Source organism: Mobula birostris, chromosome 8 (genome assembly GCF_030028105.1).
Source record: "Mobula birostris isolate sMobBir1 chromosome 8, sMobBir1.hap1, whole genome shotgun sequence".
NCBI classification, from domain to species: Eukaryota; Metazoa; Chordata; class Chondrichthyes; order Myliobatiformes; family Myliobatidae; genus Mobula; species Mobula birostris.
Window position 1 is genome coordinate 60,284,122 of NC_092377.1, and position 72,089 is coordinate 60,356,210.

Consider the following 72,089-nt stretch of genomic DNA (forward strand, 5'->3'; position numbering starts at 1 on the left):
ATGCTGAATGTTTAAAGCATTACCTGTTTATATTTAAATTTTCCAGCATTTGCAGTTTTCTTTTGACTTTCATGGTCTGAACCAAATACTTCTTCCACTTTATCAGTGTTGATTATCAACATGATCCCTACTGTGGGTCTGGAGGTCTGATTGCAGGGTATGTGGAGGTGTGATGTACTTGTCTCCATAGCCAGACTGTTGCTGGAGGGTAAATCTGCTCAAAGTGGCCATATTTGGATAAGGAATTGGAATTGGTTTATTACTGTTACATGTACTGAGATAAGGTGAAAAGCTTGACTTGCATACTGTTCATGCAGATTAAATCATTACACAGTGCAGTGAGTTAGAACAAGGTAAAACAATAACAAAATGCAGAGAAAAGTACAACAGCTACAGAGAAAGTACAATGCAAGTAAACAGCGAAGCACAAGGTCATAATAAGATAGATTGTGAGATTAAGAATCCATCCTTTGGATATTTGGGAACCATTCAGTATTCTTATAACTGTGGGAAGAGGCTGTCTGGTGGTACGTGCCTTCAGGTTTTTCTATCTTCTGCCCAATGGAAGAGTCAAGAGAATGTCTGGGGTGGGTGGGATTTTGTTGGCTGCTTCCACAGGGGCACTGTCACAAGAAAGCAGCGAGCATGTCAAGGACTCCTACCATCCAGGCCATGATCTCTTCTCACTATTGCCATAGGGAAGGAAGTGAAAGAGCTTGAGGTCTCACATTCCCAACATCAGGAACAGTTATTACCCTTCAGCCATCATTTCATTCACCTCAGCACTGAACCCACAACCTATGGACTCACTTTGAAGGACTCTACAACTCATGTATTATTTATTCATTCATTCATTTATTTATTGGTATTTACATAGTCTGTCTTCTTTTGTATATTGGTTGTCAGTCTTTGTGTATAGTTTTCCATAGAAACATAGAAAACCTACAGCATAATACAGGCCCTTTGGCCAGAATTATGTGCCGAACTTTAGAAATTACCTAGGGTTACACATAGCCCTCTATTTTTCTAAGCTTCATGTACCATTGATGCAATTTTATTTTTTGTTCTACTGTGAATGCCTGGAAGAAAATGAATCTGGTGACATATATGTACTTTGATAATGAATTTACTTTGAGCCTTTGCTTCCTGAGGCACTGAGAATTATAGACAGAATGCATGGAGGGAATGTTGATTTCCATAATGTGCTGAGCTGTGTCCATAACTCTCTACAGTTTCTTATGGCCATTTACAGAGCTGTTGCCGTACTAAGCTGTTATGTATCCAAGTAGGTGCGTTGATAAAATCTGGTAAGGGTTGAAAGGGGCATGACAAATTTCCTTGGCTTCCAGGCGAAGGAGAGGTGTTGGTAAACTTCCTTTCGTTGTGGCGTCTATGTGGTTGGACCAAAATGGACCAAGATGTTCACTCCTAGGAACTTGAAACTTTTAGCCTCCACCCCATTGATGCAGCCAGGAGCATGTGTACTACCCCCTTCCTAAAGTCATTGAGAAACTCTTTTGTTTTAAAACACACACAAAATGCTGGAGGAACTCTGCAGGCCATGCAACATCTATGAGAAAGAGTAAACAGTGGACATTTTAGGGTCTTTTGTTTTGCTGACATTCAGGGAAAGGTGTGTACACTAAGATTTTGCGAGCAGATTAGAATGTCCAGCTGCTACAAATTTGAATGCTTTGCACCACTGACCATCTTCTAAAGTAAAGCAATTATAATTAAAATACATAGGGGCTGTTGTTAGGTATCTGGATATTTAAACAATTAAAAACTGCGGATCACATTTTGTCAATTTAGCAAATTAAATTGGGGTGTACGAAGATACCGAAATGTGTTAGGCTAGAAATTCCTCAACACATGTAAACAAGTATTGAAGCAGTGTTGTGTGGGGAACCAAAGTGTTCGGCTGAGGTCCCGAAGGTGTGAGGCATGCACTGCATCAGTTTCAAATTAATTGGAAACCTGGATCTGATGGAAATTTAAACCACAGAGCAGATCCAGGTCATGTGTGAAATGCAAATGTTTGGTCACATAGTAAGAGTTCAGAAAGCAGCAGGGAATCAGTTGGTGGTGGAGGATTTTCGATTAACCACTTCTTTTCATGGATTCCAAGCAGCACAGCATTTGCAGCGGCTAGGTGTGGACATGGGGAGAGCAGTGATATATTACTTGACCTTGGTGAAAGGACAAGGAGTCTTGTGTTTGACAAGGGTTGGGTGAATTGGGGCCAGCTGTTCATTGGCAGGGAGGGCTGTGCAGAAGGTTATGGTTCATGTGTTTACGGCAGTAAACAACGTTGTCTTAATTGCCTGTGGCCTTCCCACATTATAGAGTCATAGAGTACTACAGTACAGAAAAAGGTCATTCAGTCCATCTAGTCTATGACAGCCTGATCTTCTTCATAGTCCCATCTACCTGCACCCAAATCATATCCCTCCAAACCCCTCACAAACTTCTCTAAGATGTTACAATTAAACCCACACATACCACTTCACTGCAGCTGTTTTCACACTCACACCACCCTCTGAGTGGAGAAGTTTCCACTCAGATTCCCCTTGAATATTTCACCTTTCACCCAAAACCAATGACGTCTAGTTCATGGGGTTGTGGATTTAAGCTAGTTGATAGTTTGAAGTTGATAGGATCCTGATCAGTCAAAGCATCAAAGGATATGGCAAGAAGGCAGGAGTATTGGAGTGAGTGGGATCTGAGATCAGCCATGATGGAATGGTGGAGCAGACTCAATGGGCTGAATGGCCTAATTTTGCTCCTATGTCTTATGGTCTTAATTCTGCTCCTATGTCTTATGGTCTTAAGCTGCCCTAAGAGAGCTCAACAACAGGTGCTTCTAGGGAAGTATTGCCCAAGTTCTCCTGCAATGCTCATCATCCCATGTGTCTTTGATGTGGTAATCATGCTGAGATTGCAAGAATGTCGCGTGGTAGAGTCACATGATAGGCATAACTTGACACAGAAATTATCGCCAATTGAATTATTGCAGATTCTTCAAAGATTTTTAAACCAGGATTTTTCATTACTGATCTGAGAGACGGGACTGCGCAGGTGTGTGACGTCGGGCAGTAAAGTGTGGAAGATTTAAAAGGACAGAAATCCTGATTCGGATGTAATTCGGAGAAGGAAGTCTGAGAATCGGAGCGGGAGTGCGGAGGAGGCCATTTTTGAATTTTTCAGTTTTTTTTCCATCGGTGTTCAGAGAGGTGGGACTGTGCAGGCGTGTGACGTCAGGCAGTAAAGCGCAGAAGATTTAAAAGGAACAGAGCCTTATACAGCGGGCAGCGTAGTTTGCGGGCTGCGGAGTGAGCCGGGAGCAGATTGAAGGCTTAAGGGCTTCAGCTCAACGGGCTTAGGCGGAAATGGGTGAGGCGAAGAGGGTTTGGTATTCATTTTTTATTGTTATTTGAAGAGAGGGGAAGTATGAGTGTGAGGGCAGCTTGTTGTTCTCGGTGCCGGATGTGGGAGGTCCTGGAGTCTCCAAGCCTCCCAGACGTCCACATCTGCGCCAGGTGCGCCGAGATGCAGCTCCTAAGAGATCTGGTCAGGGAGAGTGAGGAGTTGATAGAGAGGAGCTACAGGCAGGTGGTCACACCAGGGCCACGGGAGGCAGACAAGTGGGTCACGGCTAGGAGGGGGAAGAGGAAGAGTCAGGCAATAGAGAGTACCCCAGTGGCTGTGCCCCTTTACAATAGGTACTCCTGTTTGAGTACTTCTGGGGGGGGGACAGCTTACCTGGGGGAAGCAACAGTGGCTGTGCCTCCGGCCCAGAGTCCGGCCCTGTAGCTCAGAATGGTAGGGAAAGGAAGAGGAGGGCAGTAGTAATAGGGGACTCGATAGTAAGGGGGTCAGATAGGCGATTCTGTGGACGCAGTCCGGAGACCCGGATGGTAGTTTGTCTCCCTGGTGCCAGGGTCTGGGATATTTCTGATCGCGTCCAAGATATCCTGAAGTGGGAGGGAGAGGAGCCAGAGGTCGTGGTAAATATAGGTACTGTTACGTAACCGGCAACAATAAATGTTAATTGAGACAGGTTTTATAAAAACAACCAAACATTTATTAAACACATATAAACGATAAGGGAAAAAAAAGCAAAGGAAAACTTTAACCGGAGGTTAACAGGTACGCAGTTGTTCACCAGCTCGCCACTCGGCTCTGGTTCTTAAAGCGTTAAATGCGAAAACAGTTCTTAAAGCGATACAGTCAGATACAGTTCTTAAAGCGATAACTTCGAAAGTCCAACAGTTTTACACATTCAATTGGGAGAGACTTCTCTGGAGAACGATTTCTTCACCGACGCATCTTTACTGCCGGTTCTGTCCACAGGATTCCCGATGCCGAAAATAAACAGTTTAAATCGACTGACCTTAAATTCCTTTTAGAGAGAGAGAGCCTTTGTGCATGAACTCATTGCCCTATTGCAAGATTTATCTCAATGCAGGTTCTCTTCAACAAAGACTCAATAAGGTCAATCCTTTATTAAACTGTCAAACGATGCCAACTTTTCTCGATCCTTCACTTCGATGAATTCTTCACTCTCCCTTCAAAACTGTCAGAATTGAGTAAATTGGCACTTCCAGCCACAAATTCCCAGTTCAAATACAATATCTTGTAAGAGAACACACCTTCCGTTTTAAAAATGAAACTGCGTCACAAAAACAAACACGCAACAGAAACGGAGGCACAACACGTTCTACCTGGAAATCAACAAACTCAAAAACTCACTGCGTCACCTGAGTCGGCCCTTATATGGTCACGGGGCACATGTCATCACGTGACCTCACATCGGCGGGAAAATCACATCAGGTGACCTCCAAAAGACCATTACAGCATTCTCACAAAAAAAAACAGATCTCCTTGAGCATTTAACAGTACGAATGATATAGGTAGGAAAAGGCGAGAGGTCCTGAAAGGAGAATATAGGGAGTTAGGAAGGGATTTGAGAAAAAGGACCGCAAAAGTAGTAATCTCAGGATTACTGCCTGTGCTATGCGACAGTGAGAATAGAAATGCAATGAGGTAGAGGATAAATGCGTGGCTGAGGGATTGGAGAAGGGGGCAGGGATTTGGGTTTTTGGATCATTGGGACCTCTTTTGGCGCAGGTGTGACATGTACAAAAAGGACGGGTTACACTTGAATCCTAGGGGGACCAATATCCTGGCGGGGAGATTTGCGAGGGCTACTGAGGTGACTTTAAACTAGAATGGTTGCGGGGTGGGAATCAAATTAAAGAGACTAGGAGAGAAGAGGTTAGTTCACAAATACAGAAAGCTAGTAGACAGTGTGTGAGGGAGGACAGGCAGGGGCAGAGATCAGGAGCACTCAGACCAAAGATGTAGGGGACAAGGAAGAAAAAGATAACAAAGTTGTTTGCTCCATTAAGGATAAAACGAGAGCAAGAGATGCATCTATTTTAATGCTAGGAGCATTGTAAGAAAGGTGGATGAGCTTAGAGCATGGATTAATACCTGGAAATATGATGTTGTAGCTATTAGTGAAACGTGGTTGCAGGAGGGGTGTGATTGGCAACTAAATATTCCAGGATTTCGTTGCTTCAGGTGTGATAGAATAGGAGGGGCAAGAGGGGAAGGTGTTGCATTGCTTGTCAGAGAAAATATAACAGCGGTCCTCTGGCAGGATAGATTAGTGGACTCGTCCAGGGACGCTATTTGGGTGGAATTGAGGAATAGGAAAGGTGTAGTGACGCTTATAGGGGTGTATTATAGACCACCTAATGGGGACCGAGAACTGGAGGAGCAAATTTTAAGGAGATAGCAGATATTTGTAGTAAGCACAAGGTTGTGATTGTGGGAGATTTTAATTTTCCACACATAGATTGGGAAGCCCATTCTGTAAAAGGGCTGGATGGTTTGGTGATTGTCAAATGTGTGCAAGATAGTTTTTTGCAGCAATACATAGAGGTACCAACTAGAGAAGGGGTAGTGTTGGATCTCCTGTTAGGGAATGAGATAGGGCAGGTGACGGAGGTATGTGTTGGGGAGCACTTCGGGTCCAGTGATCACAATACCATTAGTTTCAATATAATTCTGAAGAAGGACAGGACTGGACCCAGGGTTGAGATTTTTGAGTGGAGAAAGGCTAACTTTGAGGAGATGCGAAAGGATTTAGAAGGAGTGGATTGGGACAAATTTTTTTATGGGAAGGATGTAATAGACAAATGGAGGTCATTTAAAGGTGAAATTTTGAGGGTATAGGATCTTTATGTTCCTGTTAGGTTGAAAGGAAAGGTTAAAAGTTTGAGAGAGCCATGGTTTTCAAGGGATATAGGAAAATTGGTTCGGAAAAAGAGAGGGATTTACAATAAATACAGGCAGCTTGGAGTTAATGAGGTGCTCGAGGAATTTAAAGAAGTAAAAAGAATCTTAAGAGAGAAATTAGAAAAGCTAAAAGAAGATACGAGGCAGCTTTTGCAAGTAAGGTGAAAATAAATCCAAAGGGTTTCTACAGTTATATAAATAGCAAAAGGATAGTGAGGGATAAAATTGGTCCCTTAGAGAATCAGAGTGGACGGCTATGTGCAGAGCCAAAAGAGATGGGGGAGATTTTGAACAATTTCTTTTCTTCGGTATTCACTAAGGAGAAGGATATTGAATTGTGTAAGGTAAAGGAAACAAGAAGGGTAGTTATGGAAAGTATGACGATTAAAGAAGAGGAAGTACTGGCGCTTTTAAGGAATATAAAGGTGGATAAGTCTCCGGGTCCGGACAAGATACTCCCTAGGACCTTGAGGGAAGTTAGTGTGGAAATAGCAGGGGCGCATGTGGTTCCATTGTTAAAAGGGTTCTGAGAGTAAACCTAGCAATTATCAGCCTGTGAGTTTGACATCAGTGGTGGGTAAGTTGATGGAAAGTATTCTTAGAGATGGTATATATAATATCTGGATAGACAGGGTCTGGTTAGGAACAGTCAACATGGATTTGTGCGTGGAAGGTCATGTTTGACAAATCTTATTGAATTTTTTGATGAGGTTACTAGGAAAGTTGACGAGGGTAAAGCGGTGGATGTTGTCTATATGGACTTCAGTAAGGCCTTTGACAAGGTTCCACACGGAAGGCTAGTTAGGAAGGTTCAATCACTAGGCATTAATGTCGAAGTAGTAAAATGGATTCAGCAGTGGCTGGATAGGAGGCGCCAGAGAATAGTGGTGGATAACTGTGTATCCGATTGGAGAACGGTGTGTAGCGGTGTGCCTCAGGGATCTGTAGTGGGTCCAATGTTGTTTCTCTTATACATTAATGATCTGGATGATTGTGTGGTAAATTGGATTAGTAAGTATGCAGATGATACTAAGATAGGTGGCGTTGTGGATAATGAAGTAGGTTTTCAAAGCTTGCAGAGAGATTTAGGCCAGTTAGAAGAGTGGGTTGAAAGATGGCAGATGGAGTTTAATGCTGAAAAGTGTGAGGTGCTACATTTTGGTAGGACTAATCAAAATAGGACATACATGGTAAATGGTAGGGCATTGAAGAATACTGTAGAACAGAGGGATCTAGGAATAATGGTGCATAGTTCACTGAAGGTGGAATCTCATGTGGATAGGGTGGTGAAGGAAGCTTTTGGTATGCTGGCCTTTATAAATCAGAGCATTGACTATAGGAGTTGGGATGTAATGTTGAAACTGTACAAGGCATTGGTAAGGCCAAATTTGGAGTATCGTGTACAGTTCTGGTCACCGAATTATAGGAAAGATGTCAACAAAATAGAGAGAGTACAGAAGATTTACTAGAATGTTACCTGGATTTCAGCACCTAAGTTACAGAGAAAGGTTGAACAAGTTGGGTCTTTATTCATTGGAGTGTAGAAGGTTGAGGGGGGACTTATTAGACGTATTTAAAATTATGAGGGGGATAGATAGAGTTGAATAGGCTTTTTCCATTGAGATTAGGGGAGATTCAAACAAGAGGACATGAGTTGAGAGTTAGGGAGCAAAAATTTAGGGGTAACATGAGGGGGAACTTCTTTACTCAGAGAGTGGTAGCTGTGTGGAACGAGCTTCCAGCAGAAGTGGTAGAGGCAGGTTCGATGTTGTCATTTAAAGTAAAATTGGATAGCTATATGGACGGGAAAGGAATGGAGGGTTATGGGCTGAGAGCAGGTTGGTGGGACTAGGTGAGAGTAAGCGTTCGGCACGGACTAGAAGGGCTGAGGTGGCCTATTTCCGTGCTGTAATTGTTATATGGTTGTATGGTTATAAATCTATTTTGTTGCTGCACATAGAACATACTTCTCAAATCCAATGCATTACAGTATTTTAACTAATCTTTATAAATGTTTTCAGTTGGGTTTATTTTTGACACCCCAGTTCTCAATAGTATTGGAGAGATAATATTGCACCCCTATGGAACAAATTAGTTGGAAACGTTATCCCCTATTTAAATTTGGACTTTAACTAGTAGCCTGGAAGGGCATCTCTCAGAATGTAGCATCATAATTATTCTGTGCAATAATTAATGGATTGTCTAAATTATAATTAACCATATCACCGATTGCCGTTCACACTGATCTAACTCTCTTGAATCTGGATGGCATTACTCATTGGTTCACAATTTTCACTCCAATAACAGACCAGATTACAGAAAAGATTACATTACGTTAAAGGTTACAGATATTCTGAGAGATAAGGTATTTCAGATACCACAACCTAATCCCCTTTGTTGTTCTGGCATTGAGATCAGTCAGGACATTTAATACCATTGCACTTTGCCTATGATATTTACTTTGAATGTTGGGGTGACAAGCATGTCACAGGGCATACCTCACCCACAAAGATTATTCTTGGTAGCAAGGATAATGTTTCTGACATTCAGAAACATGCAAAAATATCAGAAATGAATTATTCAAAAACATAAAAGATAATGAAATCCAAACATCTAAAAAAGGTTTAAATAAAATAAAAATAACTCAAATAACTTTAAGAAATTGTAATTTACCTTTCTGCCTGGTAGCCCAGTCAAATGAATGAGCTTGCTGATCTTGCACTGAGTTGCATCTGGCACAATTGTAGGCCAATAAATTTAGGACTTCTTCATTTGAAATAGCATATTAAAACTTAACCAGACTTTCTCAGAACAATAGAGTTAGTTCTTTACAGCAAAAAATCCATGGTATTGAAATAGGATCTATAATGTCAAATCCATGAATGAACAGCAATAATTTGAAACATTTTGATTCATTGCAGTTACAGGTATTGAATTTTTCATAAGCTGTAACTAAGAAAGTTTTCCAAGCAAAAGATTAGAACAGAAAAACAAGTGAATTATAGACTGTCTAAAAAGAAAGGCATGATCTTTGCTACTGGTAAAACAAATAACCATTCTGTTTTGTCTTGTATGGGATGATTAACAATCAGTAGTTGTTTTGGGTGCAGGTAATCTTGAACATTTTGCAAACTGCAATTTTTAGCATTATTAGAAGCACATTGCCAGAGAGGTAGCCCTGAGTCTTTAGTATGTTACTTTCAAAGCTCAAAGTTCGAAGTAAATTTATTATCAGAGTACATATATGTCACCATATACAACCCTCAGATGTCTTTTCTTAGTAAATTCAAGAAATACATTAGAATCAATGAAAGACCAAACCTAACAGGATGGACAACCAACCAATGTGTAAAAGACAACAAACTCTGCAAATATAAAAGAGAAAAAAGAATAAATACTGAGAAAATGAGATGAAGAGTTCCTGAAAGTAAGTCCACAGATTATGGGAGCAGTTCATTGATGGGGCTTAGTGAAGTTGAGTGAAGTTATCCCCACTGGTTAAAGAGCCTGATAGTTGAGGGGTAATAGCTGGTCCGGAACCTGGTGGTCTGGGTCCTGAGACTCCTGTACCTCCTTCCTGATGGCAGCAGCATGTCCTGGATGGTGGGGGGTCCTTGATGACGGCTGTTGCTTTCCTGCAATAGTGCTCCATATAGATGTGCACAAAGGTGCGGAGGGCTTTACCCGTGATGGACTGGGTTGTATCCACTACTTTTTGTAGGATTTTCCATTCAAGGGTATGGGTGTTTCCATACCAGGTAGTGATGCAACCAGTCAAAATAATCTCCACCACACATGTATAGAAGTTTGTCAAAATTGTAATTGTCATGCCGAATCTTCATGAGCTTCTAAGGAATTAGAAATGCTGCTATGTTTTCTTTGCAATGGCACATATGTGCTGGGCCCATGACAAATCCTCTGAAATTATAACACCAAGGAATTTAAAGATGCTGATCCTCTCCATTTCTGAATCCCCAATGAGGACTGGTTTATGGACCAATAGTTTCTTCTTCCTGAAGTCAATAATCAACTCCTTGGTCTTGAGGACATTGAGTGAGAGAGGTTGTTGTTGTGCCACCACTCAGCCAGAATTTCAGTATTTCTCCTATATGTTGATTTGTCACCACCTTTGGTTTGGCCCATGGCAGTGGTTTTTTCATCAAACATAAATATGGCAGTGGAGCTGTTCTTAGCCTATAGTCATGAGTATGAAGTGAGCAGAGCAGGGAGCTAAACACACAGCCCTGTGGTGCACCTGTGCTGATGGACATTGTGGAGATGTTTTTGCCAATCCGAACTGACTGTGGTCTGCAAATGAGGAAATCTAGGATCCAATTGCACAAAGAGGTACTGACGCCAAGGTCTTGAGACTTATTGATTTGTTTTGAGGAGTTGATGGAATTGAATGCCAAGTTGTAGTTGATAAAAAGAATCCTGTTGAATGCATCTTTGCCCTCCGGATGTTCCAGGTTGAGCGAAGAGCCAGAGAAATGGCTTCTGCTATGGACCTGTTGCCCCATAGGCAAATAGGACCAGACTCAAGTCACTTTTCAGCCTTTCAAAGCACTTCATCGCTATGGATGTAAGTGCTACTGGACAATAGTCATTGAGGCAGGTTATCACACTCTTTTTAGGCATCAGGATAATTGAAGTCTGCTTGAAGCAAGTGGGTACCTCAGACTGCCGAAGCAACAGGTTAATGACATCAGTGAACACTCCATCCAGTTGGTCAGCAAAGGTATTCGGTCAGGTACCCCATCTGGGCCAGATGTTTTCCAAGGGCTCACTCTGCTGAAGGATGCTCTCATGAAGGCTTCGAAGACTGAAATCACAGTGTCATCAGGGACTGTGGGAGTTGTGAAGTTTCCTCCAGGTTTTGACGGTGAAAGTGAGCACAGAAGGCATAGAGCTCATCTGGGAGCAAAGCCTTCTTGTCACCTATATTGCTTGGCTTCACTTAGTAAAAGGTAATAGCATTCAAGCCCCTGCCACAGCTGCTGAGAATCCTTCAGTGATTCAGGTTTGGTCCAGAATTGTCACTTTGCATGTGAGGTGGCTTTCTGGAGATCATACCTGGACCTTTTGCATCTTCCTTGGTTATCAGACTTGAATGCCACTCATCTGGCCCTCAGCAGATTGTGAATCTCATGGTTCATCCAGGGCTTTTAGTTGGGGAAGACTGAATGATTTTGTGGGGACATATTTGTGTTTTCATCAAATCTGTTTTCCCAAGATGGCGCTACGTATGGGGGCCGTGTTGCGAGTTCCATTCCAAACTTGCAGTATACCACTAATTTCTACAATTTTCTTAGCATTTTCTGTTCAAGTAGCTGATTGTCACATTAGATACGATAGACTGATGCTTCTGAACACTGGAAAGACGGCATTTACCCACTATGTGCCACCTTTCCTACACTGGGAACCCCTGCTTGTGCGATCCATGGGAGACTCATCTCTTACACCGCCTCTACCTCGGAAGAAGCGCTGGAGGCGAGGGAGACAGGCCGGCGTCATGGTGAGGCCGAGACGGTGTGCAAATTGGCCACCGCTGCTTAGGTATACAACTGGCTAACGTTCAGTCCCTGGATAACAAGCTTTGTGAATTGAAAGCCAGAATTTCCTATCAGCGGGAAACAAAGGAATGAAACATTTTGTGCTTCATGGAGACCTGGCTGATGGAGGAGATACCGGATCGTGCCATTGAGCCCTCTGGGTTCTCCCTGTTCTGGGCGGACATGTTGAAAAACCTCACTGGGAAGAGTAAAGGAGGAGGGGTATGCTTCATGGTCAACAATGCTTGGTGTGAACCCCAGAATGTACATGCCCTCAAATCCTTTTGTTCCCCAGACCTGGAATACCTGGTGCTGCTATGCAGACCCTACTGGCTGCCTAGGGAGTTCATGGCTGTTATCATCACAGCACAGGCTGATACTGACCTGATTCTCAAGGAACTGTACAGGACCATCAACACACTGAAGACTGCTCACCCAGAGTCTGCCTTTATCGTCGCCGGTGACTTTAATCAAGCATTGCTGACAAAAGTCTCTCTGAAGTTTATCAGCACATCCAGGTGAGCACTCGTGGAGATAAGATACTTGACCACTGTTACACTTCCTTCCACAACGCTTGCAAAGCTCACCTTCGCCCAGCTTCTGGAAAATCAGATCATTCTTCGATCCTGCTTTTGCCGACGTACAGGCAGAAGTTGAAACAAGAGGTGGCTGTAGTTAAAACCATCCACTGTTGGTCCAGCCAATCGGCCTCCATGCTGCAGGACTGCTTCGATGATGTCAACTGGAACGTCTTCCATGATGAGGATGTCTGCGAGTTCACTGATGGAGTCATGTGCTTCATCCAGAAGTGCATCGACGATGTTGTTTCCCAGGGTCTTCCCAAACCAGAAACCCTGGATCAATAGTTCCGTGCGAGCAGCACTTACTGTGTGACATAGAGCTTACATTGCCGGCAATCAGCTAGAGCTCAAGAAAAGCAACTATGATCTGTGCAAAGCTATCAAGGTGGCAAAACAACAATACAGGGACAAGATTGAGTCAAGATTCACAATGAATAGCGCACATGACTTGTGGCGAGGGCTGCGTAACATTGCAGACTTCAAAGCTGTTGTGTATGTGACCTGTTTACACAACTATGTTATTAATAACAATGCTAGAGATGGGAACTAAGTTTCATGGTTCTTTACTGGTAGAGTTCGAACTTGACACACACAACAGATCAATACATGCCTAATAGCGCATGCAACGACGTGCTAGAAACATAGAAAATAGGTGCAGGAGTAGGCCATTCGGCCCTTCGAGCCTGCAGCGCCATTCAGTATGATCATGGCTGATCATCCAACTCAGAACCCTGTACCAGCCTTCCCTCCATACCCCCTGATCCCTTTAGCCACAAGGGCCATATCTAACTCCCTCTTAAATATAGCCAATGAGCTGGCCTCAACTGTTTCCTGTGGCAGAGAATTCCACTAAAATATAAAACATAACATAAAGTAGACCCTTATCATAATATAGGCTATACGGTGCACTCCTCCCCTTTTATTTTAATAGTGTATCAACTTTTTTTTAACTGGGGCACTATGCTAAACAAATATGTTTACCCTTAACATACTGTGACGAGAATACACATAAATTAAGATGTTTGCTGGCCTGGGCTAGCATCAGTGGCCATCCATATATAATGAGTAATTCAGTGACTAAAGGGCTGACGAACACAGAGGTGTGTATTGGCAATTTAATACGGCTGTCTGAAGCCAGCTTGATAGTGAACCTTGAAAAAAATGAGTTCGGCCACGCGAAGGTCACTTACCTGGGAATTGTGGTGACACGGGCAGCTGGCAGCGATGCAAGCTACAGTGCAGGCTATCGCTGACCTCCCAACCCCGACAGACAAGAGGGCCCTCAGAAGGCTCTTGGAGAAGGTGGGGTACTGTAGGAAGTTTTGCAATAACTCTGCGGTCACTACTCCTCCCCCTCCTACTAAGCCCTTGCGAGAGAAAACTGAGTCGGAATGGGACGACCCTTGTTATTGTGGTCCGGGACAAAACCAAATGAGAGGTTACATTGATCGCAATTCATCAGTGTTTTTGGCCACTTTGAAGTTTGCTGAGTTGGAGCCTGGTCTAAGGGATTATTAATAACACATATAAAAGGGACGGAAAATGTGATTGACTGTCTGTCAAGGTGCTGACAACTTCAAATTCTCTGTATTAGCCAAATAGCTGATAAAGATGTATATTTGTGTGTATCAAATAATGTACTCATGTTTGTAATTTTTACCCCGGTAAAAATCCTTAAAGGGGGGAAGTGTGACGAGAATACACATAAATTAAGATGTTTGCTGGCCTGGGCTAGCATCAGTGGCCTGAGCAGTTGGTCTGCCACCTGTCCTCAGGGGAAGGAGAGATAAGGCACACAATGAAGCAGCATTTGGAGGTGTTAATGAAGGAGCCATCAGTCTGGGTATTGTCAAGAGCGGCTCCCCCTTTGAACCCTGAACTGTTTGAAGTGATGGACAGGCATCTGGAGATGTGTAATGAAGGGACGAGAGAGGGAGAGGGAGAGGGAGAGGGAGAGGGAGAGGGAGAGGGAGAGGAGAGAGAGAGAGAGAGAGAGAGAGAGAGAGAGAGAGAGAGAGATAGATAGATAGATAGATAGATAGATGGATAGATACGTCTAGAGCGGCTCCTCCTTTGTACCCTGAACTGTTTGAAGTGATGGACAGGCGATACCCCAGCAGGGGGATAAAAAGGGACAGGTTCGCTAAGGCAGGACACACACGACACCCGAGGTAACGAGACCTTGGAAGCGGTGCGCTTCTCACAAGTCGGTGGGAAGTACCGGGCCATAAACGCACAGGGTGGAAAAGTACGATCAGCGGGAACCCGGTGTGTGTCCACCCTCACTTGGGTGCCGGGTTCACTGCAGAGGATCGACTGCATCTGGAGGAGGGGTCACAGTCGGTGACCTCAGGTGACATCACAAAGGACCCGCCCGAAAGCTGCTTGTGAGCAATACCGCCGGTCTGTGAGTGGAAGCCGTTCTGAATGATCAGTCGTTCTCGTTCTCTCTCTCCCTCCCCCCATGTTGTCCATCACCATGGCAATGATTACTGCGAACTGAACTAAATTGGACTGAACTTTGTGTCACTTTGAAATTGGTCATTTACCCCTAGACAACGATAGAGCTTGATTGATGCTGTTATCTTACTTCTGTGCACGTGTGTTTATCATTGCTGAACTGTTGCATTTATTATCCTTTCGATTACTGTGTTGCTTGTCTCTTTAATAAAACTTTCTTAGTTCTAGTAATCCAGACTCCAACTGAGTGATCCATTTCTGCTGGTTTGGCAACCCAGTTACGGGGTACGTAACAATACAAACGCCTACCATTTGTTTACAAATTAGATTATGAGGACACACAGTCCTCTTTTATTGTCATTTGGTAATGCATGCATTAAGAAATGATACAACGTTCCTCCGGTGTGATATCACAGAAACACAAGGCAGATCAAGACTGAAAAACTGACAAAAACCACATAATTATAACATATAGTTACAACAGTGCAAGTAATACCGTAACTTGATGAGAACAGGCCATGGACACAGTAAAAAAAAGTTCAAAGTCTCTCGAAAGCCCCATCATCTCACGCAGACAGGAGAAGGAAGAAAACTCTCCCTGCCATGAACCTTCAGCGCCACAAACTTGCCAATGCAGCACCCTGGGAGCACCCGACCACAGTCCAACTCTGAGTCATCCGAAAACTTCGAGCCTCTGACCAACCCTCCGACACGGAGCACCGAGCACCATCTCTGCCGAGCGCTTCGACCCCAGCCCTGGCCACCAGCAACAGGAAAAGCCGAGGATTTGGGGCCTTCCCTCCAGAGATTCTCAATCGCACAGTAACAGCGGCAGCAAACCGGGCATTTCAGAAGTTTCTCCAGACGTTCCTCCGTGCTTCTCATGTCTGTCTCCATCAAATCAGAATTGTGCACGGCCCCTATTTAACAAATACGATATCATTTCATCGGAGAGGCTGCGTGCACTGCGTCGCGCCGCCATCTTCTCCTCCCGCCCAGAAGTGCATCGACAATGTTGTTTCCCAGGGTCTTCCCGAACCAGAAACCCTGGATCAATAGTTCCGTGCGAGCAAATAGTAACAAAGTAACTTAATAATATCAAGTTATAACAACCCTTCTTTTTTTTACTTTTTACTTTCGGTCTAAGACTCATTTGGAACTCAAGGCTCTGGGGAGGTCTTCTCTGCCTCTCCAGGTAACGTCTGTCCTGAAACGTTTGCTTTGGGGAATGAGTCTCCATAGGTACATTAGGTGGGTCATCAGCACTGATGACAGGCTTATGTAGATGAGGCTGATGTGGTCACATCAGGAGTGTTTGCTTCTATGTCAGGGGAGTCTGGGCAAGGTGTTGTTGTGTTTTTCACCTGAGCGTCCAGGATTTGGTCCACATGACATCTCCATACATTCTCTCCTACCTCCACTGTATATATCAGTGGCCTGTCTATGGTGGAAATTGTACCTGGCTGCCACTTTTCAGTCCGGTAATCACCTGCAAGAACTCACTGTCTCACACTGAAGCTCCGTGTTGACTTAGCATTCATGTGTTGAACTGTCTGTTCTCCACATCACACCGTACATCTGGTTTGAGAAGATCCATGCGGGACCTCAGGTTTCTGTTCAGAAACATCATCACTGGCATGTACTGCGTTATGATAGGCAAGGAGAAAGTTGTCTATCTTGTGTTGCAGTGGTCGATTTTCGCTGTCCATTGCCTTGATGGCTTTCTTGAATGTCTGCAAAAATCTTGCCATTTGTGAATGGATGGTAAGGGACAGATGTAAAGTGCTTGATTCCATTGTTCTTCACAAAACTTTGGAATTCTTCAGAGACAAATTGTCGTCCATTGTCTGTGCAGATTTGTTCTGATATGCCATTCCTGGCAAACATGGCCCTCAGAATTGTAATGGTCTTTTCCAATGTGGTTGTCTTCATTTTTTTGACCTCTGGCCATTTGGAAAGTGCATCGACGGTGATTAAAAAGATAGTCCATGAATGGTCCAGCAAAGTCGATGTGCACCCGTTGCCATGGATGGAGGGGGGCTTGTGGTGGTGCGTTCTGGATCTTTTGACATCCAGAGCAGTTCTTGGTCAAGTCCTCAATCTGTTTATTGATTCCTGGCCACCTCACATAGGCATGGGCAAGACCTTTCATCTTCACGGTACCCAGGTGCCCCCTCGTGCAGTTCCTCCAGCACTCTGGTGCGTAGCTTGGGAGGAGTCGCAACTCGTGAACCACACATTAGTGTTCCCCGATACACTGACAACTGCTCCTTCCTCGCTGAGAAGGCTGGAAACAGTGTGTTACCCCGCGCTGGCCATCCCTTTACCGTGATGTCATACACTTTTGACAACATAGGGTCATTGCGTGTTTCTCTTTCAATGAGGCTGTTTGTCACTGGTAGTTGTTCAACTATTGTTGTGTGAAAGACCTCTGCTGAATCCATTTGTGTAGTTATCTCTGAAGTCGTCAGTGGTAAATGTGACAAGCCATCTGTGTTGCCATGTTGCTTGGTCCTCTTGTGTTCAATGTCATACATGCGACCTCCTAAGAAAAGAGACCATGGCTGCAGCCTTTGTGCTGTCATCACTGGAACGCCTTTTCTTGGGTTGAAGATTGACACGAGAGGCTGATGGTCAGTCAACAGGGTAAACTTCTGACCATACAGGTAGTGACTGAATTTCTAGACTCCCCACATGAGGCTTAGGGCCTCTGTCAAACTGTGCGTAGTTGCATTCAGCTGAAGTTAGCGTTCTTGAGGCAAAGGCTATTGGTCTTTCTGAGCCATCTGGAAACTTATGCGATAACACAGCTCCTATCCCATGGGGTGAGGCATCACAAGCCAGTTGGATTGGTAAGGAGGGGTCAAGGTGCACGAGCACCCCTTCCAAAGTTATGAGTCTTTTAGTTTCTTGAAACACTTTCTCACAGCTCTCAGTCCACTTCCACTGTGTCCCTGTCTGTAATAGTGCATTTAATGGGTGTAGGACTGTGAATAGGTTAGGCAAGAACTTGTGGTATTAGTTCACTAGTCCAAGATATGCTCTCAGCTGAGACACATTTTCAGGTGGTGGTGCCTTAAGCACTGCTTCTATCTTGTCTTGAGACATGTGTAATCCATCCCTGTGGATCACATGCCCACAGTATGAGATTTCCTTTTTGAAAAACTCACATTTCTGTCCATTAGCTCTGAGTCCATATTCTCGTAACCTGGTGAGCACTTGTTCAAGATTAGAAAGATGTTAATCGTCATCTTTGCCGGTGACAATAATGTCATCCAGGTAACACTGAGATCCTGGAATCCCCTGCAGGACCTGGTCCATTGCACTTTGCCAGATTGCAGGAGCTGATGCTATCCCAAACACCAACCTGTTGTACTGGTAAGGTCCTTTGTGTGTATTTATTGTCAGGTATTTCTTGGATGCTTCATCAATTTCCATTTGGAGATAAGCCTGGGCCAAATCGATTTTTGTGAAATGTTCTCCTCCTGACAGGGAAGCAAAGATGTCCTCAATGCAAGGTAGAGGATACTGTACTGTACTGGGAACTGGGTTAACAGTCACTTTAAAATAACAAACACAAAATACTCTGCAGATGCTGGGCTCAAAGCAACACTCACAACATGCTGGAGGAACTCAGCAGGTCAGGCAGCATCCATGGAAATGATCAGTCAACGTTTCGGGCCGGAACCCTTCATCAGGACTGAAAAAGGAAGGGGCAGAGGCCCTATAAAGAAGGTGGGGGGAGAGTGGGAAAGAGAAGGCTGGTAGGTTCCAGATGAAAAACCAGTAAGGGGAAAGATAAAGGGGTGGGGGAGGGGAAGCAGGGAGGTGATAGGCAGGAAAGGTGAAGAAGGAATAGGGGAGAACACAATGGGTAGTAGAAGGAGGTGGAACCATGAGGGATGTGATAGGTGGCTGGGGGAGGGGGCAGAGTGAAATAGTGATAGGGGAAGGGAATTACCGGAATTCTGTGTTCATACCAAGGGACTGGAGAGCACCTAGACGGTATATGAGGTGTTGCTCCTCCTACCTGAGTTTAGCCTCATCATGGCAGTAGAGGAGGCCATATATGGACATATCCGAATGGGAATGGGAAGCAGAGTTGAAGTGGGTGGCAATCGGGAGATCCTGTCTGTTGTGGCGGATGGTAACATTTCTTTCCTTCATTTCTGTTCAGTGACATTTTATTTGTAGCGTATTCCAGAGATTTTTGTTTTATCTTTGAAGCACCCCGTGCTGCTGTTTCCAATGATATTGCAATGTTCAGCTCCTTCTCTAATGTAAGGTCTTTTTCGCACAGGAGGTTCTTCTGTGTGGTTTCACAGTGCATGCCACACACTAACCTGTCCCTCAATGTGTCCAATAGACCAGCTCCAAATTGACAATGTTCTGATAGTTTGCGCAATTCAGCACATTATTCAGAAATGCTTTCATTTTTGCTGTGATTCCATTTGTGAAATTTTACACCTCGGACTTCAACTCCTGCACAGAGTCTTTTCATCTTCAGAAGTTTTCTGATGACTCTGCCATAGTTGGATGCATCAGCAAGGGTAGATGAGCCTGAGTACAGGGCTACGGTAGGAAATTTTGTCACATGGTGTGAGCAGAATTATCTGCAGCTTAATGTGAAAAAGACTAAGGAGCTGGTGGTGGACCTGAGGAGGGCTAAGGCACCGGTGACCCCTGTTTCCATCCAGGGGGTCAGTGTGGACATGGTGGAGGATTACAAATACCTGGGGATACGAATTGACAATAAACTGGACTGGTCAAAGAACACTGAGGCTGTCTACAAGAAGGGTCAGAGCCATCTCTATTTCCTGAGGAGACTGAGGTCCTTTAACATCTGTCGGACAATGCTGAGGATGTTCTATGAGTCTGTGGTGGCCAGTGGTATCATGTTTGCTGTTGTGTGCTGGGGCAGCAGACACCAACAGGATCAACAAACTCATTCATAAGGCCAGTGATGTTGTGGGGATGGAACTGGACTCTCTGACGGTGGTGTCTGAAAAGAGGATGCTGTCCAAGTTGCATGCCATCTTGGACAATGTCTCCCACCCACTACATAATGTACTGGGTGGGCACAGGAGTACATTCAACCAGAGACTCATTCCACCGAGATGCAACACTGAACGTCATAGGAAGTCATTCCTACCTGTGGCCATCAAACTTTACAACTCCTCCCTTGGAGGGTCAGACACCCTGAGCCAATAGGCTGGTCCTGAACTTATTTCCTGGCATGATTTACATATTATTATTTAATTATTTATGGTTTTATATTGCTATAGCTATACTCTATTCTTGGTTGGTGCAACTGTAACGAAACCCAATTTCCCTCGGGATCAATAAAGTATGACTATGGCTATGAAATCTTTCAGCACTGACCAGTGGTTTGGGTTTTAAACGTTGTCGGAGAGTGTCTACTATTTGCTTGAACGTTTTGTCAGCTGGCTTTTCAGGGGTTAACAAGCTCCATAGCAGTCCATATGTTCTTGCTCCCATAACACTGAGTATGACGCTGGCTTTCTTTTCCCAGGACCAACAGGCTCCGGGACAGCTTCTTCCACCAGGCCATCAGACTGATGAACTCATGCTAATTTGAGTGTACTCTATATTACATTGACTGTTCTATTTATTATAAATTATTCTGATCACACATTGCACATTTAGATGGAGACATAACATAAAGATTTTTACTCCTCACGTATGTGAAGGATGTAATAAATAAGTCATTCAGATCCTCTGTTGAGTCCTTGAACAGATTCTAATCCACCAATTCAAAGCAATCCCGTAGCCTCTTCTCTGCTCCCATGAATACCTACTTGTTGTCTCTGGAGACTTGCTCTTTATCTTCTGCCTGTATGCCGTTAGAAGAAGGACAGCCAAATGATCAGATTTCCCAACATGTGGTCTAGGCATGGAACGGTAGGCGTTGCTAATTGCAGTGTAGCAGTGGTCAAGTACGTTGGGACCCCTGGTGCTGCAGGTAATATGTTGATGATAATTGAGCAGAGATTTATTCAAACAAGCCTGACTGAAGTCCTGAACAATGATTTGAAAGGTGTTGTGGTAGGCTGTTTCTTGTTTGGTGATGGCAGCATTCAATATCTCGGGTGTCTGATTAATGTTGGCTTTTGGCGGTAGGTACAGTAGCTGAATCTGCTTGTTCTGTCTGAAGACTAGTTGTAGGCTGCTAGTAAAAATTTGATAAGATACAATTCCATGCTGTTATTCCATGAACACTGAATCAGGGTTTAAGTTGATAGTTGTAGTGATTGCACATTATTCATCTGATTTGTTGAAAGCATTTATTAATTCATTTTAGTCGCTTAATTTGCACTGTATATCAATGAAGCCTTGTTAATTCAGTGGGAGCAGATTTTGTTAGGATTTAAGATTCTAACCTTTGCAATTTTATTAGTAACAGTCAATGGATTTTTAAAAAATATTTACAAGTCCTTCCATTTATTATGTTTTAGTAATTTAGAGACGTTCCACAGATAAATGAATTTGCCTGCAACCAACATAAACATAACAGCACCAAACTAATTGTGATCTAAGGAATTACAGGGGTCAGGTTGGGTGAAACTGTATCATCATGGCAAACTATAATTGCTTTAACAGCTATTTTATTCACCCTTGTGACTGGAAGATATTGCTCATGTGTGACACCCTTTTTGGTCAGTAATTGAAAACTGAAAAATCAGTATATATTGTAAAAAAGGGCTTGTTAATAGCTTACCTTTAGCTTTACAATCTGGGAAGATGTTTTCTGATCCTGTTCAAATAACCAGCCCATATAATAGGCCACTGTAGCAATGTCATATGAATTATAGAATACCTTGTGTAGTTCAGCCAATGACTGTTCTCTCTGTCTATCTATTTATTCATAAGACAAAAAAAGACCATAAGGGATAGGTGAAAAATTGGGCCTTTTGATTCATCAAGTCTGCTCTGCCATTTCATCATGGCTGATCCAGTTTCTCTCTCAACCCCGCTCTCCTGCCTTCTCCCCATAACCTTTCACGCCCTGACTAATCAAGAATCTATCCACCTCTGCCTTAAATGCACCCACTGACCTGGCCTCCATATCTGTTTGTGACAACGAATTGCACAGATTCACCACCCTTGGGCTGAAGAAGATCCTCCTCATCTCTGTTCTAAATGAACGTTCCTCTATTCTGAGGCTGTGCCCTCTGGCCTGAGACTCCCCTACCAAAGAAAACATCCTCTTCACATCTTCACATCATTCTTTCTAGACCTTTTGACATTCGATAGATTTCAGTGACATCCCCCCTCATTCTCGTAAATTCCACCGAGTACATAGAGCCATCAAATGATCCTCATATGATAACCCTTTCATTTCCACAATCATTCTTGTGAACCTCTTCTGAACCCTCTCCAATGTCAGCATGTCCTTTCTTAGATAAGGTACCCAAAACTGCTTACAATACTTCAAGCGAGGTCTCATCAGTGCCTTATAAACCCTCAGCAATGCATCCTTGCTTTTATATTCTAAACCTCTCAAAATTAATGCAAATATTCAATTTGTTTTCTTTACCGCTGACTCACCCTATAAGTTAACCTTTAGGGAATCCTGCACAAGGATTCCAAATTTCCTTTGCACTTCGGATATTTGAATTTGCTGCTCATTTAGGAAATCTGTCTATGCTTTTGTTTCTATCAAAGTGCATGACTATACATTTCCCGACACTGTATTCCATCTGCCACTTCTTTGCCCATTCTTCTAATCTGTCTAAGTCCTTCTGCAGACTCCTTGCTTCCTCAGTACTACCTGTCCCTCCACCTATCTTTGTATCATCCACAAACTTGGCCACAAGGCAGTCAATTCCGTCATCCAAGTCATTGACATAGAGTGTAACGTAAAAAGAGGTGGTCCCAACACTGACTCTAACGGAACAGCACTAATCACCAGCAGCCAACCAGAAGAAGCTTCATTTATTCCCACTCTTTACCTCCTGCCAATCAACCAATGCTCTATCCATGCTAGTATCTTTTTTGTAATACCATGGGTTCTTATCTTGTTCAACAGCTTCATGTGCGGCACCTTGTCAAAGCCTTCTGAAAATCCAAGCACACAATATCCACCAATTCTCCCTTGTCTATCCTGCTTGTTCTTTCCTCAAAGAATTCTGACAGATTCTGACAGGGAACAATGCTGATTTTGGCCTTTTTTATCATGTTCCTCCATGTACTCTGAAATCTCATCCTATCAATCGATTCCAACATCTTCCCAACCACTCTTAAAGAGTGGAGTGATATTTGCAATCTTCCAGTGCTTCAGAACAATGTTAGACTCTAATGATTTTTGAAAGATCATGAATAATGCCTCCACAATCTTTTCAGCTACTTCTTTCAGAATCCTATGGTGTAGTCCATCTGGCCCAGGTAACTTATCTACCTTCAGACCTTTCAGCTTCCCAAGCACTTTCATGCTAGTAAAAGCAATTGCACTCACTTCTGCCTCCTGACATTCTCAAACTTCCGGCATACTCTAGTGCTTCTCACAGTGAAGACAGATGCAAAAAACATATTTAGTTCTTCCACCATTTCCTTGTCCCCCATTACTACCTTTCCAGTGTCATTTTCCAGCAGTCCAATATCTACTATCGCCTCTCTTTTACTCTTTACATAACTGAAAAGTCTTTCGGTATCCCCTTTGATATTATTGGCTAGCTTATCTTCATATTTCATCTCTTCCCTCGTTGTGGCTTTTTTGTTGCCTTCTGTTGGTTTTTAAAAACTTCCAAATCTTCTAACTTCCCACTGTTTTTTGCTTTTCTCTTTTGCTTTTTTGTTGTTTTTGACTTCCCTGTCAGCCATAGCTGTGTCATCTTCCCTTTAGAATACTACTTCTTTGGGATGTATCTGTCTTAGACCATAAGACCATAAGATATAGGAGTAGAAGTAGGTCATTTGGCCATCAAGTCTGCTCTGCCATTCAATCATGGGCTGATCCAATTCTTCCAATCATTCCCACTCCCCTGCCTTCTCCCCATACCCTTTGATGCCCTGGCTAATCAAGAACCTATCTATCTCTGCCTTCAATACACCCAATGACTTGGCCTCCACAGCTGCTTGTGGCAACAAATTCCATAGATTTACCACCCTCTGACTAAAGTAATTTCTCTGCATCTCTGTTCTAAATGGACATCCTTCAATCCTGAAGTCGTGGCCTTTTGTCCTAGACTCCCCTACCACGGGGAACAACTTTGCCATATCTAATCTGTTCAGGCTTTTTAACATTTGGAATGTTTCTATGAAATCCCCTGACATCCTCCTGAACTTCAGGGAATACAGCCCAAGAGCTGTTAGACATTCCTCATACGTGTAACCGGGTGATCATCGGATCTTATTCAGTATTGTTAAAAGTGTACTTAGGCATCCATCCAGGTAATGCTAGAATAGTTGTCTGTGCCTTTAAGGGAGACAGTGATGTCATTACGCACGTGTGGGATAGTGGGGAAACCATTTTTCTTTCTGCTGAAAACGTGGTAGGGCGTTGGAATTGGGTTCCTCCCAGAGTGTGCTGGGCATGGTGGGGAAAGGAGAGCATTAATTGACAATATCCATGTGAATTCGTTTATGCTTGTTGGCAGATCAAGAATATCGGTAATTTGACATGTTTTACATGTGGATGCTTTAGATTTTCTCGAGTAAGTGACTCAAAGCTGGATCGCGTGGCTTGGGCAAAGTTCCTCACCATCCAAGTAGGTCAGTTTCTTGTAATTTAACTACCAGACAATACCTTGTAAACGTTGTGCCAAAGTGTACCTTTTGTCTGACTTTATTGTATCAGGACTGATTGCGCATGTAACTGCGTAACGTGAATGTTTAGTCTCTGTTTGGAAGTTCAGCACGTGTGTGCATCTTAGATGAGATGTATTCGCTTACATTTTTCGTTGTTGTGTATGAGATGCAGGGTGAGTGGGATTCTAATGTTGTTTGTATTGTGTCCCTTCAGGATTGCCACTACCGTATTAGTACTGTATTAGTTCTGGTATTTTTTTATACTGCATACACAATTTTGTTCATACACAAGGGTGTGGATTGAAAGTTAAACTGAGCTTGTAACGGCAGGAACTGGTTGTAAATTCATTCGTTTTGTTTTGCAACCCTCTTCTGGCACTTAAACATCTAAACCAGATAAAGGTATTGAAACCTGAAAGAGTCTTTGTTGTCCTGAGCGTGTACTTTTCCCCAGGCTACATACCGTTACCCTTTCATTCCTGGAATCATTCTTGTGAATCGTCTCTGAACCCCCTCCAACATCAGTATATCCTTTCTGAAATGAGGAGTCCAAAACTGCATGCACTACTCCAAGTGTGGTCTCACGAGTGCATCTCATCCCTCCTCTTATATTCTATACCTAGAAATGAATGCCAACATTGCATTTGCCTTCTTCACCACTGACTCAACCTGGAGGTTAGCCTTTGGGGTATCCTGCACAAATCCCTTTGCATCTCTGCATTTTTAATTCTCTCCCCATCTAAGTAATAGTCTGCCCGTTTATTTTTTCCACCAAAGTGCATGACCATACACTTTCCAACATTGTATTTCATTTGCCACTTCTTTGCCCATTCCCCTAAACTATCTAAGTCTCTCTGTAGGCTTTCTGTTTCCTCAGCATTACCCGCTCCTCCACCTATCTTTGTATCATCGCAAATTTAGCCACAAATCCATTAATCCCATAGTCCAAATCATTGACATACATTGTAAAAAGCAGCGGTCCCAACACCGACCCCTGTGGAACTCCACTAGGAACCAGCAGTCAGCCAGAATAGGATCCCTTTATTCCCACTCTGTTTTCTGTCGATCAGCCAATGCTCCACCCATACTAGTAACTTCCCTGTAATTCCATGGGCTCTTATCTTGTTAAGCAGCCTCATGTGTGGTACCTTGTCGAAGACCTTCTGAAAATCCAAGTACACCACATTTACTGCATCTCCTTTGTCTTCCCTGCTTGTAATTTCCTCAAAAAATTGCAGTAGGTTTGTCAGGCAGGATTTTCCTTTCAGGAAACCATGCTGGCTGTGGCCTATCTTGTCATGTGCCTCCAGGTACTCCGTAATCTCATCCCTAACAATCGATTCCAACAACTTTCCAACCACTGATGTCAGGCTAACAGGTCTATAGTTTCCTTTCTGCTGCCTCCCACCTTTCTTAAATAACGGTGTAACATTTGCAATTTTTGCTGTCATCCGGTACAATGCCAGAATATATCGATTCTTGAAAGATCATTGTTAATGCCTCCGCAAGCTCTCCAGCTACTTCCTTCAGAACCCGAGAGTGCATTTCATCCACCCTAGGAGATATATCCACTCTCAGATCATTAAGCCTCCTGAGCACCTTCTTAGTCGTAATTTTCACTGCACATAATTCACTTCCCTGACACTCTTGAATGTCCGGTATACTGCAGATGTCTTTCATTGTGAAGACTGATGCAAAATACACATTCAGTTCCTCTACCATCTCTGCGTCTCTCATTACAATATGTCCAGTGTCATTTTCTATTTGTCCTATATCTATCCTCAACTCTGTTTTACCCTTTATGTACTTAATGTTTTTAGTATCTTCTTTGATATTAGTTGCCAGCTTCCTTTCATAATTCATCTTTTCCTTCCTATTGACCTTCTTAGTTTCCTTCTGCAAGTTTTTAAAAGGTTCCCAATCCTCTATCTTCCCACCATCTTTGGCTTTCTTGTATGCGCTCTCTTTTGCTTTTACTTTGGCTCTGACTTCACTTGTCAGCCACGGTAGTGTCCTTCTTCCATTCAACAATTTCTTCTTATTTGGAATATATCTGTCTTGCACTTCTCTCATTTTTCACAGAAACTCCAGCCATTGCTGCTCTGCCGTCCTTCCTGTTAGTGTCCCTTTCCAGTCAACTTTGGCCAGTTCCCCTCTCATGCCATTGTAATTTCCCTTATTACACTGAAATACCGACACATTGGAATATAGTTTCTCCTTCTCAAATTTCAAAGTGAGCTCGATCATATTGTGATCACTGTTCCCTAAGGGTTCCTTAACCTGAAGCTCTCTCATCACCTCCGGATCATTACACAACACCCAATCCAGCACAGCCGATCCCCTAGTGGGCTCAACAACAAGCTGTTCTAAAAAGCCATCTGTTAGAAATTCTAGAAATTCTCTCTCTTGAGGTCCAGTGCTGGCCTAGTGTTCCCAATTGACTTTCATGTTAAAATCCCCAACAATTATCATTACATTGCCCTCCTGACGTGCCTTTTCTATCTCCTGCTGAAATTTGTAATCCACATCCCGGCTGCTGTTTGGAGGCCTGTATACAACTACCATTAGGGTCCTTTTACCCTTGCCATTTCTTAACTCACCCATAGAGACTCACCCCTTTCTGATGATTTAATATTATTTCTTATACACAGGGCCACTCCACCCCCTCTGCCTACTAACCTATCTTTCCAATACACCATATATCCTTGGACGTTCAGCTCCCAAAGGCAGCCATCCTTTAGCCAAGTTTCAGAGATGGCCACAATGTCATACTTGCCAATCTGTAGCTGAATTTCAAGATCGTTCATTTTATTTCTAATGCTGCATGCATTTAAATATAGCACTTTCAGTCCAGTATTTGTTGCTTTCTGTTTTAACTGCACCATGCCTCTATTGCCCTGTAAATCATGCCACTGACTTTGATTATGCCTCATCTCCTGCCTGTCCTTTCTATCATCTCTGTTGCACGCTATCTTTGATTTATTTCTGTTTTTCCCTTCCTCAGCCCCATCACTCTGGTTCCCATCCTCCTGCCAAATTAGCTTAAACCCTCCCTAACAGCTCTATTAAACCTGCCTGCTAGGAAATTGGACCCCTTTGGGTTCAGGTGTAACCCATCCTTTTTGTACAGGTCATCCCAGAAAAAGGCCCCAGTGATCCAGGAACCCGAAGCCCTGCCCCCTACACCAGTCTGTCAGCCACGCATTAATATGCCTGATCATGCTATTCTTGTGCTCGTTAGCACGTGACACAGGCAGCAATCCTGAGACTGATTTTGCACCTTACGAATTGCTCCCAGAATGCTCCAGTCATTGCTGTTCTGCTATTATCCCTGCTGGTGTCCCTTTCCAATCTACTTTGGCCAGTTCCTCTTTCATTCCTCTATAATTCCCTTTACTCAACTGTAATGCTGATACACTTAACTTTATCTTCTCCCTCTCAAATTGCAGCTGAAGTCTATCATATTATGATCACTGCCTCCTTAGGGTTCCTTTACTAACTTTATTTACTATATATCTTTAATACTAACTTTACTATCCTTTATCTGTCTATCTGTCTGTCTGTCCATCTATCTATCTATCTATCTATCTTTCTATCTATCCATCCATCTGTCTGTTTATTTAGACATACAGCATGGAACAGTCCCTCATGGCTCAACGAGCCGTACCACCTAACCCACGAGTTCAATCCTAGCCCAATCACAAGACAAGATATAATGATCAATGAAACTAGTAACTGGTATGTCTTTGGACTGCGTGAGGAAGCTGGAGCAGCCGGAGGAAACCCATGCGTTCATGGGGAGAATGTACAAACTCCTAACAGATGATGTGAGAATTGAACTCTGAACTCTGATGCCCCGAGCTGTCGTGTTAACTGCTACACTAGCAAAGAGTGGGTAAGCTAGCCAATGATATCGAAGAGGATACCAAAATGTTTTTCAGTTATGTAAAGAGTAACAGCAGATACATCCTTAATGGCCCTTCGCACGGCTTTAGACCACCTGGACAACACAAACACCTTTGTCAGGATGTTGTTCATCGACTATAGCTCAGCAGTTAATACCATCATTCCCACTATCCTGATTGAGAAGTTGCAGAACTTGGGCCTCTGTACCTCCCTCTGCAATTGGATCCTCAACTTCCTAACTGGAAGACCACAATCTGTGCAGTTTGGTGATAACATCTCCTCCTTGCTGACGATCAACACTGGTGCGCCTCAGACAGATAGATAGATATACTTTATTGATCCCGAGGGAAATTGGGTTTTGTTACAGCCGCACCAACCAAGAATAGAGCATAAGTATAGCAATACAAAAACCACAAACAATCAAACAACAAAATGCAAACTATGCCAGATGGAAAATAAGTCCAGGACCAGACTATTGGCTCAAGGTGTCTGACCCTCCACGGGAGGAGCTGCAAGTTCGATGGCCACAGGCAGGAACGACCTCTCATGCCGCCCAGTGTTGTATCTCGGTGGAATATGGCCGAAGTCCAAAAGCAGAAAGTTCAATATTCGATCTACAAACACGTTCCTTGATCGTAATATGACCCGGATTGCACCATCTGTTGTTAATCAGAACAGTAAGCACCCAACTCCTTTACACTTACTGCTCTCAGTGCACTTCCGGTCCGCCGGAACGGTCTGGAAGCCGTTCATGGAGAAGTTTTGATTGGGTATGTCCTCGTGCAGCCCCGTTCCAGTGAAACATATAGCACTGCACCCTCGAAATGTTCTCTGACGCCTGGCTAGCGCCGTGAACTCATCCCTTTTATTACCCACCAAACTCCTCTTCTCCATAAGTCTCTGTTGTCTCGACCCAGTCCTCTTTCCTCGACTTTGTGATCGCCCTCTGCATCCTCTGTGTGTTTTCCTCCAGATTTCAGCAGGGGTGTCCGCTGCTCTGCTCGCTAAACCAGCCGGCATAAGCTCAATCAGCTGGTCCCTGGAATACACAATGCTACCATGCTTCTGTCCCGCTAATGAGGCGTGTCAGGGGGTGTGCTTAGCCCACTGCTCTACTGTCTATGTACCCATGACTGTAGCTATGCCTAGCTACATGACTCAAATACCATCTATAAATTTGCTGATGATACAATCGTTGTTGGTAGAATCTCAGATGGAGATGAGAGGATGTACAGGAGCGAGATATGCCAACTAATGAAGTGGTGGCACAGCAACAACTTGACACTCAAAGTCAGCAAGATGAAACAGCTGATTGTGGACTTCAGGAAGGGTAAGATGAAGGAGCACATAACAATCCTCATAGAGGGATCAGAAGTGGAGAGAGTGAGCAGTTTCAAGTTCCTGAGTATCAAGATCTCTAGGTTCTAACCTGATCCCAACATATTGATGCAGTTATAAAGAAGGTAAGAAAGTGACTATACTTCATTCGAAGTTTGAAGAGATTTGGCATGTCAACAAAAACATTCAAAAACTTCTATAGATATACCGTGGAGAGTATTCTGACAGGCTGCATCACTGTCTGGTATTGGGGGCAGGGGGCGGTGGGCTACTGCACAGGACTGAAAGAAGCTGCAGACAGAGAGTCGTAAATTTAATTGGCTCCATCTTGGGTACTACAAAGTACCCAGGACATCTTCAAGAAGCAGTGTCTTGGAAAGGCAGCGTCCATTATTAAGGACCTCCAGCACCCAGGACATGCCCTTTTCTCAATGTTACCATCAGGTAGGAGGTACAGAAATCTGAAAGCACACACTCAGCAATTCAGGAACAGCTTCTTCCCCTCTGCCATCCAATTCCTAAATGGACACTGAACCCTTAAACACTACCTCATTTTATTAATATGTATTATTTCTATTTTTTGCATGATTTTTAATCTATTCCATATACGTATACCGCAATTGATTTACTTATTTATTATTATTATTATTTTATTTTTTCTTCTATATTGATCTGCTGCTGTTAAGTTAACAAATTTCACGATACATGCTGGTGATAATAGACCTGATTCTGATTCTGACCATGGCCTATTCTATAACGAATCGTGGTTTTCTTGAAGAAACGGATGGATAATAGCAGAATGCTGAAATCATTCTCTATAAATATGGACAGTGATTACAGGCCTGATTGTACATGGGATGGCTGCTGTGAGATAGGCTGACAGAGATTGGCTTTAAATGTAACATTTTTCTGTAGAAGTCATTCTGCTTTGGATGGAACTTCTGAAAATGAAATTGAGCACTTGAATTTATGCAGGTTATACTAAATTGTAGCCTTTCATCAAAATGACAGACAAATAACTCAAGCCATTGTAGTCCAGTAATATATTTACTGTCTGTGGTATATAAAGAATTATTTTATTTTAAAAATAAGTTAATAAACAATATGTAAATACACAAACCCTCCTAAAAATATAATTTTAATAAAGTTCTTTGCATCGTAAAGTACCCATAGTGCTCTGATATAGTCAAAGATGAAAAGTTCATATTGAGGGGTTGAAGATGTATTGTGTACTTCTTCACAAGGTGAATGGTACGCACCAACTCCCATGCAGCTTTGACAGTGAGTTCTTGATCACTGGCTTAAGATGACTTGAAATCAGGTGCTGCTCCATGAACCAACCACATTTGCACATGTGGGCACATGCATTTGCACATCAAGACATCAATCACCATCGCAACAGGCAGTTGTATACTGACCACAAAGGGCACCAACCTGCAGACTTTTGCCAGCACCCTGTTCCTTGGCACCCTCCATCACCTTCCACACTAATCACTTCTCTTCTCAAATACACCCCTCTCTCAGCTTCCTTTCCTCTACTGGTGTCAGTGTTCCTTCTTCTTAAATTCTTCCTCCTTTCACTCCCTTTCTTCTCAGCTCCTACCCATATCACCCTTTTTTCCCTGCCTCAAATCTCTGCTCTCTTTCTCTCCCAAAATCTGCCTGACCTCCCACTACCCTCAACCTGCTGGTTGCTTGGACTCTCCCTGATTATTGACATTTGCCTTCGTCCAAAACTCATCCAAATTTCTCTTTCTGCCCAAGTCTCCCGTGGGAAAATTGTAAACCAGCTTCCACCACACCTTCAGTAAGAGTATTCTTGCTGTGGTATAGACTGAATCCCTGCTGAGATATTAGCACATATTGGAAAGAGAGAACAAACGAGTTGATCTGACAGGCATTGGTATTGCGACCATCTTAAAGAAAGGATTATGAAATGGATTTCCTTTGCCACAGGGAAGCACAAGGATCTAGTTCTACTGTCTCCTCCCAGAGTCGCAATGTGAATTCTGTCCATTTACAGATACAATGGACATATGGCAAATCAAAGAAAAAATATAGGGAGCAGTGCTAGCCATGAGGCACTCGGTCTTCCTTAACAACACAAAAATCAGGCTAAAGAGATCACATAATACCTTTCCATAATTTGTTTGGAATTTCAGTCTGTGTTTACTCCATGATGAGCTGCAAGCTGTGATTTTCACCATTGGGACCACCTTAAATCCAACTCCAGTGTGATCTGGTGTGCTGGCTGCATCCCTGCAACAACTACTCTTCTCATTCTTCCTCGCCATGATGCCACCAAACTTCCACTGGCATGGAGGTATTCTACAAGAGCATACACAAAGTCTCCAACCATCTACCTTGCTGGTTTGACTACTTAATGGTTCCCTAGTATGATAAAGGGGGATTTGTGATCTCACAATCTATCCTTTTTTATAATCTTGTATCTTATTCTTTACCTGTAATTTCACTTTCTCTGCAGTTGTTACACTTTATTGTTTTACCTTGTTTCACATCAATGATTTGAACTGTGTGAACAGAATACAGCTTTTCACTGTACCTTGGTACATGTGACAATAATCAACCAATTCCAGTTGCGAGTCCAATTTTTCATGTCCACTCCAGCCTTTTTCAGATCCACTCCAGTGTCATACAGTAGACAGACAACTCTTGCACAAGATCTCCTTTGGAAGATAAGCCATGCACCATCGACTACTAAAAGCATAGGCCTTACAGGGTAACATTGCATTGCTGGAAGGCAAACATCCTTTACTGCTTAGCCCCACCACCAACATCCTCCCCTTGACAATCAAGATCACACTCAGTCAGTCCTGTGATAATCTGGATCAATTTCCATATAACACCATAAAATATTAGATTAGATTAGATTATGAGGACACTCAGTCCTCGTTTATTGTCATTTAGAAATGCATGCTTTAAAAAATGACACAACGTTCCTCCAGAACAATATCACAAGAAAACACAGGACAAACCAAGACTAAAACTGATAAAACCACATAATTATAACATATAGTTACAACAGTGCAAAGCAGACCATGGGCACGGTAAAAAAAGTCTCAAGTTCCGATAGGCTCATCATCTCATGCAGACGGTAGAAGGGAGAAACTCTCCCTGCCATGAACCTCCAAGTGCCACCAACTTGCCGATACAGCACCACTGGAAGCACCCGACCGCAGCGGACTCTGAGTCCGTCCGAAAACTTCGAGCATCCGACCAGCCCCTCTGACACAGCCTCTCTGAGCACCATCCTCTGCCGAGCGCTTCGACCCCTCCCCAGCCACCGAGTAACAAGCAAAGCCGAGGACTCAGGGCCTTCTCCCCCGGAGATTCTGGACCACACAGTAGCAGTATCAGCGAAGCGGGCATTTCAGAAGTTTCACCAGATGTTCCTCCATGCTCTCACGTCCGTCTCCTTCAAATCAGGATTGTGCATGGCACCCTCCTTGACAAATAACGGACATCACCACCGGAGTGGCCGCTGCGAGCTGCGTCGTGCTGCCATCTTCTCCTCCCGTTTGGCCCATCAAAGCTGCTCTGCCATTTCATCATAGCTGATCCATTTTCCCTCGCAGCCCCAGTTTCCTGCCTTCACCCCGTATCCCTTCATGCCCTGACCAATCACGAATCTATCAACTTCTGCCTTAAATACACGTAAAGCCATGAATTCCACAGATTCACCATATGTTAATGAAGACGTTAGTGAGTAAAACACCACCATCTCCAGTGTACTGAGGATGACTGAGAAAAGCATGTTTGAAGAATAAAGCCAAGCATCAGTGGATAGCTGTGAGCCCCTCTCTCCTGTGTGTTTCAAAGACAAGGGCAACCTACAATAGGCTGCTCAAAGAAGTGGATCAGTAGCAGCTAAAACTCTTTAGAGAATCTGTAAATTCCACTTAAAGATTAGCTTTATTTGTCACATGTACCTCGAAGTTGTGGGTTTTATACGTTGGTGTCAGAAGTATGACACTTGCAAGCTGCCCCTAGCAAAATCCTTGCTAATTTGATTGATGCAAATTGACACATTTCACTGTATGTTTCAGTGTACATTGGACAAATCAATCTATTCTTTAAAAACATCGGAACATACAGTGGAATGTGTTGTTTCTGTGAATGACCAACACAGTATGGAGGCTGGGGTCTGCAAGCAAGTGTCGCAATGCTTCCGGCATATTCTCAACCTATTAACCTTTACTAATCCGTACGCCTTTGGAATGTGGTAGGAAACCAGACTACAATGGAGGCTCAGTTGTGGGGAGAACAAAAACACTCCTTGCAGACAGCAGTGGGAACTAAACCCCAATCACTGGCACTGTAAAGCATTACACTAGGCACTATGCTATCGGAGGAACAGTGGAACAATGTCAGCCTCCTGTTGTAGGCCCATATCTCCAGCGTCTGGGCTCTGCCTAGCCTCAGCAGGAGGGTGCCCATATTGTCTGTGTGCTGGTTACCAGACTCTTCAAATTCTACTCTGAGCTCCACCATGGTAAGAAATTTACAGAAAGATTGGGCAAATGATTCATAACTCTTACCGGAGTCTCCTTAACGTGTTGAATACCCTCACCAGCTCTTGTGAATCCCTGTCCCTGGCTGCTCAGAATGGAGAAAATACTGATCAGCTCAGATCAACGACCATTAGTAAATTATCACTAAGGTTCCGGTGCTTGTTTTCCGGCACTAGTTTTGTTAGCCTCCTTTGTTAATAGTAATCTTTGTTGCAGGCTTCAAATTCATAATAAAGTAACCAATGATCACTTAAAAAGAACAACTTTATTTGCATTCTCAACTTGTCTTTGAAGTTTGGTCTATTTTATAACAGAGGGAGAGATGTAGCAACAATTGTGGAAAGGAAATGCAAGAAAGCAGGTGATCAGAAAACTGATGCCTTTTCAGTTTTATATGAAGTCATGTCACTTGTGAAATTTTAGTATAAAATAAATCTGGGGCAGGTCCTCCTAAGCTCTTCTATTCTTCATCTTTATCTATGCCCCATGAAGATGGGTTATACTTTCCTGACATTACTTCCTTACAAGGTATAAATCCATTTACAATTAATTTGTATACTGTCCACTTCTCCCAGCAGTTTGCATCTAATGCCCCCTCACTCCAATCTGCTGAAGCACATTTGTCCTGGAGCAGAGTCATCCACAGTTTGATTCTCTTGACTTACAAAGATGCAAGAATGTAAGCTGAGGAGTTTTAGGCTGCACCTATTAATTTTACAGTCATTTTATTTCCTTTTCACAATGGATTCCATTTTTTTTTGCACTTAAATAATAAGCATGGCCCACATGTTGTCTATTGCTCAGGAAATTGAATACAAAAGGATTGATTATTGTGTCATTAGCATAGCAATGTTTTTCCCACCGTGTACCAGCCATAAGAAATAATTTTAGTCTACAAAGCAGCCTTCATGAAGATTATGATTAAGAGTAATACACAGTGATCTACTTTTAATATGAAGAAGGCCTTATTTAAAACTGCCTGTACATTTAAAACACAAATGCTTCGGTGGTATGCCTGGACTAATGATTTCAAATTTCTTTCTGTTGCTGATATTTATAACTGGCTCTATCAGGCAAGCTGAGTCCAAAGTAACTATTGGTGCCTGATTAATTTTGCACGGACTTAGCATGAATCCATTAGTGTATAGGAGGTTACAGAGGCACTGGCCCCATTTTCATTTTGTCCTGCTTTTAAGTGATTGAGTGCTTTTACTCATGATCATTTAAATATGTTTAAAATCTCATACTTTCCTCTTGATTGAACTGAGATTCCAACGAGGCACAATGTTTCCAGGTAGGTCCATATGAATCAAGGCCATGGCCAGCATGCTGCTTATTTGAAAAATAAAACCATTCCAAGTAATTTAATGCTTTATAAAGATGAATCACCTCAGAAGCCAGAGACTACAATGGGTTTATAGCTGTGGTACAACAGCTCTTGGATTATATGCCGTGCTCTAATATTTTTAATCTATTTACAACTGGGAATGTATAAGAACTTCCCTCAAATGGTCCACTACATCTGAGCAGTCTGCATCAGGAGATTTCCTTGAAGCATTTAGATGCATATTATAAAAACACTTCAATTTTTCATTTAAACCTTTTTTTTATTATATAGATTATGCAGAATGTCCAGGGATCTTTTGACTTGGACAGCAATCACTTTCATTGGCAGAAAGCCCAAGTTCACATAATTACTGCCACAACTGTAGCATTATCCTTCTTTGCATCTGCAACTTTAGAGATCTACCGTTTTCACAAATCGAAAAGCATCAGTTTTCAGGTCACATTGCTCCATAGCTACTGGGCAGATCTATGAAAAAATACGTGAACAAGAGTCACTTGCTATTCCACTATTACTAATCTTGCAGCTGATAATTGCTGTGGGAATTTCAGTTCATTTTACCCACTTCCAGGCAGCTCTACACATTCTTAATGGTAAGAACTCTTCTCAGAGTAGAAAATTAGAAGCCTTGCTATATTGAGAGCTATTTGAAGCAGGAGTGTGGATAGTGTTATTCTGGGTCTGCTGTGTCGTGGTACCTGCTGACCTTTTGTTATCATGCAAGATGCACTCATTAGAATAGATATTTGCTCTTCTAGTGTATAACATATGTAACTCTCTCACCGTGGCTCGTAACAAATTAGGCTCGTTAGCTATCTCCAACTAACAGCGGTGTGACTCAGCAATGCATGTGTAACTGTGAGACGGCCAAAGTTACCTTTAGGGTATGGGAGTGTGTGTGTACACATATTTTCTGCTACTAGCACAAAATGGAATTTAAGCTTCGTACAAAAGGTTGTCACCCTCTACATCTTTGGCATGTTAAGTATATTTCATGATAGTACGCAATCACATTTCCTTTTCCGGTTTCTGATGTGGATGGTGTTGACAATGTGGAGTTTGCGATGATTTGTCTGCAGAATTTAGAACTGGATTATTAATACTGTTTTTATTGAAGAAATTATTGATTCACTATGTCAAATTCCAAAGAAGTAAAGGGCATGAAGCGCAAAAGAATTGCAAGTTCATTTAAAACTGAATGGCTCAATGAAACAGCAGAAACTGCTACACCGAAAGCTCATGAGGTCAGGAACGTGCAGCTACGAGAAATATTTATTTATAGTACAGAAACTGGTGTTACCTACATGTGTTGTCACGATGCAAAAGTTGCTGGAGAACTTGTAAGTGGGAACAAGTGGTGTGATATTTGGAAACTTTACTTTTTAAAGTGTCATTTAGCAAGCAAATCACATATGGACAGTGTGCACAAGGTCTGGTGAGAAAATCCTTCATTACCCGCTACAGGCCTGCTACATATGTTTTGTGGGAGTGCAGATGAACAAGAGTGAAAATGATCAAGCCCAGAGGTTAAAGTTCTTATTGACAGTGTTTTGCTAGCTGTTAAAATTATGAAAGGGATAGATAAGATAGAGGCAGGAAAGTTGTTTCCACTGGTAGGTGAAACTAAAACTGGGGGACATAGATTCAGGGGAGTAGATTTAGGACAGAGATGAGGAAGAACTGCTTTTCCCAGAGAGTGGTGAATCTGTGGAATTCTCTGCCCAGTGAAGCAGTGGAAGCTACCTCAGTAAATATATTTAAGACAAGGTTGAATAGATTTTTGCATAGTAGGGGAATTAAGGGTTATGGGAAAAAAGGCAGGTAAGTGGAGATGAGTCCATGGCCAGATCAGCCATGATCTTATTGAATGACAGAGCAGGCTCGATGGGCCAGGTGGCCCACTCCTGCTCTTATTTCTTATGTTCTTCTATTCTAATGTTAAAATGAGTACCTCTCTATATAAAATTAAATGCACACATGTTGTTGTCATTGGGCAAAAATTACACAGCACAAGATTTTTGCACATTCTGGTCATTACAAATTAGAGGGAACGTTGGAGACAGCTATTCCCAATAAACACCACACATCTAGGGTTGGTATGATTTGGGTTCAATACAAACAAGACAGTTCGATTGTTCTGTTATGGGAACAAAATTATGGTTAATGCTGTATAAATACTGCCCTATGCAGAAGTTATAATTTGCCAGGAAATTATGGAACTTACATCGGCATAAAGCTAAAGTGGAGGTATACTGTTTTTACAGATATTTCAACTCTAACAAACAGTTAACAGGAAAAGGGCCTATTATGATTAAACCAGTCTATAATATGCACAGTCCTTAAAGCTTCTGTGTTATTCTAGGTGATCGAGGACATGGTTGCTCTGAGAAGGTCTCAGCGAGTTGTTCTCATCTCTTTGGGAAGTGGCTTTACTATAGCCAATGAAAAATGGTGGACAGTATTAAATGTTGATGGCAGTGGTGTGCATTTGGCATTGAAGACCTTTGCTTTACTGTTAATAAATGGAAAAGTTTTCAATATTTATAGAACTGGACAATTATTGTGGATACAGAGGCAGCATATTGGAGGGAATTTCTTTTACAATCCTGCAGAAAGAGAAACCTTTGGAAGGTCAGGAGTTGAGTACATTTCTGAAGAATACACAGCCTCCATTGTGCTCTTGAATCTGCAATTAAGTATCAGCTCCAGGTCAGTTTGTGATCCCCACAGTGTTGATTATGCTACATGAACATTGGTAATGGCATTAAGTGTCAACGAGATATAGTAAGGCTCAGCTTGCTGGTGATGGTTATCAAGAAGGTGACAACTTATGACATCTGAATATTGCAAAATTGTGCTGTAAGTAGGCATTGCTTGTCTCGATGCCTGAGCTGCTATTCAGCGGAGTGGGGTCCTCTTCTGAACTGTGGGAAATCAGGTGCAGAGATGACTTCTCTTTGATGCTGTTTGTCACATCCTTCCTTTTCCTCAAGTTCCTTCTCATTCTCTCACTCTGCAATAGGCCTGAGCTATCCCTTCATGGTAGACAGATTATGTCTAATTGGAGGCCCTCTAGGAACTGTGCTACAGAGTGGTTGCAACAACAAATTCTCTATGAGAACCACAGTTCTTTCTTTACTGGGTGTTGTCCTGGTCCACTGGTCTGATTGTAGTTACATTGTCCAACACCTCCAGAGTCAGGTCAGGTTCAATATCACCAGTATACATCATGAAATTTGTTGTTCTGCAGCAGCAGTACATTGCAATACATAATAATATAAAATAATACAGTCCTGTAAGTTATAATAAATATGTATATAAAATTAAATAAGTAAAGCAGAAAAAAAGAAAAAATAATGAGGTAGTGTAGATGGGTTCATTGTCCATTCAGAAATCTGAATGCATTGCCCATACAGGAATGAAGAGGTCTGGATACAGGAATCAGTGTTTGTTCCCAAGAGCCAACTATCTGTTTGGAACAGATTATCTCAGAGTGAGCTTCTGAGGTGTGTAGTATTGATAGCTTGGATCATTTCAAAGTAATAAAACTATGTTCTCTTATTCAGTGAGTGACAGCCTTGTCTGCTGATGAGTTCCTCAGGCTTTATATGTAGACCCAACAGCATCACATGTGTACAGTATCATGCCATGAACCTTTGAGAAAATACTCCTCTGGACAAACCGACATGGGGACCTACTCAATTCTGTGTACTGGAGGAGAAAGATGAATTCCCAGCTCACTGAATAGACAAGAGCCTCAATATTGTGACATGGCCCTCGATCAATTCCCACTGGAATGAGCTGGGAAAAGAAACTGCAGTTCACTGTGAGCTTCACACCTCAGTGATTATTCTTTCAGAAAACTGACCCTCTGGGCACGTGAACAGGCAGGGAATAGGGAGGTATCTACCTTGTGTGGGCAGTTGGAATAGTTAGATTGGCGTGGTTGGCACAGACATAGTGGACATAAAGGCCTATTCCTGTGCTGTACTGTTAGACCATAAGAATCAAACCATTTGGCCCATCGAGTCTGCTCCACCATTCCTTCATGGTTGCTTTATTATCCCTCCAACCTCATTCTCCTGCCTTCTCCCCCTAACTTTTGATACCCTGACTAACCAAGAACCTATTAACCTCTGTTTTAAATATACTCAATGACTTGGACTCCACAGCCTTTTGAGGTAATAAATTCCACAGATTCACCACCCTCTGGCTAAAGAAATTCCTTCTCACCTCTGTTTTAAATGGATATTGCTCGATTCTGAGGCTGTGCCCTCTAAGCTCCAGCAAGTAAAGTTCAGAGAAGTCAAACGCACCTCATACATTAGCCCTTTGATTCCCGCAATCGCTCTCATGAATCTCCTCATGAACTTCCGGTTTAAGATGGCGCTGGTGAAGCTCTGTGACTACTTGCTGGTGGCAAATAAAACAAAGGAAACAATTTAATACTTTATTAATCACACTTTTTCTGGTAAACGATCACTGCAGACAATAGATTGTAACTTCCCTGTTGGAGTTGAGCTTTTGAACCGCCTGTGCGACCTGGCATTTTTGTGGTGGGAACTGAAGTCTCAGAGGTGCAGGATGGTGCAGTGTGGTGTGCATGGGCTGAATCTAGCCAGTGGGGTCAGGCTGGAGAGCGGGGAATGAGCTGCTGTTTGGCTGGTGCAGATGTGGAGGCAATTCGATTCAGCAGAACCGAGGTGGGGAGAGTGGAGGCAATGCAGAATTAAGGCAATGGGCCTGGACTCGGGCCTCAGAGTGAGGAAAGACCCGAGGTGTGATGGAATTGGAAAAGTTGGGTACAGGTCGAATTGAGGTGGGTGGGCACTAGCCTGAGAGCTTTTTGAGGTGGCAGAGCCCAGGTCCGAGAGCAAGCAATGTCCTGAGGTTTGAACGATTTAAGCACTGGGCTAGATTGAAAAGGTCAGGGTGTTGGGGGGCTGGAGGTGAGGAACAGGCCGGTTCAAGTTACTGCTCCATGAATTTTACTCGACTCTGCACTGAACTTCAGCTAGCTGCTTCGTCAGTTTAACTTACCTCTGCACTGAGCTGTGGCTGTCTTCTGTAATTATCACAGTGTGGAACCACTTTTGTGAGCTTCAGTGCTGAATGCTATTTGCTTACTTCAGTTGTTTGCGTGTTATTTTCTCTGTGCCCGTTGGGTGTTTGAAGGTCTTCTTTTGTTTTATTGGGTTTCTTGGTTTTGTAGCTGCCTGTAAGAAGATAAATCTCAAGGTTATATAAAGTTTACCTACTTTGATAATAAATGTACTTTGAACTTTGAACTCTGGACTCTCTCCAATGCTTGCACATCTTTTCATTGATAAGGGGCCCTATACTGCCCACAATACTCCAAGTGTGGTCTGACCAATGTCTTATAAAGCCTTAACATCACATCCACGCTCTTATATTCTAGTCCTCTCAAAATGAATGTTAACATTGCATTTGCCTTCCTTACCACTGACTCAGTCTACAAGTTAACCTTTAGGGAATCCTGCACAAGGACTCCCAAGTGCCTTTGCACCTCATATTCTGAATTTTCTCCCCATCTAGAATATAGTCTACATCTTTATTCTTTCTACAGAAGTGTATAATTATACACTTCCCGACACTATATTCCATCTGCCACTTATTTGCCCATCCTCAGTCTAAATCTTTTGGCAGACTTCCTGCATGCTCAACACTAAACTTCCCTCCACCTACCTTGGTATCGCCTGCAAACTTGGCCAGAAAGGCATCGATTCCATCATCCAGATCGTTAACACATAATATGAAAAGTGATTCCAATACTGACCCCTGCGGCACCAACAACCAACCAGAAAAGGCCCCTTTTATTTACGGTTCAAAGGTTCAAAGGTTCAAAATATACAGCTCTGAAATTCTTCTTCTCCAGACAGCCGGTAAACCAAGAAAGAAAAGAACGGCAGCATGATCGTCAACCCCCAAATCCCTCCTTACCGCACAAAAAAAAATCAAAACAGAACAGGCATATCAGGCATATCCACCACCAGGTCCCCTCCCCCACACACAAAAAATGAGAAAGATTGGGTGATAAACACAGAATACAAAAAAAACGCAAGACTGAAAAAAAGTCTACAGTCCAAGTCCACATCCAAACCACAGAAATCCTGGGCAACATTCTCCCCATCTGTAGCAGAGCAATCTCACCCGCGATAAAACGGCAGGCAGCCAGCATTTCAGTCTCCCTCATTGCTTTAATCAGTGAACAATGGAAGCTTTAATTGGCAAAATGGAGTTGAACATCGGCTCACAGCCTTCTTGCCACGGGGTTCCCGCACACTGCCTCTACCTCCTGGAATTCCCTCGGAGATTGCAGAGTGTTGGAACACCCAAACAATCGCAAAACAGCAAATCTCAGGCTCCAGCAGTTCCAGAATCACATTCGAGATGAAAAATGCAAAAGACATAAAAGAAATTAAATATATGGTTTCATGATCTATCCAGAAGATGTTGACCAAAGGAGTATTGTACACAGGCACCATCTTGACCAGATCTTCCCATTCTTTGCCTGCTGCCAGTCAGCCAATCTTCTGTCCATGCATGTATCTTTCCTGTAATACCATGGTTCTTACCTTGTTAAGCAACCTCATGTGCAGCACCCTGTTTAAGACCATCTGAAAATCCAAGTAAGTAACATCGACTGGGTCTCCTTTGTCTATCCTGCTTGCTATTTGATCAAAGAATTCCCAGGCAAGATTTCCCTTAAGGGAATCATGCTGACTTTGGCCTGTTTTATCATGTGCCTCCAAGTATCCCAAAGCCTCATCCTTAATAATTAATTCCAACATCTTCCCAACCACTGAAGTCTGGTTAACTGGCCTATAATTTCTGTTCTTCTGCCTCCTTCCCTTCTTAAAGAATAGAGTGACATTTTCAATCTTCCAGTCCTCCAGAACCATTCCAGAATCTAATTATTCTTGAAAGATCATTACTAATGCCTGCACAATGTCTTAAGCTATCTGCTCAGTACCCTGGTTGTAGTCCACCTATCTTCAGACCTTTCAGCTTCCCAAACACCTTCTCCCTAGTAATAGCAATTGTAATCATTTCTGCCCTTGTCACTCTTGAATTTCTGACATACTGATAGTGTCTTCCACAGTGAAGATGGATGCAAAATATTTACTTAGTTCACTTGCTATTTACTTGTCACCCATTAGTATCTCTCCAGAGTCATTTTCCAGTAGTCTGATATCCACTCTTGCCACTTTTGGTATTCTCTTTGATATAATTGGCTAGTTTAATTTCATATTTCATCTTTTCCATCCTTATGGCTTTTTAGTTGCTTTTTGATTGTTTTTAAAAGCTTCCCAATCCTCTAACATCCTACTAATTGTTGCTCTTATTTTATGCCCTGTTTGGCTTTTATGTTATTTTTGACTTCCCTTGTTAGCAATGATTGCATTATCCTACCTTTAGAATACTTCTTTGGAGTGTATCTTTTCTGCACCTTCTGAGTTTTTCCCTGAAATACTAGCCATTGCTGTTCTGCCATCATCTCTGCTAGTGTCTGCTTCCAATCAACTTTGGCCAGCTCCTTTCTCATGTCTCTGTAATTCTCTTTACTCCACTGTACTACTGATATATTTGACTTTAACTTCTCCCTGTCAGCCTGCATGGTGAATTCTACCATATTATGGTCACTACCTCCTAAGGCTTCCTTTACCTTTAACTTAAAATCTAGTTCATTATACAGCACCCAATCCAGAATAGCCGATTTCCGTAGTGGGCTCAACCACAAGCTGCTCTAAAAAGCCATCATATAGGCATTTTACAAATTCCTTCTCCTGGGATCCAGTAACAACCTGATTTTCCCAATCTACCTGCAAACTGAAATCCCACGTGACTATTGTAACATTGCTCTTTTTACATGCCTTTTCTATCTCTCATTGTAATTTATATCCCACATCCTGGCTACTGTTTGCAAGCTTGTATCTATCTCCCAACAGGGTCTTTTTACTCTTGCAGTTTCTTAACTCTACCTACAAGGATTCTACATCTTCCAGTCCTATGTCACCTCTTTCTAAGGGTTTGATTTAATTTTTTAGCAACAGAACCACCTCACCTCTCTGCCTACCTGTCTGTCCTTTTGATACAATGTGTAACCTTGGTCATTAAGCTCCCAGCTATAATCATCCTTCAGCCACTATTCAATGATGCCCACAACGTCATACTTGCCAACCTATAGATGCACTACAAGTTCATCTACTTTATTCTGTATACTGTGTGCATTCAACTATAACACATTCAGTCCTGTATTCATCACCCTCTTTGACTTTGTCCCTTTTTACATTGCAACTCATTCCATTGACTGCAATTTTGTCCTATCATCAGCCTGTCCTTGCTGACAGTCTCACTACACCAAGCCTCTCTTTGTAAACTAACTACCCCATGCTCAGCCTTTATCACTGTGGTTCCCATCCCCCTGCCAAATTAGTTTAAACCATCAATCCAGAATCTGACACTCTATGCAATGGTTGTCCCTATTCCTCAAATGTTGCTTAAAGAATTTCCACAAAAAAGAGCAGCTCTTAACATATCAATTTGATGGCATCTACTTCCTCCCCTAAATCCTTTGCATGGTTGGAACTGCATATGTCCTGTTCAAAATCACTTCAATAATTTGTGGAAAATTTGTTAAGTACATACAATGACCTTCTCAAGAAACCAGCAAATGATACCAGACCATTGGTATTGATAATTGCACTTACATATCAAACAGATGCAAAACAACCAACTGGATATAGTGTCTGCAGCAAGGAGAGAGTGCGGAATATTTATTATGAGAAATAGTATTTCTTCTTGTACCTTCCTTTAAGAGCTTTTAATTATTTGGATCTATCTGTATGTTTACTTAATATCTTTGAAAATTGCAGAATATATCCTGCAGCAGTGGTAAATTGCTCAATTGATAATCCAAATCTATATTAGGATAGCAATGCCTTCAGGACAATATTTAGGGCTAAGTATCATTTTATCCCTAGAACTCTCAGAAATCTGTTGTTCTGCAATTTACATAGTGGCTGTCAGCCTCAAAATCCCAGAATAAAACTCCAGTTAAAACTACATTCGAGGTCAAGTGACATCACTGGACCCGACCCACATGTTTAAAGGGGAACCTCAAACCAGAAGCTTGTGGCCAAATTGAAAGAGAATGTTAAAATTCCAGTATTGATGCAGGTATGTCATTTTTAACTGCCTGACAATTTCCATCACATGGTTATTACCAAATTAAGTAATTTTATTTTCCATTTACCAATGATGCACTAATTGGCACAATGCACTGTGCAGCAAAGGAAATGGTAGGTTTCAGATACTAAGTCATATTCAGAAAGGCTATCCATAGCACACTGTATCATAAGTCATGATCTTTCCCTGTTTGTTGATGCCAAACTCTCAAAAGTCCTTAAGATATTAAGCTTTGAACTATGATCTTCTTTCAGCCACAACTCAGTGATATCCTCAACGTCAGACCTGCCAATCTGTAACTGCTCTACAAGATCATCTACCTAATTCCATATGCTGCATGCATGCATTCATGTATAACACCTTCAGTTCTATATTCATCACCCTTTTCTATTTTGCCCGCACGTTACACTTTAACTCATCCCACTGACTGCAATTTTGCTCTATCATCTACCTGTACTTCCTCACAGTCTCACTGTACACTGCACCCACTTGTATACCAAATGATCCACCACTAGCCCTATCACTCCTGATCCCAGCCCCCTACAAAATTAGACCCTTTGGGTTCAGGTTCAGCCCATCCTTTTTGTACTGGTCATACCTTCCCTGGGAGAGATCCCAGTGATTCAGAAATCTGAACCCTGCCCCTTGCACCAGTTCCTCATCCACTCATTCACCTTTACTATCATTCTATTCCTGCTCTGTAAAGCATGTGGCACTGGGAGTGATCCAGAGATCCACCTTGGAGGTGCTGCTCTTCAGCCTATTTTCTAACTCCCTGTACTTACTATGCAGGCTGTCTTCCCCTTTATATCTTATGTGATTGGTGCCCGCACGACCTCTGGCTGCTCATCCTTCCTCTTGAGGATATTCTGCAGTGCTCTGATATGTCCTTGAATTTAGCACCTGGGAGGCAGTACACCATCCTTGCTTCTTTTCATGGCCATAAAATCTCCTATCCCTCCACCTAACTATTGAATCTCCTAACACTATCACTCTTCCTGACCTTGCCCTTCCCTGCTGAGTCTCAGAACTGGTCACAGTACCTCTGGCCTGGCTGATGCTGCTGTTGTGTCCTCAGTAAAATTCATCTATGAGGTTTTTTCACCATCTAGATGGTCCTGAGTATATCTAGCTCCAGCTCCAGTTTCTTGACCTTGTCAGTCAAGAGCTGAAGTTGGGTGCATTTCCTGCAGATGTTATCAACAGGAAGACCGTTAGGTTTCCTGCAACCTCACATTTTACAAGAGGAGCATTCTGTTCTATGTTCTATGTTTTTGGTTGTGCACCAAGCAGGTGGATGATTCTTTGTATACTTTAGATTATGTGGCCTCCTGCTCAGAGCACTTCTCCCACTATTTCTTCAAGCACACCGTCCTGACCTCTGAATGCTTTCTGCACATTGTCCAAGTCATACTGTACTCTGTTGTGAATATCAGGTGATGCAAAAGAATTACAGTTAGGCCAACAACTTAAACTGCATTTATAGTCCAATTCCATTATCAGAGCCAAATCATATTTAATAGAAAGACCCCAATATATTCCCCCCTGGTTTCCTTCCTCTCTGCTCGTAGGATGGGATAATATTCAAGATAGTGGCTAATGTCATCAGGTGAATCATCTGGTTGATTTTAACTACCCCTTCATCTCAATTGTACCATGCAAGTAAAGTTAAACTTGGCATTTTGTTTTTGGTTTAAAAAGCAGTAAGAGGAAGCTAATTCTTAAATTTTACTCTATCTGAAGAAAGCTTTGATTTAAATTTGATTGTGATTTGTACCTGCACAAGAATCCCTGCCAGCTTTAAGTACAAGAGAACCACAGCCTCAACACAACTGCTGTCATCTCTAATTATTGTATGCACAGTTAACAAGTTATATTAATTTGACTAGTTTAATGTAACTACTTCTACTTGAAAGAACACATAGAAGAAATGCATGTGACAGTCTCCCTAGAGTCTCCTGTAATGGGATTCAATTAACAATACACAAGGGGATCCAGAGGAGAGCCTCCACAGAAAATTTACCCAACTGACTTTAATTGGAAGAGCATGTGCACATCTTGTACACCATGAAGGGCTTACAGCTTATACCTTGGTTTCAGCTGTTTTAAGTCGTTGTCATCTTAATAGGAACAAAAAAAATGTTGAACCAAGTTGACTCTACAGGAGATATGCAAATAAAATGAAGCACATAAGGATAGTTGAGAAAGAGCCTATTTTTATATTGGAGATGTCTTCTGTATGTAAAGTGGGTCAGAATTGATAGGAAAGCTTGCATAATTGTACAGTAGAATGAATCATTGCCTATAATTTAAAAATAATTTGGATTTCATTGAAATTTATATGGGCAAGTTCTACATGTGCAGCTATAATTGCAAACAGTTTCTGGTTAAGAATAAATGGAGCATCATAGGCATAGTCCAATACATGTCCAAATTTTTAAAGCTTCGTTTTTGACTAGTTACCAGCGGACTCAGTTGCCTGTTGAGGGCATGGTTCTCCTGTGCTCAAGACTGATAGGGTTTTGTGCAGCTACAGATCATAATCACATTTTAATATAAATGTCTTCAGAGAATTCTTCACATATTGATAAAATTAAGAATTAGGTTTCTCATACTTCATACTGAGGTTGGGACAGTTGACAGCTTCAAGTTCCTAGAACTGAACGTGACCAGTAGACTGCCTTAGTCCAACCATGTTGTGACTCATCCAAGAAAGTTCAGCAACACCACTACTTTCTCAGGAGGCTAATGAAATCTAGCAGGTCCCTTTTGACCCTCACAATTTTTTTTGTCTTGGTGAAGCAGCCAGCATAATCAAAGACCAACCCACACTGCACATTCTTTCTTCTCATCTCTCCCATCAGGCAGAAGCTACAAAAGCCTGTAAACATGTACCACCAGGCTCAAAGACAGCTTCTGTCCCATTGTTATAAAACGACTGCATGGCTTCCTAGTATTAGGTAGACTCTTGACCTCACAATATACTTCGTTATGACCTTGCACCTTATTTTCTACCTGCACTAGACTTTCTATGTATTGTAACACTTTGTGATAACAGCAGAATCAGAATCAATCAGAAACCAATTTACCAATTTACTATTTTAATCCCAAAAGACAATGCCAATTTTAACCTCCCTTGCCTGGTAGTTCAGGAGGTAGTTAAATCCACTAGATTTCAAATACACATTGATTTTACCCATTGTCTTGAAGATTATTGTGAAGCTAGTGTGAGATTGAAGCCATTAACTCAAAGAATCATACAGCACATAAACAGGCCCTTTAGCCTATCAAATCAATGCAAACCATCAATTTTACACTAATTCTGCTCCCTCTCATCTCCCAGTGCACAGTCTGTGGAGGGACCTGTACCTATCTCTGGAGGAAATAAATCAGTGCAGGACAGGTTCCTGCCTCTACAGTGTCTCTCCAGGACACTACTGGTCATCATGTCCCAAGCACCTAGTAAAAGAGGATACCTGGCAGCAAGAAGAGGAATTCTGACAGGTCGATTCTCCCTGCAAACATCTTCCGTTAATTGAGTATTGCTCCTAGCTTCCCTGTCGTAGGAGACACATACCCATGAGCTTCAGGCTTTTACTGACTCTAGGGCAGCTGGGGACCTCATGGGTATGTCTCTGGCTCAAAGCTGAGGAATTCCCACTCAACAATGGAAAGAGAATACTGATGCCAAGGCTCTGGATAATCAGCCTCTGGGCACCGGCAGATTCATCTTTCCCCAGTACCCATCCTATTTGTGCAAGAAGGCAATCATAGGGAACAGCTCTCCTGTCTGGTTGATTCATTTGAACTGCTGCTGGTGCCTGGCTATCTCGACACAACTCTTAGATCGATTGGTCCCTAAAGGTGCTGCAAGAGTGGACTCTGGCATGCTTGTCTACCTGTCTGGGTCCAGCTCACGCCCCTGTCAGCATATCCCCTCTGGTGCGAACTGCTAGTGTGGACCTGTCTGCTGTTCTAGCTGAATATGCTGACCTTTTTGAAATCTTTAATGAGAGGAAGGTCACCTCCCTGCCTCCACACCAGCCAAACAACTGCACCATTGACCCTCTTACCCATCTCTAGTCACCTCCACCCCTCTGGGGTTGGCTCTTTTCACTCTCTTGTCCTGAACAGGTGGCCATGGAAAAATACATTAAGGAGGTATTGGCCTTGGGATTTATCTCCCTGTCAACTTCGTCATCAGTGGCGGGCTTCTTTTCTCTGTGAGCAACAAGGATGGCAAGCTCCACCCCGGCATTGATTATCGACTCCTCAACAACATCATGGTAAAGAACTGATACCCTCTTCCCCTACTTGCTTCTGAATTTAGACATCTTCAGTGAGCAACCAAATCTTTCAAGGTAGATCTGTGCAATGATTACATCTGAGAAGGGCACAAATGGAAGATAGCATTCAACATCTCCATTGGCCACTATGAGTACCTCATGATGCCAATTGGTCTGGCTAACACCCCGGCTGTTTTTCAGGCCCTAGTCAATGATGAGTTTGTTTTTGTGTATTTGGACCACACTTTTGTCTATTCCCGCTCTCATTAGGAACACATAAAACATATCTGGAAGGTTCTCAGATGGCTCCTTGAGAACAGCTTTATGCTAAGCCAAATAAGTGTGAGTTCCATAAAGAGCAGGTACCATTCATTATGGGGCTAAATCCTCACCACTTCCAACGTTCATACGGACCCATATAAAATTCAGGCAGTCACAGAGTGCCAAACCATCTACAGGTGAGATGCTTCATGGGGATTGCAAACTTCTATCACCACTTCATCCAAAACTTAAATTCTTTCACGGCTCCCATAAGTGCACTCGCTAACCCCTTTACAAGATTCCTCTGGACAAGTGAGGCAAACCCAGCATTCTCAGTGCTGTAAAATCCTGTCCTTTCATCGTCGAGGTTGAGAACCGGCATAAGCACCGGCCTGATGGGCCACAAAGGCTCGGGACAGACTTTGACTTTGACTCATCGTCGAGGTTGATGCATCAAATGTCAGCATTGGAGCTGTACTCTCCCAGATCTCTTCTGTAGGTAATCGGCTTCACCCCTGTGTTTGTCTTTCCCGTTGCTTGACTTCTGCAGAGTGTAACTATGATGTTGGGAGCTGAGAACTTCTGACTATCAAGGAGGCCCTGGAGACGTGGCAACACCATCTGGAGGGGCAGAGCATCTCTTTCTGGTATAGACTGATCACAAGCACCTCTCCTACATCCGTGATGCCAAGAGACTCAACTCCCATGAAGCCCACTGGATCCTCTTCTTCACCTCTCCTACTATTCTGGCAGCAAGGATACCAATCTGATGCTCTTTGCTGTCAGTTTGACATCTCTGAGTTCAACACCAGTTCAGAGCCCATCTTCCTTTCTTGTACGGTTATACGGTGATTTGGGGAATAGAAACAGAGGTGAGAGGTGCCCGAAAGTCAGATCTAGGCCCAGGTAAGGATCTTCTCTACCAGCTGTTTGTCCCTGCCATTGTGTGCCCCAGAGCGTTAGAGTGGGATCACTCTTCCTGTCTGGTTGGCCATCTGGCGATTAAATGGACCCTGGAATTTATAAAAGTTTTGGTAGCTGTCTATGTCTCAAGATGTCCACAACTTCAACTCTGCCTGTCCTGCTTGTGCCCAGAACAAAACTCTGCCTTCTGCCTGTGCCTCACCATCCCACGTCCCAACTTTTGGTGGCTTTCCTCACTTGTCTGCCTCCATCTGATGGAAACACTACCATTCAGGTAGTTATGCACCGGTTCTCAAAATCAGACCCACCTCATTGTTTTCCCCAAGCTCCCATCAGCTTGTGAATCTGCCACCAGCAGGATTCACCCCTTGTTCAGGCTGCACGGTTTCACTCAGGGCATAGTGTCTGATGGAGCACCACAGTTCACCTCCCTGTTTTGGAAGGCTTTATGTTCTCTACTGGGAGCAACAGCCAGTCTCTCATCACGTTTCCACCCCCAATCTAGCATTCAGACTGAGAGAGTGAAGCAGGAGCTGGAGTCAACCTCACGCTGCCTTGTATCTTCCAACTCTACGACCTGGAGCTCCCAACTGGTTTGGGCAAATATTGCCCATGATAGCCTTCAGTCGTCCCCCACTGGCATGTCCCGCTTTCACTGCCGTAAAGGATTCCCACCACTACTCTTTCCTGACCAAAAGATTGATTTGGGAGTTCCTGCTGTTCAACAACTGGTCCAATTCTACAAGTGCATGCAGATGTAGGCCAAGGCTTCTCCGCTGCACACTCAGTAGCAGTCTGATTGGCTCCACCGACAGGTGAGGCCTCTCAAGCCAGGATAAAAGGTCTGGCTGGCATCTAGAGATCTTCCTTTGAGAGTAGAGAGTCGCATGTTGACCCATGTTATTTGAGACCATTCATACTGGAGAAGGCTAACAACAGAGCCTCTTTTAGTCTCCATCTACCATCATCTATGAAAATTCACCCAGTATTTCATATTTCCCAGCCCAAGCTGGTAATTTTATCCCCTCTTGCTCCAGTCACCCCCTACTCCCTACCCGCTTGGTAGATGTGTTCCCGGTTTATTCTGTGCAGTGCCTCCTGCCATTGTACTGGGTCCGGGCAGGGTTCAATCCCTCGATGATTGGGAGGGGTATTGCCCAGAGGAACGTTCTTTGGTTCTGGTCCTGACATCCTGGAGAAGTCTTTCATATGTGACCTCCAGCGGGCATAGGTCTCTGATGCTTCGGAAGGGGGCACTGTCAAAACCACGGCTTCTGCCGCCGAGTCTGGACACCATTGTTGCTGGGCAACTGAAAGAGGTCGGCCATCACACTCCAGAGAATGCACATTCCAGCCAAATCGGATTTCTTGGTGGTTGTATTTAATTCCCTTCATTTCATTTGAGTCCTATTGAGTCTTGACCAAAGCACAATGACAGCGACGCTCCATACTTACCTTAATCCTTGTTCCTGGAAAGAGATTACAATTTAGATTGAGGCTGTAAAGAAACCATATTCACTTAGTATTAAGTTACTGCTTCTGAGCCGCAGTGACAGCGTTATATTTTAGCTTGAGAGCTTTCGTTAGTAGCCCTATTGGCCTCATGTTCACTGTCTTCCCTTTGTTCTGCACAGTCCTTAATAAAACTCAGTGAACTGTTGATTCCCTTTTTGTGAATCTCCCTCAGCACTTGGGCCATCATCTAACACTGTCTCACAAAAAACTTCAAAGATTCAAAAGGTTCAAAGTACATTTATTATCAAAGTATGTATACAGAATACAACTCTGAAATTTCTCCTCCCGCAGGCAGCATGAAGCAAAGAAACACCATGGAAAACGACGGGAAAACCTCAAACACCTAACACGTGAAAAAGAACAAATTGCGCAAACAACCAAAAGTGAGCAAATAACACACAGAATATCAACCATCGAACCAAGAGTCCAGCAGTATATATTTTGTTTAGGATTCCAGGAATATACAGTTTAGTTCAGGAGTGTAGGATTACACAGTTTAGTTCAGGAGCTGCTGAACTCTCCGCTGAACATCGACGGCTCCTCCATAGAGATCGTTAAGAGCACCAAATTTCTTGGTGTTCACCTGGTGGAGAATCTCACCTGGTCCCTCAACACCAGCTCCATAGCAAAGAAAGCCCAGCAGCATCTCTACTTTCTGCGAAGGCTGAAAAAAGTCCATCTCTCACCCCCCATCCTCACCACATTCTACAGAGGTTGTATTGAGAGCATCCTGAGCAGCTGCATCACTGCCCGGTTCGGAAATTGCACCATCTCGGATCACAAGACCCTGCAGCGGATAGTGAGGTCAGCTGAGAAGATCATCGGGGTCTTTCTTCCCGCTATTACAGACATTTACACCACACGCTGCATCCATAAAGCAAACAGCATTGTGAAGGACCCCACGCACCCCTCAGACAAACTCTTTTCCCTCCTGCCATCTGGCAAAAGGCACCGAAGTATTTGGGCTCTTACGACCAGACTATGTAACAGTTTCTTCCCCCAAGCCATCAGACTCCTCAATACCCAGAGCCTGGACTGACACTAATCTACTGGTCTCTACTGTGCCTATTGTCTTGTTTATTATTTATTGTAATGCCTGCACTGTTTTGTGCACTTTATGAAGTCCTGGGTAGGTCTGTAGTCTAGTGTAGTTTTATGTTGCTTTACGTAGTTCAGTGTAGTTTTTGTATTGTTCATGTAGCACCATGGTCCTGAAAAACATTTTGACTGTGTACTGCAGCGGAACCCAACCACTGGGCCGCGGACCGGTACCGGGCTGCAAAGCATGTGCTACTGGACCATGAGGAAACGATATGATTTGGTGATATGAGTCAGCAGCACCTTTCCTCATTCCCTGTCATGCCCACTGTTGAGCTTGAACGCATGCGAGGTCATTACCTACGCATCATCCATGTCAGCATGGGAAGAAGATCAACTCCTCGAACTTGTAAATGATGACAGGCTGAAAAGTATGTTTGACATAACATCTCTGCCAGCATTCTGGATCAAAGTCAAGGCTAAATATCATGAGATCACCACAAAAGCACTGAAAACGTTGCTTTCCTTTCCAACATCATATTTCTGCGAAGTGGAGTTTTCTGCAATGAATGCATGAAAGCTAAATTGCAGAATAGACTGGACATCAGAAATCCCCTTCGAGTATCGATGACTCCCATCACCCTTCAATAGGACCGTCTTATTGCAGGGAAACAAGCCCAGGGCTCCCACTGATTCGGCAATATTGGTGTGTTGCAATGATTTTACATGTTCTTACGGGGAAAATATGCGCTGTGTGTTTAATATCCAAATGTTACTTAAAATGTTATGATGCTATTGACTTATAAGTGACTTATCACTATATTCATGCGCTGTGTTACATACAACCTAAAATAACACCAACATATAGTAAAAGCAGGAATGGTATGATAAATACACAGCCTATATAAAATAGAAATAATGTATGTACAGTGTAGTTTCACTGAACAGAATCACCAAAAACCATTTGTAGGAAAAAATCAGCACGTACACGTATGCACACGGCATGCATGCGCACACAGGTGCCCGCGCAAGGCTTCATGGTCATGGTAGTCTTCCTCAGGGTAAACACAACGTATTTGACCGCTACTCGTCCATTGGCAACCCTACCGCCCCCCCCCCCCCCCCCCAGCCAGTCCGCAAGAAAATTGTCAATAATAAACCGGTCCGCAGTGCAAAAAAGGTTGGGGACCCCTGGTGTACTATACCAGCAGTTATGGTCGAAATGACAATAAAAAGTGACTTGACTTGACATGACTTGAGAACTCCAGGAGTACACGGTGCGGTTCAGGAGTCCAGGAGTACACGGTGCGGTTCAGGAGTCCAGGAGTACACGGTGCAGTTCAGGAGTCCAGGAGTACACGGTGCAGTTCAGAAGTCCAGGAGTACACGGTGTGGTTCAGGAGTCCAGGAGTACACGGTGCGGTTCAGGAGTCCAGGAGTACACGGTGTAGTTCAGGAGGCCAGGAGTCTAGGAGAACACGGCGCGGTTCCGGAGTCTGGGATCACACGGCGCGGTTCCGGAGTCCGGGAGCACACGGCGCGGTTTCAGGAGTCCGGGAGCACACGGCGCGGTTCTGGACTCTGGGAGTACACGGCGCGGTTCAGGAGTCCGGGAGCACACAGCGCGGTTCTGGACTCTGGGAGTACACGGTGCAGTTCAGGAGTCCAGGAGTACACGGTGTAGTTCAGGAGGCCAGGAGTCTAGGAGTACACGGCGCAGTTCCGGAGTCCGGGATCACACGGCGTGGTTCCGGAGTCCGGGAGCACACGGCGCGGTTCAGGAGTCCGGGAGCACACGGCGCGGTTCTGGACTCTGGGAGTACACGGTGCGGTTCAGGAGTCCTGGAGTACGTGATGCGGTCCAGGATTACACGGTGCGGTTCAGGAGTCCAGGAGTACACGGTGTAGTTCAGGAGTCCAGGAGTACAAGGCGCGGTTCAGGAGTCCAGGAGTACACGGTGCAGTTCAGAAGTCCAGGAGTACAGGGTGTAGTTCAGGAGTCCAGGAGAACACGGTGTAGTTCAGGAGTCCAGGAGTACAAGGCGCGGTTCAGGAGTCCAGGAGTACACGATGTAGTTCAGGAGTACAGGGTGTAGTTCAGGAGTCCAGGAGTACACGGTGTAGTTCAGGAGTCCAGGAGTACACGGTGCAGTTCAGGAGTCCAGGAGTACACGGTGTAGTTCAGGAGTCTAGGAGTACAAGGTGGAGTTCAGGAGTCCGGGAGTACACGGTGTGGTTCAGGAGTCCAGGAGCACCGTTCAGGAGTCCAGGAGTACACGGTGTACTTCAGGAGGCCAGGAGTCCAGGAGTACACGGCGCGGTTCAGGAGTCCAGGAGTACACGGTGTAGTTCAGGAGTCCAGGAGTACAAGGCGCGGTTCAGGAGTCCAGGAGTACACGATGTAGTTCAGGAGTCCAGGAGTACAGGGTGTAGTTCAGGAGTCCAGGAGTACAGGGTGTAGTTCAGGAGTCCAGGAGTACAAGGCGCGGTTCAGGAGTCCAGGAGTACACGATGTAGTTCAGGAGTCCAGGAGTACAGGGTGTAGTTCAGGAGTCCAGGAGTACACGGTGTAGTTCAGAAGTCCAGGAGTACACGGTGCAGTTCTGGACTCTGGGAGTACACGGTGCGGTTCAGGAGTCCTGGAGTACGTGATGCGGTCCAGGAGTACACGGTGCGGTTCAGGAGTCCAGGAGTACACGGTGCTGTTCAGGAGTCCAGGAGTACACGGTGCAGTTCAGGAGTCCAGGAGTACACGGTGCGGTTCAGGAGTCCAGGAGTACACGGTGCGGTTCAGGGGTCCAGGAGTACACGATGCGGTTCAGGGGTCCAGGAGTACACGATGCGGTTCAGGGGTCCAGGAGTACACGGTGCAGTTCAGGAGTCCAGGAGTACACGGTGCGGTTCAGGAGTCCAGGAGTACACGGTGCGGTTCAGGAGTCCAGGAGTACACGGTGCGGTTCAGGGGTCCAGGAGTACACGATGCGGTTCAGGGGTCCAGGAGTACACGATGCGGTTCAGGAGTCCAGGAGTACAAGGTGCGGTTCAGGAGTCCAGGAGTACACGGTGCAGTTCAGGAGTCCAGGAGTACAAGGCGCGTTTCAGGAGTCCAGGAGTACACGATGTAGTTCAGGAGTACAGGGTGTAGTTCAGGAGTCCAGGAGTACACGGTGTAGTTCAGAAGTCCAGGAGTACACGGTGCAGTTCAGGAGTCCAGGAGCACCGTTCAGGAGTCCAGGAGTACACGGTGTAGTTCAGGAGTCCGGGAGTACATGGCGCGGTTCAGGAGTCCAGGAGTACACGGTGTGGTTCAGGAGTCCAGGAGCACCGTTCAGGAGTCCAGGAGTACACGGTGTACTTCAGGAGGCCAGGAGTCTAGGAGTACACGGCGCGGTTCCGGAGTCCGGGAGCACACGGCGCGGTTCAGGAGTCCGGGAGCACACGGCGCGGTTCAGGAGTCCGGGAGCACACGGCGTGGTTCTGGACTCTGGGAGTACACGGTGCGGTTCAGGAGTCCTGGAGTACGTGATGCGGTCCAGGAGTACACGGTGCTGTTCAGGAGTCCAGGAGTACACGGTGCAGTTCAGGAGTCCAGGAGTACACGGTGCTGTTCAGGAGTCCAGGAGTACACGGTGCAGTTCAGGAGTCCAGGAGTACACGGTGCGGTTCAGGAGTCCAGGAGTACACGGTGCGGTTCAGGAGTCCAGGAGTACACGGTGCGGTTCAGGGGTCCAGGAGTACACGATGCGGTTCAGGGGTCCAGGAGTACACGATGCGGTTCAGGGGTCCAGGAGTACAAGGCGCGGTTCAGGAGTCCAGGAGTACATGGTGCAGTTCAGAAGTCCAGGAGTACAGGGTGTAGTTCAGGAGTCCAGGAGAACACGGTGTAGTTCAGGAGTCCAGGAGTACAAGGCGCGGTTCAGGAGTCCAGGAGTACACGATGTAGTTCAGGAGTACAGGGTGTAGTTCAGGAGTCCAGGAGTACACGGTGTAGTTCAGGAGTCCAGGAGTACACGGTGCAGTTCAGGAGTCCAGGAGTACAAGGCGCGTTTCAGGAGTCCAGGAATACACGATGTAGTTCAGGAGTACAGGGTGTAGTTCAGGAGTCCAGGAGTACGCGATGTAGTTCAGGAGTCCAGGAGTACAGGGTGTAGTTCAGGAGTCCAGGAGTACACGGTGTAGTTCAGGAGTCCAGGAGTACAAGGCGCGGTTCAGGAGTCCAGGAGTACACGATGTAGTTCAGGAGTCCAGGAGTACAGGGTGTAGTTCAGGAGTCCAGGAGTACAGGGTGTAGTTCAGAAGTCCAGGAGTACACGGTGCAGTTCAGGAGTCCAGGAGTACACGATGTAGTTCAGGAGTCCAGGAGTACAGGGTGTAGTTCAGGAGTCCAGGAGTACAGGGTGTAGTTCAGATGTCCAGGAGTACACGGTGCAGTTCAGGAGTCCAGGAGCACCGTTCAGGAGTCCAGAAGTACACGGTGTAGTTCAGGAGACCAGGAATACACGGTGCGGTTCAGGAGTCCAGGAGAACACGGTGTAGTTCAGGAGTCTAGGAGTACAAGGTGGAGTTCAGGAGTCCGGGAGTACACGGCACGGTTCAGGAGTCCAGGAGTACACGGTGTGGTTCAGGAGTCTAGGAGCACCGTTCAGGAGTCCAGGAGTACACGGTGTAGTTCAGGAGGCCAGGAGTCTAGGAGTACACGGCGCGGTTCCGGAGTCCGGGATCACACGGCGCGGTTCCGGAGTTCGGGAGCACACGGCGCGGTTCAGGAGTCCAGGAGTACACGGTGTAGTTCAGGAGTCCAGGAGTACAAGGCGCGGTTCAGGAGTCCAGGAGTACACGGTGTAGTTCAGGAGTACAGGGTGTAGTTCAGGAGTCCAGGAGTACACGGTGCAGTTCAGGAGTCCAGGAGTACACGATGTAGTTCAGGAGTCCAGGAGTACAGGGTGTAGTTCAGGAGTCCAGGAGTACACGGTGTAGTTCAGGAGTCCAGGAGTACAAGGCGCGGTTCAGGAGTCCAGGAGTACACGATGTAGTTCAGGAGTCCAGGAGTACAGGGTGTAGTTCAGGAGTCCAGGAGTACAGGGTGTAGTTCAGATGTCCAGGAGTACACGGTGCAGTTCAGGAGTCCAGGAGCACCGTTCAGGAGTCCAGAAGTACACGGTGTAGTTCAGGAGACCAGGAATACACGGTGCGGTTCAGGAGTCCAGGAGAACACGGTGTAGTTCAGGAGTCTAGGAGTACAAGGTGGAGTTCAGGAGTCCGGGAGTACACGGCACGGTTCAGGAGTCCAGGAGTACACGGTGTGGTTCAGGAGTCTAGGAGCACCGTTCAGGAGTCCAGGAGTACACGGCGCGGTTCCGGAGTCCGGGATCACACGGCGCGGTTCCGGAGTTCGGGAGCACACGGCGCGGTTCAGGAGTCCAGGAGTACACGGTGTAGTTCAGGAGTCCAGGAGTACAAGGTGCGGTTCAGGAGTCCAGGAGTACACGGTGTAGTTCAGGAGTACAGGGTGTAGTTCAGGAGTCCAGGAGTACACGGTGTAGTTCAGGAGTCCAGGAGTACACGGTGCAGTTCAGGAGTCCAGGAGTACATGGTGTAGTTCAGGAGTCCAGGAGTACAAGGCGCGGTTCAGGAGTCCAGGAGTACACGGTGTGGTTCAGGAGTCCAGGAGCACCGTTCAGGAGTCCAGGAGTACATGGTGTACTTCAGGAGGCCAGGAGTCCAGGAGTACACGGCGCGGTTCAGGAGTCCAGGAGTACACGGTGCAGTTCAGAAGTCCAGGAGTACACGGTGTGGTTCAGGAGTCCAGGAGTACACGGTGCGGTTCAGGAGTCCAGGAGTACACGGTGCGGTTTTGGAGTCCAGGAGTACACGGTGCGGTTCAGGGGTCCAGGAGTACACGGTGCGGTTCAGGAGTCCAGGAGTACAGGGTGTGGTTCAGGAGTCCAGGAGTACACGGTGTAGTTCAGGAGTCCAGGAGTACACGGTGTAGTTCAGGAGTCCAGGAGTACAAGGCGCGGTTCAGGAGTCCAGGAGTCCACGATGTAGTTCAGGAGTCCAGGAGTACAGGGTGTAGTTCAGGAGTCCAGGAGTACACGGTGTAGTTCAGAAGTCCAGGAGTACATGGTGCAGTTCAGGAGTCCAGGAGCACCGTTCAGGAGTCCAGGAGTACACGGTGTAGTTCAGGAGTCCAGGAATACACGGTGCGGTTCAGGAGTCCAGGAGAACACGGTGTAGTTCAGGAGTCTAGGAGTACAAGGTGGAGTTCAGGAGTCCGGGAGTACACGGCGCGGTTCAGGAGTCCAGGAGTACACGGTGTGGTTCAGGAGTCCAGGAGCACCGTTCAGGAGTCCAGGAGTACACGGTGTACTTCAGGAGGCCAGGAGTCTAGGAGTACAGGGCGCGGTTCCGGAGTGCGGGATCACACGGCGCGGTTCTGGAGTCCGGGAGCACACGGCGCGGTTCAGGAGTCCGGGAGCACACGGCGCGGTTCAGGAGTCCGGGAGTACGTGATGCGGTCCAGGAGTACACGGTGCGGTTCAGGCGTCCAGGAGTACACGTTGCGGTTCAGGGGTCCAGGAGTACACGGTGCTGTTCAGGAGTCCAGGAGTACACGGTGCGGTTCAGGAGTCCAGGAGTACACGGTGCGGTTCAGGGGTCCAGGAGTACACGATGCGGTTCAGGAGTCCAGGAGTACATGGTGTGGTTCAGGAGTCCAGGAGTACACGGTGTAGTTCAGGAGTCCAGGAGTACAAGGCGCGGTTCAGGAGTCCAGGAGTACACGATGTAGTTCAGGAGTACAGGGTGTAGTTCAGGAGTCCAGGAGTACACGGTGCAGTTCAGGAGTCCAGGAGTACACGGTGTAGTTCAGGAGTCCAGGAGTACAAGGCGCAGTTCAGGAGTCCAGGAGTACACGGTGTAGTTCAGGAGTACAGGGTGTAGTTCAGGAGTCCAGGAGTACACGGTGCAGTTCAGGAGTCCAGGAGTACACGGTGTAGTTCAGGAGTCCAGGAGTACAAGGCGCAGTTCAGGAGTCCAGGAGTACACGGTGTAGTTCAGGAGTCCAGGAGTACACGGTGTAGTTCAGGAGTCCAGGAGTACACGGTGCAGTTCAGGAGTCCAGGAGCACCGTTCAGGAGTCCAGGAGTACACGGTGTTGTTCAGGAGTCCAGGAGTACACGGTGTAGTTCAGGAGGCCAGGAGTCCAGGAGTACATGGCGCGGTTCAGGAGTCCGGGAGTACACGGCGCAGTTCCGGAGTCCGGGAGTACACGGTGCGGTTCAGGAGTCCAGGAGTACACGGTGCGGTTCAGGAGTCCAGGAGTACACAGTGTGGTTCAGAAGTCCAGGAGTACACGGTGCGGTTCATGAGTCCAGGAGTACATGGTGCGGTTCAGCAGTCCAGGAGTACACGGTGCGGTTCAGGAGTCCAGGAGTACACGGTGCGGTTCAGGAGTCCAGGAGTACACGGTGCGGTTCAGGGGTCCAGGAGTACACGATGCGGTTCAGGAGTCCAGGAGTACACGGTGTGGTTCAGGAGTCCAGGAGTACACGGTGTGGTTCAGGAGTCCAGGAGTACAAGGCGCGGTTCAGGAGTCCAGGAGTACACGATGTAGTTCAGGAGTACAGGGTGTAGTTCAGGAGTCCAGGAGTACACGGTGCAGTTCAGGAGTCCAGGAGTACACGGTGTAGTTCAGGAGTCCAGGAGTACAAGGCGCAGTTCAGGAGTCCAGGAGTACAAGGTGTAGTTCAGGAGTCCAGGAGTACACGGTGTAGTTCAGGAGTCCAGGAGTACACGGTGCAGTTCAGGAGTCCAGGAGCACCGTTCAGGAGTCCAGGAGTACACGGTGTTGTTCAGGAGTCCAGGAGTACACGGTGTAGTTCAGGAGGCCAGGAGTCCAGGAGTACATGGCGCGGTTCAGGAGTCCGGGAGTACACGGCGCAGTTCCGGAGTCCGGGAGTACACGGTGCGGTTCAGGAGTCCAGGAGTACACGGTGCGGTTCAGGAGTCCAGGAGTACACAGTGTGGTTCAGAAGTCCAGGAGTACACGGTGCGGTTCATGAGTCCAGGAGTACATGGTGCGGTTCAGGGGTCCAGGAGTACACGGTGCGGTTCAGGAGTCCAGGAGTATAGTGTATACAGTTTAGGTTCAGAGTCGATATCATAAGTGGGCATTGGGAACAGACCCAAATGCAAGACACAGACACCGAAGTGTTAGGAACAGGACACGGTTTATCAAGAAAGCAAGCAAGGGGAGTCAAGAAGAAACAATGCTGTCCATGAACACAGGCCCTGAATGAGACAAGGACACTGGACCTGGGCTAGGACTAAGACCAGGAAAGCGGGACCAGGACAAGGAACTTGGAACTAGGAGCCTGGGTTCAGACTCCGAGCCGGAGACTGGACTGGGACCGGGAACCTGGGTCTTGACTCAGGCTCGGACCCCGGATCTAGGCGAGGACAAAATGTGGCTACAGGACTGGATGTGAGACTCCTGCACAGGACAAGGCACATGTACAGGACGAGAACATAAAGCCTTGGCTTGGACAGGACGAGGTTCTTGGATGTGGCTTGGACAGGACGAGAGACTCCAGCACAGGATGAGGGAACTCCAGCACTGGGCTGGGCCAGGCTCTTGGACTATGTTTGGCTCGGCTCTTGGACTCAGCTTGGTTAGGCTCTTGGGTATGGAGCCGGAATTCCTCCTTGGAGTGCAGGGCCAGGACGCTTTCTAGGACGCAGGGCCGGGATGACTGCCGAGGACACTTACCAAGGTAAACTGCCGAGGGACTCCTGGACTAGACGAGGCATATGGACGGGATTGGAACACGGTGCCTGGAACTTGGAACACAGAACACAGAGCTAGGACCCCTCCTTGGGAACAGGACCTAGGGCTGGGACTCTTCTTTGACACAGACACTAAACACGGGGACACAAAGAGATAGTTCCAAACTCAATGATAGATAGTTCCTTATCTTGGCGTGGCAAAGCTCCGGTCTCACTCCGGTGGTTGAACTTGACGGGATGCAGGCAAGGCTTCAGGAGGAAGGGGAAGGGAACAGTCCAGCAGGGAATCCTTGGTTTGCAGAGGTATTTATGTGGCAGCCCAAAATGAGAATCAGGTGCCTCAATTAAGGCATCCAATGGAACAAGGAAAAGCAGGAAATCCCAGAAAAGGGATCGATGAACCAGACCATGAAACGGAATGCGGATTTCACGGACTGGACCATGATAGTCCAGGAGTATACTGTTTAGTTCAGGATTCCAGGTTTATACAGTTTAGTTCCGGAGTCCAGGAGTATATAGTTTAGTTCAGGATTCCAGGATTATATAGTTTAGTTCTGGAGTCCAGGAGTATACTGTTTAGTTCAGGATTCCAGGATTATACAGTTTAGTTCCGGAGTCCAGGAGTATATAGTTTAGTTCAGGATTCCAGGAGTATACAGTTTATTTCCGGAATCCAGGAGTACACAGTTTGTTCAGGAGTCCAGGATTATTGAGTTCAGTTCAGGAGTCCAGGAGTATACAGTTTGTTCAGTTCAGCACCGCACCACTAGACCACTGCAGCTCACTCCAGAAACACATGCAACATGAACTTCAAAGTCCCCCAAAATGATTCCATAACCTCACTAAACAATCTTTGCAATGTGGATCCCAAGACTCCTGCACTCCTGCACTTCCCTCTGACAGCAGCTAGTGAGGGAGCGAGGAAGACTGGTCAAAAGAAAGCAGACAGCATCAAACACATGCCTGTCTTCTGCTCTTGTCCTCGTTGACTCCTTCCTCGCTTTATGCCTGAATCGAAGTGAAGCTATGGAGTCAATTGTCTCCAGGCTTGCAAGCCTCTAGGCTGCACACTCAGCTCGAACCCTCACTGAACCCCCTCGGAGACAGCAGCGCCACAAATCGCTCAATCGGCCCACAAACACACTATCAAAATGTAAATCACAGCTTCCAATCCCACACAGCTTAATAATAGAATCATATTTGAAAGCAGAATAAGAAGCACGTAAAGTAAGTAGTTTTGTGAATTTCTGCGGGATGTCACCACTGGTCACATTGTTCACTGGTGCCAACTTGAACCTGAACTTGAAGAGCAGAGGAAACACCTGTATGGTGAGCAAGACATAGAGCAAAGTGCCTGAAAACATAAATTATATTGCTGTTGGCAAGATTTAGAATATGATGTTATGTATTCTCTATATTTCAGATACAGTATTTCAGGAGTGTTAGCATGCCTTCAATCAGTATTAGCCAGCTGCAACTTATGTTATTCAATCATGAAATTGGACTCCATGAGCAAATCCAATGGGATAAAGCGCGGTCAATGCTGCCAGAATCCTGAAGTCAAGCTAACAGAACACACAGATTTTGTGTACACTATATGCAGGGTCAAGTGCTCAGTGCTCATAATATTGCACTGTCTAGTTAAACCCTTAAGTTCTGTTATAGCCATGTTAAGTCCAAGGTTGACGTTGCCGGAGAATGTATTGGAAGCTCACTGCTATATAGATACTGGAATCAAGATAGTTTTTTTCTTAGCAACGTCAATTAATTTAAAAATAAAATTACTCTTCACTATGTAACTCTTATGATCTTTTTTAAATATTATGCATCATGTATTCAACAATCTTTCACAGATCTTTAAACAATTATACAGATAAAACGAACCTATTAATACCAACTCCATAGTAATTGTATTATTTTCTACACAGCTATTTTATGAATTATTCTACACCTTTCAGGTGACCTCAAGTTTTTATTACAGATTATATTCATTCTTTACATTATTAATGTAAAGGGAAGTTTCTATGAAATGTTTCTTGGAACTTATTGCAAGTTTCATTGTGATTGCTAATGTTAACATTACAAATAGTCTTTTTTGATATTTGTTAGTTCAGAAAAATACAAATTAGTAGTGGAAGTAGTTTATTCATAATAGAGAACTGCAATGATACTGTAAATAGCACAATAAATCATAAAACAATTTCGACAGATTATGGCTGGTGGTTGGATGGGCCTATGCTTGCGCGACCCACACCCTGCCTGTTTACTGCAGCTATTTTTGTACTCTTTTAAGAAATGATCCAATTCCCTTTTGGAAGCCACAATCGTATGTGCCTACGTCACCTGTCAGGTGATGCAAGTTAATCATTCCATCACAAAACTTTTTTCATGTTGCCTTTAGTGCTTCTGTGAAGCACAGATTTAAATTATGAAGCAGTAGTTAATTCCGTGTTTTATTAAGCAATATGTATCATACTTGTTTAGACTGTTGACATGAATTTAAATTGCTAATTGAAGAATAGCCAACTGCATCAAGCAGTTAAAATTTCACTTTTCCACTTTCTCACAGTTGTTTTATAAATGATATTGGACTGTTTCTTCCTGATTCTAGCCCGTTGCCTGGATTTGCTCCATAAATTATCTGGCCCATATTTAATTATTGTGGATGTGGAAGGCCAGGTATGTTTTTTGAACCCAAGGTAACCCACAAAACAGACTGGCTTTCTGAAAAAAAAGAGAAATTATGTGCTAAAGTCCTACCCATTCGAATGCTCTACTTCTGACAGCTCTGATAGGGAAATTTAAAAAACTATTCAATTAGTTTTAAATGACCTAAAATTAAAGAAAATTAAAAGGTAAAAGTAATAAAAACATGAAACTGATAAATGATTAAAAACATTAAGGTAAAGCAAAATAAGCTGAATAGATATATTTTACTCAGGAACAACCAGTATTCAAGTAAAGAGAGTCAACAATCACAAATGGGTCCTCTGTGGCTCAGAGGTGAGGGGCTGCCTCTTACTCGTCTCTTCAGCATGTCACTGTTCATCTGCTGAACTTTGCCTCAGTGTTTCAATGTGTATGTCCGACGTTTATAGGGCATTGAATGGCTGAGACCTGGCAGTTCACTATGGAACTGTCAACAGCAGGTAATCTTAATGTAGCCCATTGTGTATTCTTAGATCTGCTGTTACTGATTTTAAAACAATTCCAAATCAACCTTTTGTTCTACCCAGGAAAAATAAAGTAATTTGTTATAAAATATGGAATGCTGGAAATATCCAGCAGTACAGGTAGTGCCTCCCACAAGAGAATCAGTTAATATTTCAGGTCAATAACCTTTCAGTGAGACGGCTGACAATTTGTTGAGTTTCCTAAATTCCATTTTCAGGCACAGGATTTCTGAATAACGGATTAGGAAAAAACATAAAATGAACTAAGAACAAGCTAAGCTCTGTAACACACGATACAGAACTTTCAAAATTTGCAGTTGTCTACTGACAGTGATTGCTGCCATGAATATTTCATATATTTTTCATTTAAATTTATGTCAATATTTCTTTATAATTGCATTACCTTCTTCTATTATTTATTTCATTGACTACTTTGATCACTGGGTTAGTCTTTCCATATTGGGTTTAATTTTCTGGAATTGATATCAGTTACATCTCAACTCTTTCTTAATAGTTTCATTATTTTAACTTTATTACTGTAGACGCAATTTATTCCTATTACTTTGATTTTCTTTCACAGCTATCCCTTCCACTGTTCATCAAATGATACTGTAAAATTCATGATACAAGACTTTATCATTAGTCTTTCTTCTGCAACACTTTTTCATTTCTTTTTACTGCAATACTTCTCAACAATCAGATAACAATTAACATTTAAATCATTTGTGGATCATTTTGTATTTCTTTCAACCGATTGCAAAACTCTGGTATTTTGTTGATGTCCTCTGATCCTAGGGGAAAAAAATAAATGTGACAATATTCAGTATACCTAAAAAATTAGCTTTATGTTCATACACTGTTTAGGCAACAGTACAAATTGGAGCCTTAAATTTAACTGTCACAATCATCTTTTCAACAGATTTCTATGTGAAGAAAGTCACTTATGAAATGTGCTTTAAATTATGCTATTCCCATTTTTATTGCTTTGGTGCTGAACACTTTTCATTGTCTTCACTCTTTTGAGAAGGCATGGTGTGTAGTGGTTAGTGTAACCGCTTTACAGTGCTGGCAGTCAATGATTGGAGTTCAATTCCTACAGGTTCTGTAGAGAGCTTGTACGTTTACCCTGTGACCGAGTGGGTTTCCTCTGGGTGCCCCAGTTTCCTCCCACATTCTAAAAGCAAGATGTATAATTAGTGTTAGTGTGAATGCTTGCACTGGAAGCATGGAGACACTTGCGGGGTGTCCCCTGCACAATCCTTGGAATGTGTTGATCATTGATGCAACAGGATGCATTTCACTGTATGTTTTCATGTACATATGACAAATAAAGCTAACCTTTATAAAATAAAACCTTTATTAAACATTTTAGGATTCTAGTCTGGTCTTCTAGTTTTCTGTTGATGAACCACTAAATATCAAAAATCTATTAATATGCATGTGTTGGGTCCGAGGGCAGTTGTGGAATGGTACTGCTTTGTTTGTTGCTCACGTGCCTTTTAATCAGCAGATTTTCAGTTAAAAGCAAATCAAAATGTCATTTCGGTTCTATATTATTGAAAGTGCTGCCCTAAAAACATAGTAAGGGTCTCATAATACTATTTGATATACAGAAAGGAAGATCTCTCCGTCCCCCCAAAAAATCACTGACTCCATTCAGTTGGTTAAAATTTCCCACAAGGATGTCCAGAAAACTAAACCCAGATGTCAAAGACTGAGGGAATCTTGCATTGTTACAGGCTTTCTCTTTCAGGTGAATGATTCAGCTGCAGTCCCAAGTGGACAAGAAAGTTCCCGTGGCAGGATTTTGAATAGGAGCCTATACTTTGGAATATACAGGCAATCCCTACATTATGGCAATTTGAATTATGGAAATTCAGATTTCTGGCATTCATTAATTGTTACCAAGAATTGGAAATGGAATATAAATACGCTCTTATAAAATTTATGTGAAAAAAGTAAATAAATACTTTTTTTTATCTCGCATTTCTTGACATGATGCCACTTCACATTACTGAATAATGCGATATGGACTGTTTTCTTAGAACGCAAATCCCACACCCACTTCCAACCAAAATGTGGGTTGCCTGTGAAGTTATGATGCTGCAGTTCTCTTAACTCTATCATAAATGAAAACACCATTATCCTGTTTGCGTCTTGCAGAATTTGGCTCTGTAATGATTGGATAATATTTAGCTATTTAATAACTTCATAATGAATTACTGAATGTAAAATGAAAAGACACCATAATGCGAAAAGGCATGATATACTGTACATGCAGATTCAGTGCTAAGGCAATCTCTCATTCTGTATATAGGACTGAACAATGTCAGAACCACGTGGCCTTCCGTAAACATAAAAGTTGCAGCTTTATGAAGCACTGTGTACAGTATTTCTGTAATGAAATAGCTATTTCAGATTTGCAGCTGTGACAAAACGAATGAATCTTCATTCATTACCACTGGTTACATGTGTGAGCTGAGGAAGACCACAAATCTTTTGTTGGATTCCAAGGAAGTAAATGTAGTAATGGCAAATGTCATCACATAACAATATTGGATAGAGTTAGTTTTGCACTCAGGACCCTGCCAAATTTGACAGTACGGCCGCTGAGGTTGCCACTGTTTATCTCATTGAAGACATATGCATGGAAGCATTTATCTGTGGATAGACATTATCATTTAGAATCATGTAAATAATGTTATTTGTCTGAGGAAGAGTAATATTTGGCCACCAATGAAATGCACTGGGAAGTCTTTGTAAACAGCAAAGACTTTGGTTTTGTGGCTACCTGATTGGTAATGGCATTTCTAGTGTTTCACTTTTGAAAAATAATTAAAGATTGGTTTGAGAAGGAATAATATGAAAGTACCTGGGTACTAGCAAGAGTCAAAGAGACTGATTAGATCACATGAAGAATATCAGAAGCAAACATATGGATTGTATGATTTTGTTTATCATATCGTCTGTACTTCTCCCTAAGATATTTTCACGTAAATCTTAAACTTTATTAAAGCAAGGAACATGAATTGAACAATAGCAATGTATATTTAGATTAATTCAATGCTCTGTTCAGTCTTTGGAATGGAACATTTTACTGAAGCTCTTAATCTACCAACACACATCAAAGTTCCTGGTGAACGCAGCAGGCCAGGCAGCATCTCTAGGAAGAGGTACAGCCGACATTTCAGGCTGAGACCCTTCGTCAGGACTAATTGAAGGTCCTTCAGTTAGTCCTGACGAAGGGTCTCGGCCTGAAACGTTGGCTGTACCTCTTCCTAGAGATGCTGCCTGGCCTGCTGCGTTCACCAGCAACTTTGATGTGTGTTGCTTGAATTTCCAGCATCTGCAGAATTCCTGTTGTTTGCGTTTTTAAATAATCTACCAACATTTTGTTTGTGTTTATATCATAGCTTCATTTGTTTTTGTCCCTGGAACTTAACCCATTTCAAATACTCTTAAGTAGTGGCTTGATGTTTTCATGTATAGTTTCCATTGTTTCAATCAGCCATGATCAAATGGCAGAGCAGAGTCAAAGGGCTGAAAGGCCTAATTCTGCTCCCATGTCTTATGGTTTTATGGTCTTATTTCCTCAATACTAATTTTTGGAATCTTTGAAATGTTTGGGTTTTATTAGACACTAAAGTATATGGCTTCTATCTGATATCTATACGATGTAATTTGATGCCTGCAATTTTAAACAGTGCTTGTGGGTCAAATTGAATATCTTTTTCATTTGAGATGTTTTTAGCTGAATCACTACAATGTCACAAAAAGAGAAAGGAAACAACTTGGAAGTGTAAGAGAATGTTGGAGAACTGAGGAGATGTGCATATTCCATGATTATTTGAATTGATGGTTATGTTGTAGTAACTGTGACTTGCAGAAAATAATTTATCACAATTTTTGTTCATTAGAAGCCACTCTCATTCTCCAAAATAATATGCATGAAGATCCAAGCAATATATAATCTGAAGGTAGAATATTGCTTTATTATTTTTAATTCATTGAATTCGGCTCTGACGTTAGTCAATTTCTGGCAGCTTGTTGGCTGAAAAGAGAAAGAGTTAAAACCCAACTAAATCAATCCTATTAAAAATAATTTAATAAAGTAACATTGGAAGTATTGAATATTTTATTTAAATTGTATGAGGTTATAAGGAAAAAAATCAAAAAAGAACATAGATTAAGGTACAATATGCTATTCACCTATCTGTAAGTATTCAAACATAAATCTTACATGGTCATGACAGACGTAAGAATGAAGTTCAAAGAGTTAAATGTTGTTTTTGGAGATCAATAAAGTATATTGTATGATTATTCCTTAGTTAACATGAAAGCTGAAAATAAATGGCAGATATCAGTGCAGCAGCTGCAGTAAAGGCAAAGTCAAATCAAGGGTAGAGGAAAATGAAATTGGCTGCCTTATCTTAGGGCTGTAGCAAGATACTCACTTAATGATCAGTGAGATCAACTACTGCGTTGATTTTAGAATCATCCCTGATTGTACCTAACCTGGAAATCAGAAACCTAGCCTGAATTATTGTATGTGTGCTTTTATTGTTTACTGCTATTTATTAAAATTATGAAACATTTCATTATTTTTTTGTATTTGACATTTGTCCTTCACTCAATACCCTTTAGTTTATTTCATGTTAAAGGATTTGACAAAGTAATGCTTGGTTTCAAGTTGCATTATGGAGATTACGATGAGTGCACATTTGCTCACACTTGCATTTGAATTTTCTTTTTTCCCCATGTAGGCTTGGCCATTCTTAGATGAGTCTCATTGGTGCCAGAGTAGAGTATGATAATGGAGCAAAGTGACTGCTGTATCGGCCTGTCCTTGAGCCTCAGCTACACTCCACGTGTTCCTTCCCTGTGAGTACCAGTCAGCCAGAGCCAACACCCATCAATCTACACCTCTCAAATGTAGGAATGTCAATGAATACTTTCTCAAGCAAAGAAGCAGCAAAAAAGCTATATCTTCCATAATGCTGGTCATTGGCCTGGTTCTTCACAGATTCAAAGTTCAATGATATGTAAACTTGATTGAACAGAAATGTCAGAAGAAAAAGTACAGATCTGAAAAGTAGTTATATTTTGGGGGACAGTTTGCCCCTGAGTTGACTATTACATATGAAGTAGGGAAACTCCACTACATCTCAAATTTATATGAAAAGTAATCCAAGAATTTGCTGATCCTTCACTGTTTTAGACATTATATCCTGCAATATTAATTATTCTGCTAATTTATTTGTTGTCCTAATGCATATTTCCCTTGTTTTTTATTTTCTTATATTTCATGGACAAGAAGCTAACTTATCTGAAGGAGACTATTAGACCTGTTGAGCCTGTGCTGGCCCCATACACAAGAAGTCAGCTGGCGCCTCACCAGGGCACACTCCCCATATCCCTGCAGTTCTTTTCGATATGTATCAGGCTCCCTATTGAGTATTACAGTGAGGCGGCCTCCCACCACTACTCCTGGCAAAGTGTTCCAGGCTCCAGGTCATTCTTGTTTTGTTTTCTTCACGCTATAAACATTCGTTCTTGATCCCACTGCTAATGGGGAAAATTTTTCTCTACCTACTTTATCAATATGATTATAAATACCTCTGTCGGATCACTTGCAATCATTTCCATTCCAATGACTGATGATTGTACAAATGGAAATGGTCAGAAGAGAGTTAAAAGGAAAATGAGAAAAAAAGATGTATTATAAAGACAGCCAATAGATTAGCAGGAATGGTAAGATTGCAAGATCTAATGTAAATGGATTAAAGAATTAGCTGAACGGCACTGAAATATTGTAGTGGCTGAACCACAATTTGGACAATAAGCATTCAGTTTGATGTATGAGGAAGAAGGCTGCAGTAACTTTGAGAATCACACTGTTCACTCCCTTAAAGCACAATTAACCCTACACGTGATCTATTTCACTGGAATTTGGGGTGGGGTGGTGGTGGGACTTTGTCATTAGGATGGGTATAGGGGTGATTCGGGGTGGGGGGGTTTAATTGGCCATCTGGGAACATATTTTTCAACTGATAAATTTAGTTGGTTTTATTGTAGCAGTAAATAGTGCCCTGCAGAGGTGAGTAATGGAGTTGGCATTCTCTCCATCAAAGTCAAAGCAAATTTATTATCATTTAACTATGTACATGTATATAACTATATAATTGTAATGCCCTGGTTCACATCTTTACTGTTATGCTGTAGGTATTTCATTTAGCAGCTCTGTGAGAGCAGTCTGTTCTGCTTTCAGCACATTTGGGTTATTGTTGAAGATAAGGGATGATGTGGAATGTGTGCCATCCAGTTAGCAGAAGGTTTTCCTGGTGAGGTATAGAGGAGGTATCAGGGGTACGTTTTTTATGCAGAGAGTGGTGAGCGCGTGGAATGGGCTGCCGGCGACGGTAGTGGAGGCGGATACGATAGGGTCTTTTAAGAGACTCCTAGACAGGTATATGGAGATCAGAAAAATAGAGGGCTATGGGTAACCCTAGGTAATTTCTCAAGTAAGGACATATTCGGCACAGCTTAGTGGGCCGAAGGGCCTGTATTCTGCTCTGTGTTTCCTATGTTCTATGCTGGTCTCGGGCTTGAGTTTGGTGGGAGATGGAGAGAGAAGATGCTGGGGAGAACCGGTCGTAGCATACGACCCGGTGGGAGACCCGTTTGTTTGAGATGGATTGCGAGCAACAGTCGGAAGGTGGTGTGTGCTTTCACGATGACCGACGGCCCAGCACGTGAGTGACAGAGAAGATCAAGGTGAGCTACAACTTGTGCACTTTTGACTGTTGAATTAGAATGGGCCATTTTCTTTTTGTTATTCTTTAATAACCCTTTAGTTAGGTTAAGATTCATAAATATAATTCCTTTAATCATATGCAGTGTACTGTCTTATTTCGTGGCACTAATTTGTAACAGGGTAGCAAATTACACAGCATCCACACAAACCAGGGTCTGGGGTGGGACGTGCTGTCTCAATCTCAGGAGTTTGGTGGGACTTTAGAGTGTCTTCCCTGGACTTATGCAGCCAAGGTGTTTCATAATGTATACAGAAGCAAGACAACATTTTTCCGAACCAGGATGTAACGCACA